Source organism: Ischnura elegans, chromosome 4 (assembly GCF_921293095.1).
Source record: "Ischnura elegans chromosome 4, ioIscEleg1.1, whole genome shotgun sequence".
Taxonomy (NCBI): Eukaryota; Metazoa; Arthropoda; class Insecta; order Odonata; family Coenagrionidae; genus Ischnura; species Ischnura elegans.
In genome coordinates this window covers 83622912-83695000 of record NC_060249.1, presented here as the reverse complement: position 1 = coordinate 83695000, position 72089 = coordinate 83622912, and the positions used below count along the sequence as shown (strand labels likewise).

General features: G+C 38.2%; 3 protein-coding genes across 7 annotated transcripts; 1 reads left to right on the top strand and 2 right to left on the bottom strand.

Annotated features, from left to right (window-relative positions):
• Nucleotides 1-33077: 33077 nt before the first annotated feature.
• On the bottom strand, nucleotides 33078-51202 carry LOC124157738 (beta-galactosidase-1-like protein 2). Of its 4 annotated transcripts, none has more exons than XM_046532720.1 (12): nucleotides 50978-51202; nucleotides 46449-46660; nucleotides 43825-44010; nucleotides 42527-42668; nucleotides 41842-42001; nucleotides 41608-41763; nucleotides 38621-38767; nucleotides 37766-37953; nucleotides 37445-37689; nucleotides 37150-37356; nucleotides 35253-35481; nucleotides 33078-33602 (listed from the first exon to the last, which is right to left on the bottom strand). In XM_046532720.1, exons 1-12 carry the CDS (start codon nucleotides 50999-51001, stop codon nucleotides 33528-33530), a joined length of 1971 nt encoding a protein of 656 aa, XP_046388676.1. In that variant the 5' UTR covers nucleotides 51002-51202; the 3' UTR covers nucleotides 33078-33527. The 4 variants fall into 4 exon arrangements, with proteins under 4 accessions (XP_046388676.1, XP_046388675.1, XP_046388674.1 ...); XM_046532719.1 differs by lacking the exon at nucleotides 50978-51202 and adding an exon at nucleotides 50695-50781; XM_046532718.1 differs by lacking the exon at nucleotides 50978-51202 and adding an exon at nucleotides 46772-46869.
• Nucleotides 51203-51264: 62 nt separating this feature from the next.
• Nucleotides 51265-57946, top strand: LOC124157740 (microfibrillar-associated protein 1). Its single transcript, XM_046532722.1, has 10 exons — nucleotides 51265-51426; nucleotides 51549-51867; nucleotides 52438-52678; nucleotides 53591-53675; nucleotides 53915-54075; nucleotides 55014-55318; nucleotides 55522-55681; nucleotides 56389-56478; nucleotides 56571-56815; nucleotides 57516-57946. The coding sequence occupies exons 1-9, from the start codon at nucleotides 51360-51362 to the stop codon at nucleotides 56772-56774; spliced, it is 1632 nt and encodes a 543-aa protein (XP_046388678.1). The 5' UTR covers nucleotides 51265-51359; the 3' UTR covers nucleotides 56775-56815; nucleotides 57516-57946.
• A 1299-nt stretch (nucleotides 57947-59245) lies between these two features.
• On the bottom strand, nucleotides 59246-67349 carry LOC124157737 (serpin B11-like). Of its 2 annotated transcripts, none has more exons than XM_046532717.1 (8): nucleotides 67221-67349; nucleotides 65901-66013; nucleotides 63490-63672; nucleotides 63243-63384; nucleotides 62408-62637; nucleotides 60780-60968; nucleotides 59855-60008; nucleotides 59246-59743 (listed from the first exon to the last, which is right to left on the bottom strand). In XM_046532717.1, the coding sequence occupies exons 2-8, from the start codon at nucleotides 65937-65939 to the stop codon at nucleotides 59607-59609; spliced, it is 1074 nt and encodes a 357-aa protein (XP_046388673.1). In that variant the 5' UTR covers nucleotides 65940-66013; nucleotides 67221-67349; the 3' UTR covers nucleotides 59246-59606. The 2 variants fall into 2 exon arrangements, with proteins under 2 accessions (XP_046388673.1, XP_046388672.1); XM_046532716.1 differs by lacking the exon at nucleotides 67221-67349 and adding an exon at nucleotides 67053-67203.
• Between the last annotated feature and the right edge of the window lie 4740 nt (nucleotides 67350-72089).

Genomic DNA, 72089 nt, shown 5'->3' with positions numbered 1-72089 from the left:
AAATATCTAATTTACAATGATAAGACACACAAGATACGACGAAAAAAAAATAATTTGATAACAAGGTTTAGAGTATGAAATGAATGAATTTCAAGAGCATCTTTTCATTAAGAATTGATCATGAGGATGAACCTATACCTCGACTATTCCCTCAACTTCAAATACGAGCGCCAAGAAATACGCGGAGCGTGGAATCTATTCGCACAAGTTACATGCCCAGGCAGGATTGACACCAATTATGCCTCTAGGACTCCTTGAGGAGCGATAATCAGTGGGTATGGATGGACGAGGAACGCTAGAGGAGGACTACTGGCAGGCAGAAGACGATGCACCAGGCACCCCAGGGGGGAAGCTGCGGCAAAGACTGAGGAGAGGCCGATGGAATCCGGACTTCGTTCGGTGGAAGCGCATAAAATGGAAGAGCTCGGAAATTTCAACGGGCGGAGGGGAGAGGAAAGATGGAATGGAGAAGAGAGTGGAGATTTTAACGGGAGAAAGGATACGGTTTAAAAAATGGAGGAAAAGAGAGGGAAGGGCGGGAGGTTGGAAGATGAGACGGTGGAAGCAGAGGGGGAGGAGGTAATTGGAAGGAGGAGGATGGGGAAAAGCCGGTAGGGGAGGGAGGGGAAGTTCGGAATTCTAATGGCCGCAGGCCACGGAGGAACCTCACCCGGCAGTCTTCGACAGACACCCGCCAGGTGGAAGCACGGTGCACATACACCCTATACCTTGATGCACACACATCCATGCACATCAACACGCTTGAGCGTACGCCCGCAAAAAAAGTCTCTGAAAGCAAGAGGGGCTCGAGAGAAGCAACAGTAACGTATACAGCCGCTCAACAGGTTTCCGCGGTGGGTGGGGGTTCGACTCAACGAAGCGTGCGAGTAGAGTTTAAATATGAAGCAAAGGGTCTCTAAAAATCAAGTATGTCAAACTCCTCGCGAATATAAGCGTGCATGACATGAGGCCTCCGGCACCACATACCCTAACGAGCATAAAGATATTTAGTCCTCTCCAACTGGCGACGTAATATCTGAACGAGGAGGATCGTAAGATGCCCAAGACAAGTTGAAAACCTCCTTAAATAATCTGACGTGTCCTTTCCATTCTACACTCATGCTCGTGGGGCATAGAATTGCGCTGGTTAGAACTGCATTAATTTCTCTTCATAGCGTGGTATTGCGCGAATACGCGAATGACATCGTAACGGGCTATTTTGCCATCTCACGTTCACGCATTTTTGCATGTATTATAGCAATTTCCCGCCTTACACGACGCAATTTTGACTGCGTCTTCATACACACGTCAGATTGTGCTATTACGGGCCCCGTGTAAGACGGCCTTAAGATTAAAACGTGGTTAGGTACGAGGATAGCTCTCATTTATCGAAATTTTCATTTTAGGAAGAAACAAAAGAAGTTCCGACAAGTCAAAATGACAAGAATGGCAGAGAGGTTTCAAATTCAACTCGGCGTACGGAAGTTTTTACAACAACAAAAACACTGAAAGTTCTAAAAAGTTTTAGCCATTCACCAGCTTTAAAAAACGGCACACCAATAACTATCCACTATATTATGTTAGGGTATGAGATTTCAAACTCAAATTCATCTAACAAAAAGCTTACTTAAAATCGATTCTTTGCATTTTGTTTAAAAAGAAAAAATTTGGACTGAAAAAATAATGTGTTTCTTAATATTAATTGGCCTTTGATAAAAAAATTTGTTCATTCCTTACTTCAAGTTCAAAAAGACTCATTCCCATGATGAAATAATCGATTGAATTATTGCGAAAATTTTAACATCTTGGAATGTAGACGACATTAATCAAGATTCCTTAAATAGTAGAGCTTCAATTGCGAAAAATGTCAACAATATAACAGATATGCACTAATGATCACTAAAATAATTCGAAAAACAAATCAGAATAGCTGTTTAATTGAAACCAGGCGTTTATTCAAGCTAAGCGTTATTGAATTTATTCCAGCACGATAGTGAGATAGAGCCGAAGAACCCGCTTCTGTGAAGATAAGTGAACTGAAACGAGGCCTTTCCCTGCCACTTCAACTGACACGCGCCAATAATATTGAACAAAGGATGAGAGTCAACGGCTATCAATTGATCGATAACATTCTAAGTCTATCTGATTTCTCATGAGTTCTATTGTCTATGGCTTGTTCGTCAATAATATTACTACTTCAAATAATGTAGAATTGTGATTACGAAATTAGCATAGAAATAGCAGATGGATATGAGGAAATGAAATCAGGAGGTGACTTTTATACTGACAGAAATACTCAAGGAGCGTACGTTAGGTCCTTTAATTTAAATACTTAAACGAACTCCATTTTACACCATTGTTCCATGAGTTAAAAATTTTAATATCTTCACCACACACCAAGAGACTTAATTGTCCATCTCTTGACATTAAGCATAATTTATCCCGTATTACAACCGATGCAGATCATAAATGGGAAAAAAAGACTTAAAATGGGAAAATACAAATACACGGACTCATTTGTATTTACGGGATTTAATATTAAACTGAAAGAAATATGACCTCAGTTGATGGTTATAACGCTTGCAACTATCCATAAATCACTCAATTAAGTGCTTAACATTTATAAAACGATGGTCATGAAACAATGTCAACTCCCTTGGGTAATAGTAGGGGTCTACCACCTCATTTTAAAATTTAGAGTTCTGAATACGTTAACTTACAGAAGTTTTCCCTCTAAAGAGAAAACTGCCATGTAGAAAAAAGGTACAAATTTGAATTTACCGCCAATTAAATTCCATTACTTCCAAACCGATAGATGATTCAAGCATACTATGAGTTTCTAGAACCTTGTGAGAATTAAGGGTGACGGAAAATTATGGAACTAAGTATAATAATTCCACATTTATTTCCGTCGAAAAATGTTTCTTGGGCCGGAAATCGATACACGGACTTAAGGATTTCTAGACCACGGGAAAATACATCAAAAGGATAATTATTCATGTTTTTTTCAAACTTTATTTAGTTATCACTTTTGAGAACATTCTAATTCGACAATGCATCGTGACACCGCGAACATACGGCACCAAGTATCATTATTACATGAGATATTAGAATGTGAATGACTCCAGATAGCTCCATATGAAACGACGACTCATAATACCGCCGATACCAACAAAACATTAAAACGCTTTAAAAAGGACATAGTAAAATTCTATTTCACACTGAAAATCTTCCATACACGCACGTTCGCCATTACCATATTAGTTCAACCTCCACTTTCCTGAGTACCATATTTTCCAATAAATCCATTTCATTCATCTGCATCAAATTTCCACATTAATGACATTTCGAACATTCTTTTTGATCTCATTTGAGTCATCCGACCGAGGTCTGACCTATTTACCCATAGAAGGAGGCCAAAGTCGGATTTTCATCGGGCCTTAAAAGGTCCAAATCTGCCTATGGTCGCACTCAGCAGACCTTTCCAAGGTGTCGTCTCTCTTCCCTCGCAAATGGCCAGAAGAAGAAATCGGAGCAGCACGCTGCGTTCTTTGATAGAACATTTCGAGGTAGCGCGAGAGGGTCCAGTCCGAAATCACCACGGAGCAAGAGCAAAGTTGAGTCAATTGAGAGCAAGCGAAGCTTTTTTTTCCTCTTCTGCTGAAAAAAAGAAGTCACATTGTAGAAGGTTTCAGCCGGCTTTCTTTCTCTCGAGTCCTTGCTCCTTAAATGGGGAAGAAAGCTGGAAGAGTGCGCAGGTGCCACTGCACCTACTGGGAAACGATCCAACTGGATTGATCGCGACAATTTCTCTTCACATTTTCCGAGCACGTAAGATTTACATTAAGCGAAAAAAAATCGCCCACGCTTTGAATAAGCAAACGAGACAGTAGGTTTCGTCAGCCGTTCAGCATCAATAAATTAAATTATGTGACAATTACGATTGAATAAATCTTCAGCACAATATAGGTCGGTATTGAATAATCAATAGGAGTTAGCCGAAAGAAGTCTATGATTAAAAAGAGATCGGTTGAAATCACGAATATAATAGAATTACCCTCTCCGCATAACAGACCAATTCGTCTGAGAGCCTGGCATCAAGAGGTTGAAGATTGTTACGAAGTTTAAGCATAAAAAACAGCATTTTTTATATCATATTCATTTCAGAATCCAAACATAACAGGAACAAAAAAGAAATCCTTTAGAATTATTACTATCATTTCAGTTCAGATACTTCGGTATTACCATGGGGAATGGAAAAAGTTAGCGATTGAAATATGTATCTAAAATAGAATTTAGCAAAATATAAATAATTCCTCTTCTTCGTGAGAGTTACATTTGATGTAAATAAAATTTCAAGCGATATAAAAATTACGTAAACATATGCTATCTTCAGAGCAAGCCAAGGAGATTAATCACGGATCACGTGTTCCGGTATTTTACCATTTCATTCTTGGTCGCAAACGCAGAAGCCGAAAATCGTACTCGCTTACATTTTTCTCCTTAACTACAACAAGTACCTAAAGGGCAGTTTTTAAGTGGTAGTTCCATTGAGAACCAAACAATGGGCCTGTAGGGCATATCTATATTTTCACCGCATGATTTCATTGGCGTTAATTTTCTTACAGACCCCGAAAAACTCTTGCGCCAGGTCAGTCAAATATAGCTTGACCGTGATTTCCTACAGTTTGAACGCACCTATTCAACAAAAATATCCTTGGAAACTGCAAAAGGAAATATGAAGGAAACTACATTCACGGTTCGCAGCAAACCATCGCCTCTCTTCCCCTTCCCCTACACCCCTTTCCATTTGTCGGCAAGCACCGCTTTCCTTGGCGGCCGGTCGTGGGAATGCTTTGGGCAAATTTCGCCACACTTTCAGCCCTTCTCAAACAACAAAAGCAACTTCTCCATTAGAAGAGAGCATAAGGAGTGGGAACGGCGTGATTCGTGATCAAAAGGATGCTAATAAACAGGTCAGCGGAAGAGACACGAGGTCTACCCCATTCAGGCGCTATTCTCCCGAGCGATAGGAAATATATTGTGCCGAAGAATCTGATGGTTAGAAAGACATCAGCGAAATGAGGAAGATATTTCAAAGAAACAATCACCGACGATAAAAGATTAGAGAGGTGGGACACATCAAGGGGATGAAAAATAAAAGGCACGATGAACATTCTCAGTCAAACTACTAAATCATCTAGACTATGCCTGATACCTATGAAACAGAATTCGTATTATAGTAGATGTATAAGTGAAACAATAGCGGAAATCTACAAAAAATAAACTTAAGAACTTTATTAAATAATAACACGCTTAAAAAATTCACCCCTGTACATCAAATAGGCATTCCTTTAAAACAATTTCTGGCTAACGTGATAGCCACTTTGTTTCAACCAAATAAATGAGTATCATCATCTAAGAGTCATATTCCATGATCCTTGTGGTCGATACTTAGGAAAAATCGAATTGCGAACAATACATCATTTTCTTCATCAGAGCCCTCATGTTTCCAAATTTTTGAGCCACAGAAAACTCGCAGAATGCACATCAAAATATACACTTACACAAGATATGCATGGAGAATAGATTAAGACGTGAAAAAGAGGTTTATAGATTCAATTAATTAATAATTATTCAAAGGAAGTTCTGTCTTATTTTCAGCAGTGACGCTAAAGGGTTAAGTAATATTATTTCTGATGATGCAATACAAACCGAACGAAATTTCACATCGCTCCATGGTCATTTTTTCATTATATCTTTCATCTGCACCATATTTCCATATTAATTAATAAAATAAATCCATTTTACGCCGAATTTGCCGTGTTGCCGGATGCCTTGGATACCTTTGCATCTCCGGCAGGTAAGACATTCGAAGTCATGAGTTGTCCAGAACATCCGGCAACAGGGAAAACTCGCGGCCAATCGGAACACTTGATTTAAAGTTTGTGTAGTTAAAAAATGGGGCAATTTCGACCTATATATCACTGGTAATTTTGTTTACTTTAGCACCAGCTATCGGGCGTATCGGTTGAAATATTGGGTCCCAGTGCGTTGTAACCTTTAAAGAACCCCCCTTGGGTCCTCATATGCTGGCATCAACTATCCAGGGTAAAAATTCCGTGACACAATTTTTCTCCAACCTGTATATGAGGAATTTATTAAAACTCTTCGCCTCGCCTTCAGTCCAATCTTGAACCCCAGAAGGGATATCCCAAACTAGCCAGTGGAAAAAATTGGCAGAATCCCCTGGATTTAGTGGAGACGCAGCGAAACAGGGGTGGAAAATGAAGACGTGAATACCATGCCTCCTTCGCCTAAGTGGCTCATAGAGCCGTCGTCCATTGAGCAGGGAAAAGCCGCTCTCGTCGCCGTAAAACCACGAAAGGAGACTTTCTCCTTCTCACGAGCGGGGAGAGGCAGAGAAAGATCACCGCGGGGCAAGAGGCCAGTGTCTCCTTTCCGGAGAAATATTTACACGTTTAAAAATTTCAAACCCCCCCGGAGGCTAACGCCCTACTGCCCCCGCCGAAGTGCAGCGCCCCGTGCCAAGAGGCGGAGACCTTCGGAAGTTTCAAATAAATGCGCTCATCAAATGCTTTCGACTAAAAAGCTTGGGATGTGGTTCTCGTCAGTGGCGCAGCGAGGGGGGGGGTTTGGGGGATAAACCCCCCCCCCACCCAGAGCTCAGAGAAATAATTAAATTTAATTCATTTTACTTAATGGATTAGTATTACTTATATAATAGTGTTAGGATTAATCAAATATCCCCCAGAAAGCCGTAAAACTCGCCATTTTGAACCATAAATCTTTAAAAAAATTCTGGAGGAGAGCCCCCGCAACTCCTACTCACCCAGGCGGGTATGCAATACCCCACACCCCAAAGTATTAGTTGCACCTAAAACCCCCCTAGCTTTAATTTTTGGCTGCGCCCCTGGTTCACGTAGTAGGGGAGAGTGGTGTAACTTCACCACATATCCACAAATGTGAAGCAGAGAGACATACGAGTACACATGAAAAGTATGTGATCTCAAGGGCATACCCAGGATCAAAACTACTACTAATGGCATAGGCCATTTTATTAATGTACATTAATGGTTGCAACTTTTTGTGGAAGATGAATGTTGTAGACGAAGTAGTTTTCCCTAGGTTGAGTTACAAAGTTCATGAAGTTGACAAAACGGCTGATTTTATGGTGCGCGGAGTCATTTATTGCACTGGCGTGTCTACATGTTTGAATTTTTTTACAAAACGAAAAATAAATAAAAAGTGAAAATAAAATTTCCTGTAAAATGACGTATTATATATAATTATGGCATGCACTGAAGTCCAGATATAAATTTGCAAAGTACAGCGGCACATCATTTTGACGCCGAAGGTAGGGAGGGGGGAAGCAAGCCATGGTTGTTCAAATTATAGGTAAGATTTGAACATGGAAAAGGTGAATGAAACCAACATTTTAAGGAAACTGTAACAGCTCTTTGTTAGTTTTTAAAGATGTTATTTTCCTTAAAGACATTTTCAATTTTTGCTTCTAGGGGTGGGGGGGGGGGGGGGCTACCCCCTCCGGCCCCTCGCTGGGTATGCCCATGCGTGATCTAATGTGAAAATAACAAGAATGGTCAACTTAAATTTCACAGGTTTTGATGATGACATAGAAGGATGAAAAAATCGATTTCTTCATTCTGTATGCGAGAAATTCATCCGAAGCATCGGGAAAAGAAACAGGTCGAGGTTAAGCGAAATGAATCCACTACAGCTCACGCATATGATACATGGCATATACACGGGCACGTGTACTGCTTCCTCACTTTCCAGCAGAAGAGCTGTTTTATAGCTATACAAACGAATTCAAATACCCAGATTTTCAAAAAAGCATAATCACAAAATAGTGTCGAATTAAATTAGTAAATAAAACACTGCATTAAATGGTAATAAATCTTTCGTTTAAATTCATACTATTTGTTCCTAAAAAAGATAACCAACAGCAGATTGTTTCACGGCACCGATGTGCTTTAAAATGGAAATGCTAGGACACTTAATAAATCATAAATCTAATATATAAGTTCAAATTTATGTATAAAATGAAGAAATAAAAATCTCTTGCAATGTAGTGCCACTCTATCCTTCTTTGACGACACCAAATTCTCCCTCTGGGGACATCAATGAAGTAGGTATGCCATATTACAAAAGAAATATCATTTTCAAAGATATGCCTATCTTTCAAAAGAACAAAAGCCATCTTAATGCAATTTAGATATATTTATTTTATTTTATTTTCTATGGGGAACGAAGCTGCATTTCAAACAAACTTCGCGGAAACTATGATAACGAACTATTTATATATTTTTAATTGCATAAGCTATTTCACACATTATTCATAATATAATTTATTTCACCGACTAAACTTGAGTCATGTATTAGTACAATTATCATATTAATTTAGATGATTATTACATTAAGCATATACAGAAGAAAAACCTAAAAGCAGAAGATAAAGAAGGCAACTGTGAGAAATTGCGAAAAACAGAACAACAGCGTAAAGGTTTAGAATCCAATGACAAAGTATATACAATCTATTGAAATTTAGTGGAAGTACCTCGTGAAATACGAGGTACTACCTTTATGTATTGGTATACAATTTTTTCAGGGTTATGTGAAAACAAAAATTGACGATGAGGTTACTTATTTCATGGAATTACTCTACAGTCGTAATCGGTCAACCGTAATATTTTTTTGTGGAGTCGTAAATGTATGTAATTTAATCAAAATTCCTAAGAAATAAATCCAAATAATGACATACTACCTGCAGCAAATTGTTGGTGCAGGCCCTACCATGACCTCAGTGGGTGTCACTTTTACGGTTCGCGACCAACTTTCTGTTTGGTTCAACGACCTCCAACACGAAGCAAAGGAAATTCAAAGGCGAGGAAAAGGGAGAGGTATTTGGTTTGAGGTCCTCCCACGGTACATTTTATTGTAACACACCAAAAATAAACACTTAAGTTGTAGTGATGAAATGGCGCTATGATTACGGTTATGCATAGAAATCACTACTACAACGGCAGGAGTAAAACTGCAAGTTGCTATAAAGGGGCGCAAAGGAAGGATTTCATTTCAGGCATCCAGGAGACACTAGTATTGGATTGAAGGTGCAAGCATGTATTTAAGCTCTAGGTTTTCGAACGACACTGGCCCACAGATAAAAAAAAATATCCACAACTCAAAAAAAAGTAGCGGACCACTGATTGGCTCTTAAGGTTTTGCCCGCGTCCTCATTATGAGGATGGCTTCTTATCTCGCTGGAGGCAAAGCTAAAAACAGTCTCACCGACCAGGTAATTTTCACTTGCATTACATTCCCGATAAATGCATCGCTGAAAAAACGCTGTCAAGCACCCTTGAGGGAGCTCGCAACTATTATATAGTTGTGTGGTGGCCCAGTGGGTGAGAGGTTGGGATGATGGTCGGAAGGACGCGGGTTCAAAGAGCGAGGGAAGCCTACGAATATTCCAAATAAAAAGGTTCGAACTGTCCCTCATGTATGTGTAGCATCACAGGCCTGCGGCTATACCTTCAGCTATGCAAACCAACCTTTAAGTTAAATCAATTAGTGTGAGCGAAAGCGAGAAATATGCAAATAACTCATTTAATCTAAGGGAAAGATTCACCAGGAAAAATTACATCTCTCCACGTGGACGATTTATGCAACGATTGGTCCAGATTCAAATTAAAATCGCCACAAGCTAGATGCCCGTGGCCAGACCAGTGGCGAACTTTCAGTCGTTGTTTCTACTCCAGGCGCTAGCATTAATGGAGTCGTTCACTTAGACCCGAATTCATTTCAATAATTCGGTAGATGGAAGGAAAATATTATTATAAATCAAAACTAAATCTTCCTCATTCGGCCATTCTCGCGTATTTTTAAAATAAATAAACGCAAAAGTTGCCACCCACTTTTCATGAGTTGGTGACGTCATTAGTGCTTCGGCTCATTTACTAGTTCAAAGGCACTAGTGTGGGAAGGAATCGCTCACAATTGAATCAACCACAAAGAAACACGTGAGATTTATACACAAGGCCTAGCGGTAGCCGAGATGCGGAGACCCCCGAAAGTACTGCGTGACGTCATCAACTAATCTGCAAACGGGTTACGGGCGTCGATTTTTCGCCGCTAAAAGCTTGATAACTTGAAGGATCGAAAACCAGAAAAATATGCGTCTCTTTATTTTTCAAGAACGATTATTTTTTTTAAATGGTATACGAGCCGATTGGTGCATTGCCACACTCCCTGTCCGGTGGCATATTCGGGTCGCGTGTGCGAAGGGCACACTCCACGCCCTCCTTCTCATCCCCTTCTCCAAATGACATCTCTCCCCTCCTCTTTAAGGTGAGTGACTCTCTCTATCTCTCGGGTGTGTAACGGGACACCTGAGCTCGCCCGCCTGCGAACACTCCGGAGCGTGCTGGAAACTTAACACCCCACGGAGCCAAAGCGAAAAGGGTGACGACCCCTGGTGTACTGCCATGCCAGTGGGAGTGGTCCCCCACCCAAAACACTGTCTTACCGTCATCACATGAGATCTATGCCATCAATTGTATGGACACGGCCATAATGAGTTCCGTCAATTATATCGAGCCTCCGATCATCGCGAATGGCATTGTGAACCCGTGACTATGACGGATGCCGATCTTGGATGGTCGTAGACTTTTTATGGACAATTCGAAGATGTTTATTTTAATTGGCTTCAGAATAAAAATTTGTAAAATATTGGCTAACAACATTTAAGGAGGAAATAAGGAGAAAAAAATGCAAGTTAATTATAAATGCACCGATCAACTTAAGGTTGGAAGGCGAGACTTGGTGGAACTTCGTGACAGGAAACATTATAAAAGATACACTGTTGTATGTTTCCTATAAATACACCTTTGGCATAAAAACTGCAGGATGAGTTACATCTTTTGAAACTGATTTAAAGGCGACCGTATTCATGACGTTTGCCTGACCACACGCGTCAACTGGCTATTGCCTACAATATCGATCATCGGTTAACAATCTTGGAATGGTTAATCCCTCAATATAATGGTTAGTCATTAGTTGAATGGTTATGGTAAGCGACAATTGGTTGACTAACTACGAACGAAAATAAAGTAATTGTTGCCTATCATCAACATCGCGAATCACAAAAGCATCTAAAACATAAACACACGAGGCGCGTTGTTTTAAAGCGTAAAAAGTAGATATTCAAGTAGAGTAAATTAAATCGAAATATGAAGCTTGTACATGGTGGATGGGCTCCATATTATAGTGTACTGTACTGTACTTTTTTGTACTTGATAATGGTGTAACAGCCGAAACCGGTCAAAAAATAGAAATTTTTAAAATATATTGTGGAAGTAACTAAGTGTCTGATATTTATAATACAAGGAGTAAGTTTCGATTAACTTTACATGGAACAAACATAAATACGAAACCACCCGATAAAGTATGTATTCATAACAATCACCCAATAGCTAAGTCCTCGATCATAATGCCGGTGCATTGTCGTATATCACAGGCAGGCAATCACCTACCCACTTCCCACGGGTTCCCATACGGCGCCTCAGTCGATTTTCTCCCATCCTTCCTCCCCTCTCTTCTCTCATTCAAGAGTGCAAAAACCTCGGAGAAACGCCTTTGGCGCTGCATCCGAGATCTTTCCGCGCGCCCCTCCTGTACGTGCGGGAACTTCTCTCCAGGAAGGCGTCCCCTGTGCAGAGCGGGAGGCGCAAAGATGCGCATGAATTCATCCAACACATTTCCCATCCAAATACACATCGTGATGCGATTTACACCCGAGGGTGATCTGGCAGGGGCTCCGGAAGAGATGTCACAATAGTTTGAAGTCCTGCCCGGCCATTCGTGTGTTCCATTCTCGCCACGGCATGCCACGTCTGCTAAGTAGGTACTTGCCAGGACACCATGTGGAAGGAAGTTATTCTTTATGGCACACACACCGAGTTTCAGGGGCGTAGCTAAGAATTAAGGCTAAGGGGGTTTTAGGCGCAACTAATACTAATGGGTGTGGGGGTATTGCATACCCACCAGGGTAAGCAGGAGTTGCGGGGGCCATCCTCCAGAAAAAAATTGAAGAATACTGGTTCAAAATGGCGAGTTTTACGGCTTACTGAGGGATGTTTGATAAATTCTAGCACTATTATATGAGTAATTATGATCCAAATAAGTAAAATGGATTAAACTTAAAAATTTCTCTGAGCACTGGGGGGGGGGGGGTTTATCCCCCAAAACCCCCCGTCTCTGCGCCACTGCCGAGTTTCATGAAAAGTGATTACGTACTTAAATTAACTTCAAACTCTACGTTTACGTGACAAGCTACAGCACACGTCTAAGATTCGCAATGAGGACCCTTAGATCATCCACCGCGCGTGGTATACGTGTCACGGAAATTCTAAAAGAGATCCCTCAAATGGAATAATTCTAAGGCCCTAATATTCGATATAGCAAATTTAGATTTCTAAATATGTAGTAAGACATTGGCACGAGTAAGAACTGGTAAAAAGGAATATGTTATTGTGTTTTTCGTATAATTTAAATAATAAGTGGCATTAAGAAAGTAAATTCTTCAAGACATTTAGTTTATAAATTCTACGCTATTCGTTTTCTCCTAATATTTATCGATAGTAGCCTTGTTTTTATTCATTTTTTCTAATAACACTTGAAGATGAACGGTAAGGAACAAACTCGCATTCAGGTCAGCGGCGTAGCCAGGAAGGGGGGTCCGGACCCCCCCCCACCCCCGAAATATAAAAACACAATCATTTTCCTTCATAAAAGAAAGCAAAATATTGAAAAATCATGAATTTAAAAAATATTTTTTTAACAAATTAAGTTTTTTCTATTATGAAAAGTGTTGAAATTAGTTTAAAACCCGTTACTTAGTACCCTGTTCTTCAAAAATTTCCCCCTGGTTTTGAACCCCCCCCGAACGAAATTCCTGGCTACGCCACTCATTCAGGTGCAGCACACAACCCATCCCATGTCTAGTTGAGCCACACTCATTAATTAATTTTCCTCCCATAATCGAACAACCAGGACACCTAAAATTCCATAAAAGGAAATACTAAAAAGGATACATGAAAAAATCTTTCGTTAGTTAGAAATTATGAGACAGCCAATGAAAATTTTTTATTTATCCACAGTTTTTATGGGCCAAAGAATACACGGAAAATTATACATCACTATTTTTAAACATCATGCCTTCATAAGAGTCACTGAGGCAGGCGAAATATAACGGAATGACATTAATTATGACATTATTAATGAATTAGAGAGATGGTAATTTTCCTCAACGTTATTTAACAAAGCACTATCTATTGTACTTGTTGTATTTGAGAATGACCTGGCGGTCGAAACGCGTCGTGCTTTGTTAAATAACTCTGAGGAAAATTGCCATCTCTCTTATTCATTAATCAGCATAACTTCAAGTAAAAACACTCATTTATTGAAATAAATCTGCTGAAAACTTTTAAACTAGCTTTTATCAAAGCATCATCGACATTAAATGAGACCAATTCACACGTTTACTTCCAGTTTTCAAAGAGGAATGCCCATTCTAAATCTGAATACCTACGCTCTCAAGGAATATCTGAACACGATTGGATTCGTGAGAAATTATGCTCAATCTTTGGGTCAAGAGTTGACCCCGCCAAGCACGAAAACCTAATGGCAACCACAAACGTCATCGCACAGACTTTATTTATGTACTTAGGTATAGGCGAAGCAGGTTTGGCAGGAATAAGAACCCGCCAAACCGCAATGAAAGGAAGTTTGACACTCGAACGGGAGAAATTTATTCCCTGATAGCATTCCAGAAAAACCCATCACCGTTACATCATTACCAGCTTCAGAATGTTGGCAAACGCTGAGATCCCGCATGACCCCTGGCTGAAACGCGATGGAATTATGACGGAGATTACTTCAGTTATCTCTCCTCAGGGCGTCGCTAAAGCCTCTTGCTCGCTATGCCTTCGACAATGAGGCCATAAAAGTTGCGCGAACTCGGTCGAAAGACGCTCTCAAATTACGCACGGCTCATATCTACAAGGAGAGCGGGATGAAAGTACTTGGAAGGCTTTGTCTATAGTGATAGACTTGAAACAAACAACTGCGGGGATCAGATGGTGTTATGACGATACCAACTAAATCCCCACTCAGCCGAGGTAAGCGCCCACCGAGAATCATTTTCCCAAAACACAATTAACTGTTCATAAGAGTACTGGAGGGAATCACTCGCGTTAAGAGTCAATGGTGTACCCAAAATCAAAACTAGGGGGAGCAAGCCATAGTCGTTTGAAGTCGTAACATTATTGCACGAAAAAGGAGAATTAAACCAACATTTTAAGGAAATTATAACTGCGCTTAGTTTATAAAATTATTTGCTTGAAAAAATATATTAGTTACATGTCTTATTTTCATATAATCTTTCATGAGTTAAAAGGAAATTTGTTGAAAACTTTCTTTTCAATCCAGTTCTGATTTCCCTTAAAGACTTTTGCGATTTTTACTTCTAGGGGGGGATTGCCCCCTCCTGCCCCCCTCTAGGTACGCCCATGTTAAGAGTATACGAACCTCCATCTCTATCTGTTGTAATTAGTCTTTATCGGTCACGTATGTAAGTAGTCCATAAACTCATAATTAATGTGCTTAACAAAAACTTCCACTGCCATCCTGAAATCTTTAGAGCATATAGAGAAAACTTTTGGCAAATTTGCCCGTCTCTCAAACATAAAATATTTGAGCATACCGCGACTAGCCACGGTGAAAATTTTAAGGAGTCACCCGCAATGCACAAATTGTGTGAAAATTCCACAGCGAAAAAAAAATTTCTTCGAAAAAAATTAAATAAAATATTTACCTCTGATAATATGCAGAGTTTCAAATTGATACCTACACAAATGTTGAACAGGGTCTACACTATATGCCCTGAAAATATCATGACAGTAGCAAGAGTTAAAAGCGAGTAATTCACCACCAAAACGATCAATTGGGCGTCAGCTCAGCGGGAGGTAGGCGTCCTCTTCATGCGCAAAGTTAATTATGATAGGCGTATTCCCTACTCGAAAGAAATTCCTGCGGAAGTATAAGAACGGCAATCATAACCGTGGTTTTTCATCCGAAATCAGTGCTTCAGCAGTCCCACAAACAGGGGTGCCGACTTATAAAATTATTGCGGGGACCATAACGGGGGCATTGCCCCGGAAACTTTTATAAATAGTGAGTTTTAACGTTTTTAAAAGCATTTTAGAAGAGTCATATGATCAAAATTAGAACCCTGAAAATTCGACTCTCGATAACTTGTCACTCTGGGGAAAATCGACAAGCCTGACTAATTTCTTCCTCATCCCCATAACGAATTTTTGAGGGGGAACGGGCCCCCTCAGGCCCCATGGAGTTGGCGCCACTGCCCAAAAACAATGTTTGTGCATTTCACGTGTACATTATTTTTCTAAGACAATTCTGCGAAATTCTAATTTGGCAAAATGAATTGCATACCTACAGGCGCCACGAAAAGTTGTAAAACTCTCTCTCTCTCACGAAAGGGCGACAACCCCAACTAATACTGAAACGTAGATCTATCTACTCAATAATTTGTATAAGTATGATAATTTAAATGGAACGTTGTGGCCCAGCGGCTATGGCATTGGGATGATTAACAAGGGGTTCAGGGTTCAAATCCTGGGTAAAGTCTCCCGAAACGCAAAAAAAAATGCTCCATTTATAAGATACAAGGAAAATAACTTTCTCTCTGACCCAGCAATTGTGGACTTCACACGCCAGTGGCTTAGTCTGGGAAGAGCTCTACCCCGACCAATCCAAACCAACCCACGGGTAGCACCACTAACAAGAGAGTTATGCTATAATTGGCAGTAGAGTAACGAATGAAATCAAACAGAATAGTTATATCAAATCAGATGAGATGGAGTTCAGTATGCAAGTGAAAGAAGTATGCGTCTACTGAACGAAGAGCCTCGGATTCAAATACACGCGAAATATTTTCACATTTCTAAGGAATATTCATGCGACGCGAAGTGATCCGGGGAAAGAAATCCGGAGGAAAATGTAGTCCGGATGCGTTAAATTTACGCGACTTCACTTTGTCCGAATTTGTGAACATATTTGAGAAAAACGCTGCCTAATATGTACGCCGTAAAATGTAAATTGATGTCTGAGCTGTTAAATTATTTCTACTGCCGAATTATTAGATCCGTGTTCGTATATATATTCATAGTCTCGAGGGAAAATCCTACTGTAAGGTTTGACTGCTAACGACGTTAATATTAAAATTATAATACGGGCAAAAAAACGATTATATTTTGATCGACAAGGTACCAATAAACTTCATTTCGACAACCGTCGCTATGATAAGTGAAATCCGATTTGAAAATGAATGCGAAGGAGCATCGTTACATATATTTTTATATTACCTACATTATCATCAAATTTTCAGCTTAGTATATGAACTTCTGGTTTCTGAACAGTGCTTAACTTCTGTGACGCTGGGATCCCTCTAAAAACATACACTTCCTTGAAATTTTCAATTTGGCATTGCCCCTTTTGATTACACATCTTCTCTCTTAAACTTTCCTTTTAACATATTCTTTACTAACAATTCCATTTCTTTTATCAACAACAAATAGTAGCGTACTTTTAAACAATATAAAGCAACAACCTAGCAAAACATACAATAAAATATAAATTGTTGATATAAAAATCAAAATAACGAACGAAATTAAATAAATAAATTTAAATGAAATATATAAAAATGGAGTTCGATGAGGTATGACGCTAAACTTCTCACCAACTTTTTTTAAATAATGGTCATATTGGAGCAGTGAATGGTTGCGTAGGTAGAACAGAAAGACTTTGGTCAGTAATCGCAATGTGGGTTTGTCAACTCGTTTTCCCTCAAATCAGCACTGAATAGGAAGTTTCACTTTGTTTTGATCCACTTGGAAAGGTAAACCCCTTTGAGGAATACCGCCTCAAGGAGGTCGGAGCATGCCTTAGTTTGTTGCCCGGGCGGAGTCGTGCGGCCTGTGTTTAAAGCCAGTGACTTCGACGCTTGAATTCCAAATGAGGGAAAAGGGCGATGCTGTCCCTGACATGCCGCTGCAATCGGCTCTTAAGTATCACTCCGATCTTGTCCTCTAATACGATTGTTTCGAAACGACTAACCATGACGCTGTGTTCCTTTCGTTTTACTTGCTTCAAAAGAATTCTCGCTCCAATGAAGCATGGGAATCTCCATAATACCCAGAAAAAAACCCTAAATATGTGTAAGGGGTGCATTTCCACCTGATAGAACTAACTATTTCACGCAATAAGCTTCATTGCCATTAAGAACATCACACTAAAGCATTCAGGTACATAACTGAATGTGTACGACAACAATTATTATATAATAATTGCTAAAAGAAAATGAGAAATTGACAAACAATCTATACAAAACTATTTTCTATAAGTCATTAATAAGACCATTATTTACTAAAAATAATAGGAGAAAATGGTTAATTTTTCCCAGAAATTTGCTACAAAAATTATTTTATCCTGGAGCAAACGTTTAGCATCATCACCATTTGGCATCATTAGACCAAAAGAACAACGCGTTTCATCGGACATGATAAAATGAGGCCATTGCAACGAGATGTGTTTTATCGTCGAAGATGCCAACGAAACTTGGAAATGGTAGTTCTCCAAGTAAGAAGAAATCGTCAGCCAACACTCAAATGAAAGAAAGATAAATTTTCATTTTCAGAAAACATGCCCAAAAAACTTACTGAATAGTAATTTTTTATTTTGATGGAGATGAGATTCAAGCCAACTTTTCTTATACTCATCTGGGAGACTTGGCAGAGTAGTCATTAATATATCAAGCTGAAATTACAACATTTTCCTGACTTTCTACAATAATTAAACTATTTTCGAATTCAAAAACTTAAGGAAAATTTATTTCGACAGGAGATAAAATTGTGATAAAACGCATATTAAGTAAAATTACAACATAGGAATGATTTTAGTCGTTATGGAGAAACAACCTGAAGGAAATGATATGAATGAGGGTATCATTATAATGCAGATACATCTAAAAGTAAAAGGATTAGGACATATGACCATTTGTATTTTAAACAAATATGATTTTTCCAGATTTTTTGTCATTTAACTAGGTTCCATCACTTACGAGGCAGTGAAATTTAGGGATCAAAACAAGTTTCCATTTTCAATTTCTTTGAATTTTCCTTGATTTCCAGTGTGATTTATTTCCCGATTCTCTATATCAATAGGAACGCCAAAATTCCAAGGAAAATAAAATAAATTTTCACAGCTCGAGACAACTAATATACAATAATAGTAACCTCACTTTTTTCTGACTCTGTATACGTTTCCTTATAACAGGTATATATGATGAAATAAATAAACATCGTCAGGTTAAAAAAGCGTAAGAGTAATTATTTTTTGACCTCATTTTGCGTGATTTGTATTATGCCGCTAATAATTCATGCATGTATTCTGATTAGATTATTTGGGATTTATTTCTGCATCTGCAAATGTGTATTTTGAGATTTATTCGAATATACAGTAAATATCTTTTGAACAAACTGTATTAGAAGAAGAGAACCGTCGATTTTTTCGATTAATCGATTTTTAGGTTCAATTTTCGTTGTAAAGTCGAGAAATTAATTTCGATAAAAATCTATTATGACCGTCATTTTTCTATCAGCAGGGGCGCAGCTAGGAATTAAGGCTGGGGGCGGTTTAGGCACAACTAATACTGGGGTGTGGAATACCCGCCAGGGTAAGCGGGAGGTGCGGGGACACTCCTTTAGAAAATGTTCAAGATAAATGGTTCAAAATGGTGAGTTTTACGGCTTTCGGAGGGATATTTTATTAATATTTACACAATTCTGTAAGTAATATTTATCCATTTAAGTACAATGGATAAAGATTTTTAAAAATTCTTATCCCCCAAACCCCCCCCCCCTCGCTGCGCCACTGTCTATCAGTACTTGCGCAGAAGTCGAAAATCTCCCCATCCATTTTAAATAAATTCAGAGGAGCCCTACCCACTCTCTGAAAGTCTATGTATTTCGGAACCCCGGCCAAACCGTCGCGACGTCTTCGCTCGTGGAGAAGGACCGTCACTCAACCGCCTCGGTCATAAATCTTTGTGTCAGAGAGAGACGCAAATGATTTCTCTTCAGATCGGCGAGACGAGCGAATTGTCCCCTTTGATGCACCTACCCGGAGAGAGAGAGAAAAAGTCTCCAGAGGACGGCCGACCCACGTTGCCCGCCCCAGCGATGCCCCCAGAATATATAAGAAGAAAGTCGAGAAAGGGCTTTCTCTCCCGAGCGGAATATTTTCCCCTCATTTGGGCTGGGATGACGGCTACAGGAATCGCTGCAGTTGAAAGTTTGGCGCTTCAACTTTTTTTTCCTTCCCGTCCGCTCTCCACGCATAGGGAGGAGGAAAAGGTCATTCATGGAATCCCGCTGAAACTGCACATGTTGAAATTCCTCAGATACGATTTTTTTATTCCATGCGCTCACTGCGGAATTCTCGGGGACGGATATTCCTGATTTTTTTTCGGAAGGTAATCATAACGGTGGCTCTTCCGACGATTAGAGTAGCTTGATTTCGAGATATTAATTTATGTTGATGATATTTATAAGTAGTGACTCAATGAAATCAGTGTTGTTATATATATCACCAAAATTTGATGTCCTAGTCACCAATGCTTATCGAGGAAATGATGATGATCAGCATTTACTTGAGTACAGGGCAGGTGGCGGAAAATTTGCAGTATAATACACTAAACCGGCTGTAATTCCAATAAGATTCATTTATTCTATCCGCCAGGAAAACATAAAATCCTTCAAGGAGAAGTTCATCGGTACAACGCATTCCACAGTCGAAATATCCAATGGATAATTGGCGGTCAATTTATTTTCTTACTCTCGTGGGTTCCAGGTAGTTGGTTTGATCATCTTAATCCGTCACTGTATGAATTCTGTGAAGTAGCCAAGTTAAATTGAAGCCCGCAGTAATAGTTTATCTAACTGGCGCATGGCACCCGAAAGAGGCTCTATAACACCGAACACACTTCAGCATAACGAATCAATGTACACTAAAAGCTATATTCAGAACTTTGGAGCGTAGATATTTTACTGCCCGATTACTCACTCAACCGTGGGAAGCCAGGACAAAATACATTAAATCCCGGTGAGAAATTTCCAGAAATTCAACGTGAAATCCGGTTCTCACGTCCTGTAACGAATTGAGCCTGCTAATCCTAATCTGCTGAAACAATATTTGTCACGACACTTCACCTCACCTTCTTGTAGCTTCTCACCTGACCGCAAGCTCTCCGTCACTAATCCGAGATTTTATTTCTAATATCGTTCCACATCATAAGCAAAAAATTAATTAATTATAGCAGCGGAAATTTGAATTTCAATTCCCCAACTACCAGGATCCCTCACCTACGTAATTCCCAATTTGGTTAGTTTGATGTATTGCGTGATTTCCGGTAAAATTAAAAAATAATAGTTTACAACTATAAAGTAAAAATTAAAAATAATAAAATAAAGAAATAACGCACTTTGAGTTTTGGAAATTTTATTGGTGGTATCGTATTCGGAATACAGAAAAAACTCAAGGGGGGCGCAAAAGATATCTTGAGCTACCTTTAATTTAATCGTAATAAAAATATAATGTGGTCACTTGCACAGTTTAAGAAAGTTTTATTTTAACTGATTTTATATATACAAGACAATGCCATCTTATGATATGAATGGGTGAGAAGCAAATGGCCACAAGTGATTTCTTTTTTCTATACAGAGTTAGGTGCAGAAATTAGGTCTAGAAAACAAACGAGATGAATTAAATATTTGGTAATGCATTCGATTTTCCACTCGACGTCAGCACAGAGCAGAGACTCACTCGTATCCCTGGGCAACCAAGTTTTTGTGCATTCCTCCTAACAATTAACTTTACCTAACTCTGTTGAGAAAAAAATCACTTGTACCCCATGGTTTCTCACCTACTCATATGAAAAGTTAGTTACAATTGTGGTTCTGCAATGTTCGGCAATGCGGGCGGCCCCGCAAGGGGGGCGCACGCCCCCCTCCTCTAGGTTGATGTATTGCGTGATTCCCGGCAAAATAAAAAAAATTTCTTTATGTATCCACCACCGAGTCCAGCGAGAGTGTTACACAGCTTGAGAAACCTATATTAACTTTCAGGGGTAAATAATAAATTCATTATTCTGAACTTTGGTTTATAAAACAAATTAAAACTAATGATGGAATATTTTACACTTAATTTCTTCGAAAACTCTTGCATAATCGAATAGTTTATGAGGTGCTGAGTTAGTACATTTACTCAATATGTGATTATGATATCTCCTGCTATTTCTAATGCCTTATTTTATGCATTCATGCATGCACAAATATTCTCAGGAGACTTGCTTGAATCAATATAAAATCTTGGATTTATCAAACATGTATCAGCGTTGCATTATTCCTAGTGTTTAGTCATCGTATAAATCAATAATTAGTATTGAGTCCTTTGTAAGTTTCTGTAATGACGCAGTGACCATTTTTAAAATAGATGGATTGAAAAGTGGTCGACACGGATAATCATGATTTTAATCTGTTAAGGACTGGATATCATTGTTTTAAAAATGCCCATATATTATGCGAACGAAAAATCTTTTCCCAACAGCCATTTTGATAGTAGAAAATTGACTAACTCCAAGATATTCTTTCGTACCTTGTGTACTAAGCTGTAAATGTATAAAAGTGATTATTTTTTCGCTCTACTAACCATCAATCAACCAAGAATTAATATATATATTATATTCATAATCAGATTTGAACAACTAATTTTCATACATTGTTTTCAATAGGGAAAAATGCCCGTAAAAATAATGAGATGCAAAGAAAACCACTAATCCTCTACCATTTCCATCCACGAGGGGCAGAGGTACTTAATAATGACTTCATTACCAACCCCAAAACAAAGTGATCTCTTAATTAACGCCGACCTCAATAAAAGTTTGAACAAGACGAACTTTTTGTTCAAGTGGAACACCTGTGGCTATCCGTATGAGACGTCAACACCAGCGGAGGTTATCTCGAGGGAGGTGGGTTAAATACTATAAACCGTTACACACCTGCGAGCCAATAGTAACCGCTCAGGGCAAAGGTGATTTCTAGTGCGACTCTACACAGAGGAGGAGTTCAACCGAAGTCATTGATCCCTCTTCCTAATGAATAGGTACTGAGTAAATCCTGACCACAGACATTCAACGGAGGGTACTAATAATAAAAAGGGGAATCGCGAAATTATCTACCTACGGCCTTTAAAAATTCTTGTTGATAATGCAAATAACCTTTTCAGAAGTGACTTCACTTTATAAAATACCCTACCCTAATACATAACAACCTTATAGGCCACGTAAAGTGGCATGATATCCAGATGAAAATAATCGTCGATAGAAGTCAAGGATGGGAAGAAAGGTAAAGGACGGATTGAATGAGTACAACAGGACAAGTTATTAAGGATTTAAAAGAAAATAAATAATTAAATATGAAAATTTTAGCAGCTAGCACATAGAACGAAGTGGAGAACTGCGTCAAACCGTAGCCAACCGAGATACGGTCAAATCAATCTTCTGATTGTTGATGATGAAGACAGAAATCCGGCCTCCATTGTTCACGAATGCGGCTGTATGATATACACTAAAATGTAAATGATGGTGGTAGGCGTAAATTTGTGAAATTCCATGACAGTGTAACCAGGGGCGGATACAGAAAAAACTCAAGGGGGGGGCGCAACATATCTTGAGTTGTCTTTACTTTTATCGTAATAAAAGATGATCAAGTCACAGGCAAAGTATATGAAAATTTTATTTAAAGTGATTATAAACATGTAAAACACAATGCCATCTTATGATATAAAAAGTTACAATTGTGGTTTTGCAATGTTCGGCAATACAGGCGGACCCGCAAGGGGGGGGCGCGCGCCCCCTGCGCCCCCCATCTGTATCCGCCACTGAGTGTAACCAATCACCCAAGTAAAATTTGTGTCTGTGAACGATTAACCGACCAGGTTTTTAAAATACAATGACGGTTCCCAGAGTAAAAAAATCTGTTCACGAATTATTAAATACCAGTGGAACATTACCACGATTAACTGTGAAAGAGGTCGGTTTGAATGATAATAACGAAATTAGAGGCAAAATAGAAAACATTCAGGTTCAAATCTTCAATTTTACCACGAAAAATGTATGGACCACAACAGATGTCTCAGGCTGGATTAAACTCAGATCTTAAGACAGGCTACGGTGTAGCAATAAGCTCGGTAGCACAACAAAGGCAATAGAAAGGCCTTGAGAAATGCATTTGGCGGCGAGGTCTTGCTGTTTGGCCACAAACCTGAATGTATGCTTCGCAGTAAACCTGATTGTGAGTGTGAGACCTGCGCAGAAGATTATTCTATGGAGAAAACCTGCGAGGTGCTTCAGTTTCTGCGTGTTCCATCCCCTTTTTTTTGTTGTAACAATACTTCTAAACCTCTGTTTCCTAATTTCAGTCCACTAAATACGACGGCCTTGTATACAATATATATTTATATTAATTCATTCATTAACCTCTGCGAAAATCTTTACAGAGACGACACCGGTGTCGACAGGTGATATCATTTTCAAGTAAACCTACATATCGGGCATTACTTGGAGGTGAGATAGAACAAGGTCAGGGGTATAAGAGGATGGATAAGAGGTTAGGGCACGGGTAATGGAAAAGTCACACAGGGTGGATGGTTGTTGATGACATTTTAAAAATATTCTACTTAATGGACCGATATAACTATCCACATATTTATAAATGAATAATACACATAAATATGAGGATAAGGATATTACGCCCCTGTCCTCATGTTTTTTCCCACAAACAAATCTTTTTTACACAAAAATTTCACACATATCTACTTGTTTATCTTTTTTGACATTTCACAAATAGTGTACATGGTATATATTTTGTATGGTAAAGGTTTATATGCCATTTTTTAATATGTTTGCATTGACGCTATCGAGGGGTTAGGAGGAAGAGGGGACTTTATAGTCTCAACCTAGCCCGAATAAAGGCATATTATTATTATAACCGATTAGTAGGACTCTCTAGATCAGGTAAGGTTATCAAGGTGCAAGTGGGGAGGTTGAGAAGCACCGAATTTTTATAAATATAGTTTTAAATGTGTATGGTACATATTTGGAGGCGACGCACAGTGGGCTGAAATCGAAAAAAGCTGGACAAAACCTCGAAAATGGTTTTTTTGAGTATGGAAGTTGAAACTTTTCACAGTTGTTGCCAACACATTAGTGCATTTTTTGACGCAAAATGTTTTTCATAGGTTGATTTTTTGTATAAAATACATAGCCTCAAAGTTGAACAAATTTGGCGCAAATTGCCCGCTTCGAATTTTTTTCGAAATTCAGCATGTTTAAACTAATGTCACACCTTTAGTAGTAATTCAATAGCAACAAAAATTTATAAAATTGTTAAACGGTTTGTTAGCATTGATTACCATTAACTTTCACGACTTAGTTGTTGTATTTGTGACCAATACGATACAAAATGGCGGACCCTGTTTTTCGTCGAATTTTTGGGTTTATGTAGGATTTTAAAAAAAGGATCACCGAGTTACCTCGAGATATATACACCACATATACAACAAAGTATATAGATTACGATAATCGGAAGTGCAGCTGCGACCACTTGCGACGCCGAAATTAAGATCGATTTTTCGAACGTGCGGCACCGCCCGGAGATTTGCTGCTGGCCACGGGAATTGCCGTACTGGACGGATGTTGGATAGTGAATCATTTTAAGCAAATTTATTGTATAAAAGCTATGATATATTAATACTACATTTATTTTCCTTTTGTTATAACCTGATTTCTTTACTCTCTTGTAATATCTATAGTCGATGCAGTACAAAATGGCGGACGCTAATTTCAGTAACATTTTTGCCCGTGTGTGGCTATATAAAAAGAAGGACACCGAGTTTCTCTCAGATATTTACATCGTAATTGCATCAAGTCTTTTAGAGTCTCCATCCACAGAAATAATCTGCGACCGTTTGCAACAAACAAAATAAAAATCGATGTTTCTACCGTGCCGCGCAGTCCGCGGCTGCTCCCTGGGCGGATGGAATGTCGTGACGCAGCGTACATGAAAAAGGGCTATGAAGTCTTTGCTGTGGTTATGTTTGATTCCAACATAATTATTACTATTTCATTTCAAGTTGGCTTGTGATGACTTTAGGTAAATGAATTCGCTCCTCTATCAATTTTTAGTGACTAGTGACTATTTACCAAATTCCCGAATGCAAACTAGCTGACTTGAAACTATGACAATTCCGCACGTGAATTGTACCCCTTGGATGAGTAAAACGGCTCTATTAGCCTGCTTCTAACCTCAAAGACGAAATAGATTTTACAACCATCCGACCAGCCCACAGCTGGTTGGTATTTGCCCGTCCACCTCCTACGGTAGTCGCGAAAATGGTCTTTTTATGACCCCACGTTGCTCGTTTGCGGTCCCTTATACCTTTTTCGGAAATTCCGTTTCCAGAAAGAAATGCATATATGAATTTAGTTTTGAACATACAGTGAAAGAGGTTTGTTGTGCTGTGGTGATTTTGGATGCACTCGGATATACGCGCTTTGGATATTGAGAACTCCGGGGAACCTCATCGGTTTTCTGCTTTAACTCCATTGGCGGTGTCAATCACTCATTCGCCAGGCATCTATCATCAAACTGGTAAGAGATTTTCATTTGTAGTTCTTTATATTTTGCCTCGTGCTATAAGCAATTTCCCTTTTTTTATTTACCACGAACTCCTCTAGAATTGACCCTTTCTTTTTTTTTCATGTATGTTACTTGTTATTGGTAACTCGTAGAGCTGAAATAGAACCAGTGTTGTATTGTCAAATCTGGACGTAAATCCTTTGTTGAGAGATATGAATTTTTAATGAAATATCTGACGAAAAAATTTCACGTGCAAGGTAATATTGAAGCTACGAAGGGCCTTAGTGACTGTCTTAAACGATATTTTTTGATTCGCTACCAAAGAAATGGGAATCCTGCAGTAGAAATAATGAAAGATTTTTGAGGAGAAATATTAAGTGGCTGAAAGCACCTATATATGTACCAGAAAACGTTCTAGAATTGCCAAGAGCTTCTAATTCTTCGGGTAAGTATATTCCATAATACATTACAACGACCACTCCAACCAGAGCAAAAAGAAACAAAGGAAATAGCCAAGGCAGAAGAGATGCACCTTAAGAAGCAAATAAAAAAATTGAGGCCGATTCATGTGGGAGATTACACCATCGGGTTCTCCATGCTTCTCACAATAGTTAATGGAAAGGATGGCATATAACTGAAACGCACTACTATTTCATTCTTGATAGCATGAATTAATTACTTTAGGTCTGCAATGCATTGACTGAGACGGGAAGCATGACATTCTTTGTTTGGGGTGCGAAAATTTCGGAAATGCATCGAATTCAAGAATTGAAAAGCCGACCTGTAAAAATGAAAAATCTGAAATTTGGCATTTCCACATTGCACTGCTACATAAGATTTTTTTAATGTCTTCTACATATTTCATACATATTGGATTTTAGGCAGTGGCAGGTAGGTTGTAATTTCACTGAAAGACAACTTTTTCTTTTACCATATGAAAATTACTTATCATATCATTCAATATAACCGTCTCAACCAGGCCCGCGGAGACCAAAGCAACTGCTATTACACCGAAGAGGATTAATACAAAATACGTTTAAAGAAGAAATAGGTTTTATTGTTGATGTGACGATACAGGGTGCTGAACAACAAACGACGGCTCGCCGTTTCTTTGAAAATCCCACTCTGTCATCTGAAATATTAGGTAAAAACATTTTAATTCATATTATGATGAAAAAGCAGGTCTGACTTTACAATCCCGATTGGCATTTCTGTCAACAGCTTCCTTATAATTTTAGCTAAATCTCTCATGCTTAATTTGCAGAAATTGATGAAGAGCTTATCAAAAGATTTTCAACTATTTTTAAGGCTATTTCCAGCGATACACCCATAAAAGAATATCAATTCAAAGATTATTCCTTGGAAACCGCTGTGCTCTTCGTCACTCTGTACACATGGTTTCACATGACTCCGACCGTTCATAAGGTCCTAATACACAGAGCATATATAGCATCAGAGATGATTCTTCCTTTAGGGCAATTATCTGAAGAAGAAATTGAAGCACGCAATAAAGATACCAGAAAATATCGAGAAAGCTTCAACAGGAAGCACTCAAGAATATCTACCAACAATGACTTATTTCGCCGGCTCCTCCTGACCTCGGATACAGTTATGTCCAACGCCGCATCCCTAATTACGAAGATATCCCGAAGAATGCCGATAAAAGTGAGAAATTTACTGTTACTAAATGACGATGAGCCAGAAATCCTGCAGCCTGGAAGTGAAACCGATAGTTCTTCAACCGACTCGGAGTGATACTATTGCACGTACATGGGGAAAGTTCAACAGTTATTTAGATATTCATTGAGAACCTTTTATCAAAATGAAAGGACTGAGAAAAAAGCCCACAAGCCTATACTGTTAATAATAACATTAAATACATCCTCAACAAAGACTATGCATTCATAGCGTTTTATAATGTACGCTGCGTCACGACATTCCATCCGCCCAGGGAGCAGCCGCGGACTGCGCGGCACGGTAGAAACATCGATTTTTATTTTGTTTGTTGCAAACGGTCGCAGATTATTTCTGTGGATGGAGACTCTAAAAGACTTGATGCAATTACGATGTAAATATCTGAGAGAAACTCGGTGTCCTTCTTTTTATATAGCCACACACGGGCAAAAATGTTACTGAAATTAGCGTCCGCCATTTTGTACTGCATCGACTATAGATATTACAAGAGAGTAAAGAAATCAGGTTATAACAAAAGGAAAATAAATGTAGTATTAATATATCATAGCTTTTATACAATAAATTTGCTTAAAATGATTCACTATCCAACATCCGTCCAGTACGGCAATTCCCGTGGCCAGCAGCAAATCTCCGGGCGGTGCCGCACGTTCGAAAAATCGATCTTAATTTCGGCGTCGCAAGTGGTCGCAGCTGCACTTCCGATTATCGTAATCTATATACTTTGTTGTATATGTGGTGTATATATCTCGAGGTAACTCGGTGATCCTTTTTTTAAAATCCTACATAAACCCAAAAATTCGACGAAAAACAGGGTCCGCCATTTTGTATCGTATTGGTCACAAATACAACAACTAAGTCGTGAAAGTTAATGGTAATCAATGCTAACAAACCGTTTAACAATTTTATAAATTTTTGTTGCTATTGAATTACTACTAAAGGTGTGACATTAGTTTAAACATGCTGAATTTCGAAAAAAATTCGAAGCGGGCAATTTGCGCCAAATTTGTTCAACTTTGAGGCTATGTATTTTATACAAAAAATCAACCTATGAAAAACATTTTGCGTCAAAAAATGCACTAATGTGTTGGCAACAACTGTGAAAAGTTTCAACTTCCATACTCAAAAAAACCATTTTCGAGGTTTTGTCCAGCTTTTTTCGATTTCAGCCCACTGTGCGACGGAGAGCTAAGGTCAATTGCGCCAAGGGGAAGATTAGGGAAGGAAGGGTCGAGAGAAACCCGGCGTCGGCATTAGCCTGCTTTAAAGGAAAGGAGCCAAGGGGACCGCGGCTTAGCGCCCCATTCGACGGACGGAGTTCAGTACTTTTAAGTGCCCTCCGCAAAGCATTCGGCAGGGATCGGCTAGGCTCTGAGAAATCATTAGCCGCCCGCATTTGAACCCGGGCCCACGGACCCATCAACCCCTTCTCAATGTACCCCGTCCAAGTGAACGCCCCCTTTTCCTGAACTGCACCCCCACATAATTTTTTTCTGGCTTTGGCTAACAGACATTGGCTGTTACAATTTCATTTTTATCAGAGAAAAATAAATCTCATCCAAATCATCTGAATCACCACAGGAAATCATCTCGACCAACACAAAAACCCAGTTTAAACGTGGGCACGACGGGGAAAACTATGCAAACTTGACGAGATGAAATTTATGGTTAGAGTATCTATATCTACTTCGTCCTGGCACACTAATTAGCTTTATGTTCTAATTAGGGACAAAGAGGAAAATAAAACGGTAACCAACAATGCAATATAGCGGAGTAGTTGCGAGAGAATGCAATGAATAGCCCCAGGCGAATACTCAGAAAAAGCGGGGTTGAATGGATTGGCCACCGAACTTATAAACGAGAATATGACGATCGGCGTCACATTTATTATCCTTATGAAATAAGATGGCTTTCGATACCAACCAAGATTACTAATACAGTGTCCTCCATCGTAGTACTTGATTCCCGTTGCCATCAACAAGCCGTGAATTTTTATAATGTCCTTCGTCTACCCGAAGAATTGGCGGGCGAATGCGCCCAACGTGAGTGCAATAATATTCCCTTCCATTAATTTTAGATCTGTTACTCCACGCCAAAACCAACATTCATCATTAATCGACAACTTTGCTTAATACAAACGGATGGTAATAAATCATGATAAAGCAACGCGTTTATCTCCCGACAGAAAGCCTTATGAAATCTCCAAATTAATAAGCAAAAATACGAATGGAGGATATGATGGACTAGATAACCATCGATGGCCATTTTAGGCCACTTCCATTGACTACATCAACTAAGGTTCATTCTGCAAGAGTAAATGTGACCGACCAATTTTTTTTTAAAGCGTTTCATAGTTTTCCCCGTCAAAGCAATTTGAGCGTTGCCCTCGTCGTCCTTGAACGAGAAGAAGCGTAAAATTTATTTCCTCCAAGATGGGTTCGCGGAAACAACTCGACATTACCGACAATAATTACCAAAAACGCATAATCGCCCCTTGTCATACACAATGACGAGGCATTCCCTGATGTGTCACGATTTAAAGCGTGCGTGTGCAGATTTGGAGACCAAAATATCAGTTAACAATTATCTTCAAGAATTGATTGTATCAAAATTTCCGACACGTAACCAGTGCGAGGACAACAATGCAATAGAGAACGAAAATGATAAAATGCATCCATGGCCCTTCTCTACTTGAACGCATACATAGGGATCGTGAACACGTGAACGAACGCATTGAGGGCGCAGTTTCTGCCGCGGTTGCTCTACTCAAGATCCGTAGCGTCTATTGTCTGCTGAACAGCGAGCGTGACAAATATTACGCCAGACTTGAACTCTAAACCGGCCCCACATGCTCACGCGTTGACTTTGTGTCGGCATGCTGCAGCCGTAAGGCAACAATAACAAAACTCCCGCAGACCCGTCAGAGCAGGTACTCACCCACCTCTCCCGGTGGCGGCATGCATGGGGGGTCACGAAAAGGCCAACTTCTTCAGTGACGTGTCCTTCGATGTACGGAGATAAGTTCCAAATATTAAACCTCACCAATGCAATGCTGACATTTAGCGGCTAATTGTAACAAGGGGGAGAAAATTCATGCAAGTCAAACCACTTTCCAATCAGTAATTCCACGCAACAGGTAAAAACAAGGGCGTCCACTTGAACGCTAGTGCCATCTCTGAGAAATGTTGCAAACTGTCAAATGGGAAAGTAAACTCGCGCGAACCGATTCGCGAGAATCACGAGTATATCATGGACTCCCTTGCAAATAGTAAAGGGATTAGCTTCTATGAACACTAATGATTGATAAGCCGAAGACTTATTATAAGTAAAACGAGCCATTATCCTTAAAAGTGAATGGATCAAGATACACAGAATATATTTTAGATTACAGGCTAAAGATGACTATTAGCCATTTGACTCTCTCTTTCTTTCTAATAGGGGTACGCCAAAAAACTATTAAGGCTGCTTACATTATTGACTAGCGGTGTTATGTTCAGGCATCAAGGGTGCATTGACTTCTATGATAATTAGCACCAAGCACAATCAACTGATTAATCACTACATATAATGGATTCATATGAAAACTTCGCAATGCCATTTAAGAGTCCAGTGAAGCCCCTGTGTGCCAGTGGCGCAGCGAGTGGGTTTGGGGGATTAACTCCCCCCAGAGCTCAGAAATTTTTTAAAGTTTAATCCATTTTACCAAATTGGACTAATAATGCTTATAGAATAGTTTTAAGTATTAATACAATATCCCTCAGAAAGCCGTAAAACTCACCATTTCAATCATTTTTACCTTAAAAATTTTCTGGAGGAGGGCTCCCAAACTCACCCTTCTGGTAAGTGCGCGGGCCATTGCGAAGTTTTCATACCCTGGCAGGTGTTCCATACCCCAAAACTCTCCTGTATTAGTTGCACCTAAACCCCCCCCCCTAGACTTAATTACTAGCTGTGCCCCTGCTAAGTGAGGATCAAAGTCTCTCAAGGAACAATAAATAGCAATGTTTTTCTTTATTTAAACAAACTTTCATTTCACCTATGACAAAGAAATTAATACATTTGAAGATGCAAATCAATTTTCCTATCAATTATTAATAAATCACATACTCGCTTAGGGTGAACCTCAATAGCACCACTCACAAACATGGGGATATCTAGAAGTATCTGAAAAGGGGAGGTTCACAACCAAAAGGTAATGGGATATAGAATATCCTCAATTTAAAGCAGTGGGGTCTAATAATTTTGAAAATTATACAATTCAATGACATTTAGAAGGTGTTCTAGGCCTTTGAAAGTCACCTGGTAATCAACATGTTTTTAATTAAAGTTTTTGTTAATTTCACTTTTTTTATCAGTAGGGGATAACAATACCTAAACCCCCTGCTTTTTCACATTTGACTGAAAATGCAGTGAAGGTTGACAATTCCATGGAGGAAAACCATTCATATGACAAGAACATAAACAAGGATCATCCAATGCCCAAGTGCTATAAGGTACCAAGCTACCAACTAATTAAAGTACACGATGTATGATGAGTGATCATAACAAATCTTTCATTTTCTCATGAAGGTCTTCAGGTTGATACAGCCTAGGGGTGGATATAGCCCTTCCTCCGTCACAGGCAGCTCTCCTGATCATTCTAAAAGAGTTGAACAATCTGAAAATCTTCCACTCCCATTTTCTCTTCACTTAAAAATTTCAAGCTTCTCAAGAAAATCCCAGATCCACCACTGCGCAAATCTTGGGTCAGTTTGCACGGGAGGGAACACAACTATTGGGATGGATATTAAAAGCATAGGACCACTTTGCACCACTATCAGAAAGTAATAAAATTGCAACATTAGCTTAATCAAAAAATATAATTATTTAGCACCTTATGATTAGATAACAATATTAGAAATACAAGTAGGTACTTAATATAATTACAGGGGATCGGCCCTGCCGGCCCCTCTTAATACAATTAAGAGGGGCCGGGATTATCTGTCAATCTATTTACTCTAAGTTGGATTATCACATGCCTGTCACCTCCAAAGTCAGTCATCCCAAACACTCCCCTACTCACCATTTCCAACCCTTCTATATTCTCCTCCTCCTACCCTCATCCACCTCCACATGGGCGTACCCAGCGAGGGGCAGAGGGGGGGGGGCAGTTGCCAAAAGCAGAAGTCTTAGAAGCAAAATTGCTAAAGTCTTTAAGCAAAATCAGTACTGAATTGAAACGAAAGTATTAAAAAAAATTTCTTTGAACCCACAAAAAATGACATGTATTAGTAAAAGATATGTAACTAAAATAAAACTATTTTTTCAAGGAAATAATCTCATAAACTAATAAAGCGCTGTTATAATTTTCTTAAAATCTTGGTTTCATTCACCTTTTCCATGCTAAAATGACACAACTTGGCTTGACCCCACCCCTAGACCATGGCTTTCCCTCCCCTTGTACCATGGCTTATCTCCCCCTATACCATGGCTTGCCCCCCTCCCCAGTTATGATCCTGGGTACACCCTTGCACCTCCAAACAACTATTTTTTTTGATGGGTACAAAAGATTCAGAGAAAGCATGACACAGAAAACATAGTAACACTTTCAATGGTCATGAATGGATTATATGTCTATTTAAATTCTCCAGCATGTCTTCACCTCGAATGAGATGGATAATAAAAGCTTTACTGACCCACAAAAATGGTTGATAGTTCATAATTTATGAACTCTTGATGAAAGGAAATTATTAAGTAGGTTAACAAACCACCAAGCAATGTTTACCAGTTGTTCATATTTTCACAATAGTTGCCTCCTCTTCGATGACTTTTTTGTATTACGCAGGCAAGTGAAACGTTGATCTCAAGATTCAGAAGGAGCTGAGGAATGAGCTGAATTATTCCAACCCAGTGACAAATTTTCACCGATAAATTTCTATAATTATGGGGGTAACATCAGCATAAATATCACATTTATATGCTCTACTGCTTTACAAAAATTGGTTTGTCAGAGAAAGATACTGCAGAGGCAGGATGATACTGTTCGAAGACAATGATCTGTAAGGAAGAAAAAATTCAAAAGCAAATAAATTTTATCCATACATATAATTTCTGAATATGATTACCAATAGAAAAGGTGAAAGGATGATACATCATGCATTGAAGCGGATAATTGTATTAACTAAATACTGGCGATTTCCTATATTAAAAAATATTGACACTGCATGCCTCTCTGCAATAACACACAGTTTTGAAATGTTTAAAAATATTTAGGTTTTTCGATAGTTTTTTCAGGCAAAATATTTAAATAACTGACTGTAATTACCAAGATAAACAGGGTTGTTTTTCGGGATGCCTAAACAACCTCAAATTATCAAAATTACTTTAAAAGACTGTCACTTCATTGATTACTGCCTTGATAGAATGAGAAAGGATTGCTAGGTAGAAAAACTATCACCAGAGTAGCATCAACTTTCTACTAAGTCTGAAGAGAGTATTTATTCCAAAAACTGAAGTATAAAATATGCTTGCCAATATTTTAATATTAATGACAGAAGGCAAATTTACCCCTGGAATATAAGCAGGGCAGATTAAGGCCTCGTATGCATAGACTAAAGGGTTTTTAGATATTAATCAACTATTTATTAATATCGTTTTTAAGGTGGCCAAATAAAAAATTTAATCGGAGAGCCACCTTAAATATTCCCATATCCTCAATTTTTCCAGAAGTAACAGAGGGCAGCTGCCCCCCCTCCTCTTAATCCACCACTGAATATAAGCAAAAAGATACACACAGATCAAAGCTCATGGCTCAGACGAAAGGTTGCATCCATTAAATTTGGGGGGAGGGTTCATTTGTAAATGGGGTTATTTGAAGACCAATTTCACAAACATTTTTTCAAGGAGGTTAGGCTGAACCCTTTCTGAACACTTTCTCTACTTGCTACAACCTTGACCATGTGGCCTCTCCCATACAGTAATTCACCTCCTAGGTTTCAACACTCCTAATCAACATAATAATTACTACTTAACCCTTTAATGTTCAAGGGACACATATGTTCCAATTTTTTTAAATTGTCTCAAAATTAATTAATTAATGAGGAGGTGTATGATTGTAAGAATTGGTTCCATTGAAGAATAGGCTATTGGCCTCAAGTTTTAATTTCTTTTCGTGATATCCTTTAGATGTTGTAGTTTCCACATTGTCAAGATCTTTCACTTGAAATGCTGTTTACAAAGTGTAAATTTGATATTTCTTAACAAATCAATTTGAAGGTCAATTATAACAGGACTTCCCGTTTATTCTTTACTTGTACTTAGCCTGTGGAGTTAGGACAAAAAATTTGCATTTTTCCTTTAATTAACACAAAATTAGTGTTTTTATGCCTTAGGACACAGGCTTCCCTATGGATCATAAGGGAGCAAGAATTGGTATTATTTCACGTACCAGACTGTACCTCAGAAACTATTAGAGGTATCACTCTCATATACATATTTTTGGAATCTACGCATCAACATCAGGCTAAAAACGCATTTTGTTATATAATCTAATAGCTTATGGACCTTAAAGGGGATAATAAAACAAAAGTCCTTTAAAAATTATGGTAATTCTTTATGAATTGAAAAAAATCATATAGTGAAGGGATATTTAATGCTTTAATCTACAGTGGTTACACTACCATGTTATCATTTGATATTATTACTTACCTTATTTGTCCCTTTTTGAAGAATAGGTGCAGGAATGAAAAGAGATACTGGAGGGCCGAGATATAGATACCGCCCAATATTAAAGCCATTTATAAACACCACACCCTTTCCCCATTGGCTCATGTTAATCCATGTGTCACCAGGTTCATCACTTATTTCAAGCTCTCCTTTCAACAAGAATGGTCCAGTTTCAAGTGAACTATTCTCAACACTCCTCCAGCCATTTAATCTGAAAATGAAGTAGTAAAAAATTGAAAGGAGAAAAAAATTTACAGTGAGACTCAAATTTCTGGGTGGCAGTTGCGTAGCCAGGGAGGGGGTGCAGATGGTCCGGACCCCCCCCCCCAAATAAAAAAAAACAATCATTTTCCTTAATAAAAGAAAACAAAATATTGAAAAAATTACGAGTTTAGAAAATATTTCTTTAAAAAATGAAGTTTTTTCGATTATGAAAAGTGTTAAAACTAGTTTAAAACCCTATACTTAGTACCCTGTTTTTCAAAAATTTCCCCCCTTGGTTACGGAACCCCTCCCCTCCAAACGAAATTCAAGGCTATGCCACTGATGGGTGGAACTAGATGTTTTTTATTTGCAGCTGTAATCGAAAGTGAAATAATGAGTGTGTTAACTCTGCCGTAGGAGAGAAAATTTTTCCATCTCTCAATTGATGAAAAAAAAATAACCACATTAAAAATATTTAGGGCTAGCTGAACAAACCATCATGAACAGAGAGGTGACTGGTTACCAAACTCAAGTATCCCTCAGTATTAGCAGTTAAATTCTATAAAATACTAGCGACAAGCCAGAAGTCCACAGTCATCCCTATTCCCTTCCTCTTACAGCCTTTCGCCTGGTTCTTCTTTTAATAATTTCAATATGCACTTAGCATCTAGGCACCATGCTATCGGGGCACATACTGTACTGTGATACTGAGGCCGAAGCTTCCCCAAATCACAGTCACCTATCACCAATGAGTGTGGGAGCTGAATGCAATGAATCTTCTAAGCCAGGGCAAAGACTTCTCTTATCAAACCTTTAGTCTCAAGTATGGATGAAAGGGCAAGGATTTTCTCCCCTGAAGCAATGCAGCTAAGTCATCTTATGGGGGCCATTCTATGAGTAGTTATTATCTCATGACCACACCTCCATTTTGCTGGCTTCTCAACTGGGTATTCACAAGGCGGCAGACAAGGAACAATAGTTCATTAGGGGCGATTATTAACCCTGAACCACATGACCCATCTCCTCTCCCTAACTTCCCCTGGGTCACAGCAGAGTGACCGATGGCGAGCATAGTGCTTTCAGGTAAGTTGAGAATCATTGACCATGCTACCCATGTGACTATTCCTAATTCCCCAGCTGGGTCATTACAGGGTGATTATGGTAATACTGCAGCATAGGGCTGGTCAGGAGCCCATGATCAAGTCATCTACCTCCCATCTCCTTGCCTTAACTTCCTAACTGGGCATCACAGAGCTACCAGTAGTCACATCCCTAGCCTGTCACTCATTCCTTCCACAAAGTGATTGCCAACAAACTGTAAGTCAGTTTGTTCTTCACAAATATCCAAATTATCATGCAAAAAAGCTAATGGATTAAGGCGACAGAATTATTTACCCACTCAAAGCTGTCTTGATTTATTTCAAAATCTCCATTCTTTTGGTGCTACCCCATAGGTGTTTGTTGATGACAACAGTTTTGCTGGCACTCTGCCAGCATCTACATCTTGACAGTGCCAGGAAAACTGTTGTCATCAAAAAACACCGATGCGGTAGCACCAAAAGAATGGAGATTTTGGAACCTCAACACTGCGGAAACCTACGTAGTCACGTCTTGATTTATTGTTTAAGAATTGTATACTTTATGTCATCCACCACACACCAGAGACAAAACTCACCTTTTGATCCAATCTGATTTCAATTCAATTGCTGTTATATCCCAATCTTTCACATCAACACTATCAATGCTCACTGGCCCTTCCCACAGACCTTTCTGTTGCAGGAAATTTTCAGGATAACCATAGTTGCACCGTCCCCAGTTTTCCACCAAAAGATCGAGAGTATGGCTACCAGCATCAGCCTCATCAAAATGGAATTCGGTGTCACTGAAATTGAGGGATTTAGAAACCATTTGAATGCTTATGTTACCATATTTTTAAAAATTCCATTGATTCCATTCGTATCAATACTCACCTGCTAACCCAATAACCAAATCCCGTTAAGTCAGATGGTCCAGTAATAATTTTTGTCCTTTGAACTCCATCAAGCAAAAGCATTACAGTATCACGAACATGACCTTTAATGGTCAAACTAGAGTTTTTCGTAAGATTGATCTTTGTTTGATAATTTATATAGCCATAACTTTGTCCACTACCTTGATTTATGTTGAGCAATTCCATTGACATAACATCTGAGCTCTTGACTTTGTTATTTGCATCCTGAAATAAACAGAACCATTCAATAAATTTTCCACGCTAATGTTTCAGAAACGAATTCAAAACAATCTAAACTCACAATTTTTGCAAGAATATCTTCAAAATTTAAAAATTCAGTCATATTGACAGAGGGATAAGCAAACTTTTTACTCTCTTCAGGTTTGTCTGGAAGCCTAGTTTTGACTGGATTGTACTTAGCCACTGTTTTCTCAAGGATAGCATATTTCTCATTGTAGTCACCTGCTTCACTGATAGGTGCATCATAGTCTAAAAATAAAAAGTAATGGAACATAAATTATAAACCAATACTTTAGACCGAATTTTGGATACATGTAGCAAAACATTCAATAAATGCTGATAAGACAGTGCATAATAATAAATCCTGCATTTTTTTAAAGACTGTAATAACACAGACCACTTTCAAAAGAAGCCTTTGTGGGATTAAGTCCGATAAAAATCATTTAACTCATATCATATAATTATCACTCAAATCAAAAAATTAATACATATGTATGTATTACCAGAATAAAAAAGAGAACAAAATGATAATATCCATGAAAATATATTACCATGTACAAGGTTGCACTATTCAAAAACGTGTCACACAGAGTCAAACCTCAGCAAACATATGATATTATGGTCCTTGTATTTTATTTCAATCTCCATGTTTCAGGCCTTGATATAACAAAAAACTATCGAGAAAGTCAAATTTTATCTAGAAGAGGAGGTGGCACCACCTAATTTGTGGAAATACTATTTTGATGGGTAGTACATGATTTAATTGTACCAATATTGGACAAGAAAAATATCATCAAGCTACACAATAAGATTCCCCACATTTTCATACATGGAATCAAATATGTATGTGGTCAACATTATTTACATAGCAAGTGAAAATATTAGGTTCTCAACAGTACATTTTAACCATTCTTACCATAACTGGTGGCATCAAATTGGTAAAATGGACTTGATGACAGAGGATCAGCCCCATTCATGAAACCAAAGCTTGTTCCACCATGAAGCATATAAATGTTCACGGATGAATTGTAATTCAGAATCACTTCCAAATTATCTTCAAATTCTGCAATTATAAAAACATGATTAACCAACAGCATGAAATAAAAGGTGACCAAGATTAAACATGCAGAATCTTGCAGTTAAAATAAATGTTTCTTGAGAAGCTGCAAGCTGCCTCTTATGGGTGCATGGCAAAATTTGGGGCCATAGTTAAGGGTGAATTTAATTGTAAGGGTAGAATATAATTTGAGGTGATTTAGATACAATGGGGGGGAATGAATTGATTTAGACATTTTGATGTATGTACGCATGTATAGAGAAGTTTGGGTCACGAGAACCTCAAGTTTAGTTCCCAATACACTCAATACCCTAGCTATGTATGTACTTGGTCGATGAAACAAGAAATACTCTCGAGAGAAGATGGAACATTCAAAATCCAAAGAAAAAATGAAGATATTCAACACAAACAATTTCAAAGACCTTTAATTGAATTGTGACAGTAGAAGAGACTTTTGGAAGAATTCAAATCTCTGCTATGTGTGCCACAATTACCACCTCTATGCCTAAAAAAGTTTGCTAAATTTTTGCCAAACATTTCCCTTCTTTGATTCCTTCATCTTCAGACTTTTTCATAGCACTATAGGCTTCTTTGAAACAATCAGAATATGCAGAGACAGCAAATGGTACCAGATAACTCAGTACAAAGTTAGGATTAACAAAAATTATTATTTGAAGGAATTATAGGCCTTTTTTTCCTTGTTGTTACTTTTGCCAATGCACACGATTTTAATTTTGCCAACTTTAATTAATTAATTACCCTTGCGCACCAAATGTCAGGTGGAGCCGACGAGCATTCTCATATGCAGAAGACCTAACGTCAGGTATAGCCAGCATGGATTTTTCCACACAAATGACTGGACGTCAGCTGCAGCCGATGCAAGGGAAGGGTAGTGACCGCTTAGGTAGCAATGGTTGGATTCATTCAAGCCCTGCCTGAGACGCAGCTTAGGGAGGCCTTAAGACCACTCCTCAGCCATTAAGCCCAACTCCCGCTCTCATTTATGATCCTCCTCAAAGCAGGAATCCATTCCAAAATGGTTAATCATTGGTTTTGCAAAGAAAAATTTTGTTGCACACACCAATTTTTATATACTTTGAAATAAATTCTTCATTTTGTTCTGTGCGTATGCAATTTTTAAATGAAGTTTTAGCATTACTAATAACAGGCTTCTGGATTTAGGGTGTTAGTACCGTATGTTCACTAACTTTTTTATTATCAAGGATAAAAATCCATTTAAAATTTTGCAATGCTTAAAAAAATGTCAGTCATTCTTACAAAAGAGTAAATTATGAAAAATAAAATGCAAAATTTGTTTAAAAAACCACTGGTAACTCAAAAAGTTGACTGTGGACTCATGCCATGATAGGGATAGATGGTCTAGTCCAGTGGCCGGGGTAATGGCCGGCCACTTCATTGAGTTGAGTCCCAAACATTGGGAATGAGAATACCACCGCATCTCCTCTCCAAAAAAGAGCTCTGTATGGAGAGGTTTAAAATATTCTTATGCTACTCATAGCACAGAAAACGTTTTCCTCTCATAGGTGCCGGCAACAAAGGGTGAAGGAGCTGTAGCACGCAAAGGAAAAGCTAAAGTAATTGCAATTGGTATTCTAGTGAATTCTAGTATTGAATTCTTCTTCAAACCAATAAATATAGGATAAAATAAAGCTGTATTGTTGATGAGGTGTATGGATTAATAAGTTATAATGCAAAATGGTAACAGCAATAACTCTTCGATTTCATCATCAGTGATATATTTTCATTAGTTTTGTGTCCCATTTTCAAAGGCCAAAATAATCTCAATCTTTTTGAAGCAATTTGGTCTACAGGTCTTCATAGGCGGATCCAAGGGGGGGGCACGTGCCCCCCCCAAACCCTTAAAAATATGCTAGATTTTTAATACGGTTCCATTCTCATTTCGTTCGTTTTGTATAACGAGGTATCCTTATGCCCCCCCGAACAAAATCATGGATACGGCCTTGCTTGTGCCCCTCCCAGAAAGAAATCCTGGATCCGCCCCCGCAGGTCTTATTAAATGTTCTGTCTACTTGGGGAGGCCTCCATGTTGGCAATGGCCTAACCCTGATGGAACAGAGTGGATAAGATTAATCTCCTCTGAGAAGGATAACGATGTCTGAGTCTATTCAGATATGGACAGCATCAGGGGGTTTCTGATACATGATGTTTCCAAGGTTGCCATCCTCTCTCTTAGGATTCTCACTAAAGGTACCATGTGACCTGTTTCAATCTACATTGATGTGAGATTGCACCATTAACTTGTAACTGAAAATTTAAATTTTAAAAATATAAATTTGCCTGGTACTTTACATCTGTTTGTGCAGAAATTTCATAATCATTTCAAACTTGTCACTATGTCAACATACATTGTCACTATGGCTAAAGTTGGTTAGTACCGGTAACTAAAATGCATGAAATGACATTACAACAATTGCTTATTAACATAAGCTATTTTCTTGAGGTTCTCCTTCTGCCAAAACTTTCAAAATATCCCACAGTTAATGGAATTAAAAATACAAAGTTATTTTAGAAATGTGCATTTTTAAGGGATTCTGTAAAAGGTGGCATAATTTCCTTAAATTGTGATCAATTAAATAGTGATGGTAGCACTTAAAATTGAAAAATCAGAGAACCTTCAGGCATTGCAGGGATTATAATTTTGTGCATTGCAGTGCTGGCCTCAATTGACCCACCCCTCTAACCATTAAGACCACTGAAATTCTATGAAACTTCATAATTCTACCACTATTTAGACTTTTCTGATGAAAGAAAGAAATTGCAGGTAAGATGTAGAGAAAGGAATAAAAAATGTACAACCTACATACCCTTAAGGGTTAGGCCAGTCTGATGGCTGTCATCCAGCCAATGGTCATACCAACCACTCCAATACTCCATCACCATTAATGGTCGATCAGGCTGAAGTTTTTTTAAAGCTTCTAACTGCTTTTCTGGATTCTTATTGAAGGTTGCTGTCTGCAGCACTGGGGATAAACATTCCAATGGCTTAAGAGTGTCATTTAATTGTATAAAAATTTACAAAACTTGAAGCTATTTTGTACCTTCTGGCAATGAGCCTGTATCTCCAACGAATGCAGGAGTGTCACAAGTAACAAAAAGGCCAATCAAGCCATTTTCAATGTAGGATTGTTTAACGAATTCAAGATATTTTTTATCCTTGGGAGTATTCTGCTCCCCAAAATTTCCATACTCATTTTCTACCTGGTTGGATAGAATGATTCACATGCATCAATGCAAGAAAAAACAATAAAAAAACAAACAAGGGTAGAACCGAATTTTAAAACTAGACTTGAAACCAATTAAACAGGAAATGAAGCTTTATATTATTTTAAGCAAGAATGGAAGAGTAAATTTTTAAACTTGAGAACTTTTTTTAAAAAGTATACAGACTGGCCTACGAAAGACTACATTCTATTGAGCCCCAAATGACAAATTTCATCACCCTCTAAATATATATTGATTACATTTTGGGAAAGTTATCTATGTACTTTCTTGAATTAAAGATAGCTACATCCATTGAACCAATACTTTTTTTGCCTAATTCAAAATGTATAGTTATTTTTCTCATTCAACTATATTAAAATGATACATAGTCACATGAGTACCTACACAAAGAGGGACTTATGGGACCAGGTCCACCAGAAATGAAAAAATTAATACATATTATTTAATCAGAAAAATATGTAACCAGCTAGTCATTTCTTAAAATATTTTTTTCTGGATTACCTGAATAGCTATGATTGATCCTCCCAATATGAACTGCAGATCACTCAACAGGGGAATTAGTTGATCAAAGTAACTTTTGACTCTACTGGTAAATTTAGGGTCAGAAGTTCTTACTTTGATGTCAGGAGAAGCCAAAAGCCAGCTTTAAAAAAAGAAAAAATATTAGCTTCACACACTGTTTAGCTAAGGAGTAGTGCATATGACGGGATCCATTCCCAAGATTCTGAACCAATGAAAATAGTACATAGTAATGGTAATAAAACACATGCCAATAGGGTAGTTTCCTTCATCAAAGAAAACGAAAGGCATTGATTGCGATTTGTTACCCACCATTACTGTATTCATAATATACAAATTATTTCATTTTAGAAATACCGGTTTAGACGAATGGCAATGGTCCATTTTTATCCTCATTTGAAAAGGGCCAGATTGGCGCCCATGCGATGCCACTCCACGTGACGTCACAGGGACCTAGTTTCTACACGAGAGGATAGGAGTTATACATCGTCTGAGGTTACCAATGCATGCATGAGGCACAGAGCTCAGGGAAACATCTCATAATAATCACACATTAAAACTGGCTAAGGTCGGAAAGTTTTCTTCGTTTGATAAGGTATTAATTAACCTTTTTTTAAGCCAAGCGCTACCATCCAGCAAGGTACTCAGCTACCCGCTAGCATCCTGCGTCCTATCAGCGCTCAGAGCCTCGATCAAGGTCACCTCACAAGGCGGGAAGGGGAACCAGAAATACGTAACACGGAGAGATTTCCTTACCCGTCGCGTTTTCGCACGCTTGAAAATTTACATTTTTCATTTAATCGTGAAAAATAGATATCGTCATTTAAAAATCTAAAAGCATGAAATACGTACTCCAGGAGTAATAACCTTCCGATATAGGCAATAAAAAAATAATAGGAAACCACCCTATTGAATAAAATCAATTTTATAAATAAAAAAAGCCTAGCTCTAATTAAAATTCCAGTTTTGAAATGCAGATTCCAAAAATATAAACTCAATCATAGAACCTAGCTGAATTTTAATTGTACTCATAAGAAACTATGAGAGTAGTTGGGCATAAACATGGAGACAATTTCCCCTTCAGTGAAAGAGATAACGTTCCAATAGAATGCATTAAAATTCCTAAGAGTAAAGTCAGACATTTAGCATTGTGATGAAAGTCTGGAGATTTTGGTTAAAGGGAAAATATCTGCATCCAGTAAATGAAAAAAACACACACACTAGAAGCTACAAACATTTCAGTACTAAGAGCAAAGAATATTATGCAAAGAACTTAATACCTTGGAAGACCACCAAATTCCCACTCTGAACAAATGTATGGCCCAGGGCGAATTATTACAAGTAAGTCTTCCTCTTGAGCCAGTTGAATGAATTGACGAACATTCAAAAAAATTGACATATCACGATTTCCATCACCAAAATCAAACATACCCTCCTCTGGTTCATGGAGGTTCCAAGGAATGTACCTGTAACAATGAAGAAGTTATTTCAATAGCAAATTTAAATCCATCAAAATATCAGAAATTGATGATAAACCAGAAGAAAAATAACAATTTTTGAGAAACCTAGTGATGGTGAAAAAAGCACTTTTAAGAGGGTATTATTTTCTTAAATTTATCAAACACTAAATTATCTGATATAGCTCTGAATTTTCTCAAACTAATCATTATTTTTCAAAACTGGCATCTAAAAAATTTACATGAGTCAAGTAGTCTTGGACAAAAAAAAACCACCTTTGTGTGGATAAAGGAGGAACTTATCCCAAACAGTATGCCTCAGAGAAAGTGGCTCTCCATGCACTCCACTTGCAGTGCATTCTGCTAAGGCAATAAATGATCCTTCTTGAATAGGGAGAGGCCAAGGATGGACTAGCTCCAAGCATGGAAAAATAATAAGCCTTCTCATCCCCATTTTCTATTTCAGTTGCTGTGGTTTCATACAGCTTTCAAAGTGAAATCGCTAACATCTACATGGTCGCTGCCACAAATTTTTAAACAAATTCACCCATTGCACCCAAGTTTTTTTCGTTTTCCTTTCGCTTTAATACTTGGAGCCTTTCCATTTGAGTTTTTGTGCACATTTGGCAATTTGCGCCATGTTGGTCACGTCATATGCACGGCACCGAAATATTTGTGACCAATAGCGTGGTGAGAGAGGCCAAAAAAGTGACTCATTATGACTGAAGCAGCGTGCAGATAAAGTACGCCTATAAGTCATATTGACTAAAGCAACAGTGAATGTTTTAATAAAGGAACTTCAATTAAGAAACCAGAATAATCACCATTCAATTAGGATAATGATGAAACCCATGATTAACCAGATTTCTCTGGTCCTACCCCGCCTTGGAGCCTACATCATGGAAGGTTTGAGTGAAGGGACTGCAGGTGTACAACTTTGCTTGATATATGAACTGCATTTTGGATCAAATTACATTGGTAAAGATACCTATTTCTAAATCAGCTGAACAACATATGTATGATATACAGCAGACTCTCGATTATCCGGGTGCGGCATATCCGTGTCGTTGATTATCCGTTCATGATTTTCACAATTGTTCAAGGCTTTCCGTGATCTATATAGAGAAATAAAATTGGACGCAAATCACCCGAATAGGGTGGTTTCCTTCATCAAAGAAAACGAAAGGCATTGATTGCGATTCGTTACCCACCATTAGTGTATTCATAATATACCAATTATTTTATTTTAGAAATACCGGGTTAGACGAATGGCAATGGTCCATTTTTATCCTCATTTGAAAAGGGCCAGATTGGCGCCCATGCGATGCCACTCCACGTGACGTCACAGGGACCTAGTTTCTATACGAGAAGATAGGAGTTATACGTCGTCTGAGGTTACCATTGCATGCATGAGGCGCAGAGCTCAGGGAAACATGTCTTAACAATCACTTATTAAAACTGGCTAAGGTCGGAAAGTTTTCCTCGTTTGATAAGTTATTAATAATCCTTATTTAAGCCAAGCGCTACCAGCCAGCAGGGTACTAGGCTAGCCGCTAGCAGCCTGCGTCGTATCAGCGCTAAGCCTCGCCTCAAGGTCACCTCACCGGGCGGGAGGGGGAACCAGAAATACGACGTACGGAGATATTTCCCGGCATTCATACTTGAGCGTCGCGTTTTCGCGCGCTTGAAAATTTTCACTTTTCATTTAATCGCGAAAAATAGATATTGTCATTTAAAAATCTAAAAGCGTGAAATACGTACTCCAGGAGTAATAATCTTTCGATTAAGGCAATAAAAAAATAATAGGAAACCACCCTATTACTGCATTTTATTGTTAGGATACGCCATTCTATTGTTATGATAGCAACCCATGCAACTAGTACGAGACACGACTATGTGGCGTGATGCCTGACAGTGTAATTTCTGATGCCGCACAGTGGTTTTGAAGCGTTCGTGTAAACCAATTTTCTGTGTCCGTGATCACGCAGCCACGGATGCATGGTTATCAAAACCAGGTCTTATATGGAGAGTAAGAATACTATTACAATCATGTTATCACCACTAAAAAACTCAAGGTTTTTCGAAGAAAACCCGGAGCCTGGCGGAACGAGCCCAGCTTATAGAACACGGAAAGAATCTAAAATAACAGAATATGCACGGAAATAATGATAGATTGTTTGATTTACCTAAAATATGAACATTACTAGACATTTAAGTGAAGGTTTGGGTTATCTGTATTTCCCATTATTCGTGCCGTCTCTACCCATCATTAGACCGGATAATCGGGTAGTGCTGTAGTTAATGTCGTACAACAAAAATTGAATTAAATTTGTTAAAAAACACTTTTAATTTTTTCATCACACAAATTATATTTTCTCTGTCTCAAGAATCAATTAGTACTCCATAAACAAGAATCAATTATTGTCTTAACTTTTAATTTGACATACGTTTCAACAAAATTTAATCCAGCAGCCCTTGCTTTCCTCAGACGATCTCGCCAATATTTTGGATGAACCCTAAAATAATGAATGGCTCCTCCATACAGGGTGATATCCTTTCCATTTAATTTGAACTCAACACCAACTGTTTCCAGCCCACTACTAATACCACCATCTGTATAATGCTCATACAAAGTAGGAAGATTATCTCCAAAACCAACCTTTAAAGAAATTAAACAAAACATCTTAAAAATACAAAATGTATATGTAATGCTTCAGAAATTCTGAACAAAAAGATTTCATTTAAGAAGCAAACTAGAAAAGAAAAATACCGCCGGAACGCATAAGGCACAAAATATGGTCCAGTAAAACTTCATATTTGCCTTCTTCACTCATACAACTGAAAAGACTGAGAGATAAGACTCCCTATCACTAAAGATAAATGTGGCCTTGAAAATCAATATGGTTATCTGAAGCAAAAGAAATTCAAACATATGCATGAAATACAGTTGTGAATGGAATAAAAACACATTTACTAAACAAATAAAAAAAAACAAGGGTTTCATTCAGCTACCTCAGCAAACAAGCTATCAACTACTTAGGACTGCAACCCCAAAAAAGCCTTGAAACAACAGCATTTAACTACTCCACTCAACACATTTCTCATTCACCACATTTTAAAGCCAAGCTGACTGGAATTTTGGCAAGAATTTAATATTATCAAATGTTATATTAATCAAGCTATTCATGAGATTTGGAGCTGGGACCATATTTTCATTCTTAAAAAAGTAAACCCTGATTTTTTATAAACTTGAAATCAAAATGTTGCAAGTATCCTGTCATTCATTTGATACTTTCCGGCATTACACTTTTTTTTTCTCTTGGGCAGTATTGTGTATAAAACCAAATCAAGCCTTGCAATTTTGTGGATGAGGCGAGCTGGGATGACGATTGTCTCTTTAAATGAGAAGTTTTTTAAATTGCCAATATTATGAAGCTGAAAATCGATGAGAGGAATTTTCCTATGTTTTTCATAAATAAAAAGTAGCTGTTCAGTAGGTGGAGGAAAACTTTATACACCATTTGATGGATTTCCTCTTAATGAAATAATAAGATATCATTTGATCCAAATTATCGATGGCACTCATGCATTTGTAGTATTCAACCACTGCCTGCAGCTTTTTTTACATACGAACTCATCTCTTAATAGCATCAATCACTTGTGCACAAAATTCAGTTTTCAGAGAATGCCAGATTTCTGCTTAAAATGATGTGTGGAGGACATTTCAGGATGTTAAGCCGTAGACCCCTTGGTGCCTTTTGTAAAGAGCAGGCTAATGCCAACATCAGGTTTCTCTCCACCTTTCCGTACCAACCCTTCCCTCATGGCACGAATGACCTCAGCTGTCGGTCGCCTCCTCCGAATACCATACCAGATACCTTTCCTGCCTAGCCTCAGTGTCCCCATCACGTAACTTTTTCCAACTCAGATGTGTTGGGATCCAGGTGCCGGCCGAGAGAGTCAACTGAGGCGGCTGACTAACGGAGGCGGCTGACTAACGGAGGCGGCTGACTAACGCAGAGCCTGTGCGTCATCACCTGCCGTTCGCATGAAAGGCCGTGGCCCGGCATGACGGGGGCAGTATACAACTCGACGTCAAGCCTCGATGTAACGGAGTGACAATAAATTGTTGAACCCGGAGTTGGTGTTTTATAATTAAAAGAACCCTACATGGTGGCAGCGGTGCCAGGAACGCAGCGGCGAGATCCACATGGCGGAAGGCAACAGCACGTTCGTGCTAACAGCAGGCGTGACGGCGCCCTCCCAATTTTCTTTCGTGGCGGAGGATTGGCCGCGATGGGCGCAACGTTGGGAGAGATACTGGGTTGCGTCTGGGCTGAAGAAGCAGAGCGACGAGGAGCAACTCAACATGCTGGTGTACGTGATGGGCGAAAAGGCGGAAGACGTACTGCTTAGCCTACAGCTGTCAGCAGCGGATAAGAAGAAATACAAGAAGGTATACGAAGAATTCAAGAATCACTACATGGGACGGGTAAACGTCGTATACATGAGGGCGAAATTTAACCAACGCTGCCAGAAGGAGGGAGAAGCAGTGGATGAATTCATCTCAGACCTGTATCGCCTCATACAATATTGCGAATATGGGTCACTCCAGGACGATCTTCTCCGAGATCGAATTGTGGTCGGAGTCTACGACGCGAAGCTGTCGCAAGCGTTGCAGATGGATCCGGGCCTAACACTGGAAGTGGCTCTACGGAAGGCACGTCAGGCGGAAGAGGTGCAGCGCCAACAGGGGCTGCTGAGAGGCACCCAAGGGTCAACGCATCGCGGAGTGGCATCAGACTATGAGGTTAGTGAAGTAAAGAAGAGGACTAAACCAATTAGCGGCAAGCGAGCATCACCAGGGGGATGCAGCGGACAGAGCCAGCACCAGAGATGCGGCAGATGCGGGCGTAGTCCTCAACACGCGTTCCCAACTTGCCCCGCGAGACAGTCAACGTGCCACGCGTGCAGTAAGAAGGGTCATTGGAGAAAAATGTGTAGATTGCGGAAATCCGTGGGGACCGTCGTAGTCCGGGAAGAAGACGACGAAGAAGATATTTATTACTTGGGAATTGTAGATACTAATGTAGAGCCATGGTGGGTCACAGTCACACTGAATGGTGTCGATATTAAATTCAAAATAGACACGGGGGCAGACGTAACAGTGATAGGGTCCCTCGTGGTTGAAGATAAATTGCAAGGAATTCCATCAGGGTGAAATAATGACAAGAAGCGGGCGGGTGGTGAGAAAACCAATATGCATGTGTGAGAGATAAGAGGCTAACACTTTTCTTTCTTGCAGAGAAGGGAGGGTGTTGGGATCCAGGTGCCGGCCGAGAGAGTCAACTGAGGCGGCTGACTAACGGAGGCGGCTGACTAACGCAGAGCCTGTGCGTCATCACCTGCCGTTCGCATGAAAGGCCGTGGCCCGGCATGACGGGGGCAGTATACAACTCGACGTCAAGCCTCGATGTAACGGAGTGACAATAAATTGTTGAACCCGGAGTTGGTGTTTTATAATTAAAAGAACCCTACAAGATGGAATCTGGAAGTGGCTACAAAATTATCACAGTTGTTCATATAAATGGAGCGGCTGCAATCAAAATGATTTGCCATCATTTTTTTTAACAACTTCTCGAAATGCCCTTTCCCAGACACTTATGAGTAGGAATACCCTTGATATATGAGGACCTGCAGCACCAAACCCTTTGCTTCCATCAACAGATACAACTTTACTCCTTATCTGTGGTATTTTGCATTCATACACTAATGAAATCCCAGCCTACCTCTCCATGTAACCATAGACTCATCCACACAGAAGTCACCTGAGGGGGTCAGGGCCTAATTTTGAATAGTTAGTCAGAGGTACCTGGGATGTATATGAAATGAAGAGGTTGAAGAATTGCCTTGAAACGATCACTCAACATGTGTTTCCTGAAGCAATACAAATCGTTCAAATGATGCGTTTTGAATCTAATTGGAAGTCCAAATAATCTGGGACATGGGCAATTTTGATAGCTCCAGTGAAAGAAATAAGGCTTAAAAAGCAGTAAAATATTTAGTTAAATCCTTCCATCAAGTAATTCTTGTCTTTGGACATACACTGTTCAGCATAATCGACCCTGCAAAGAGGTAAGTTTGGGTGACTAATACCTCTAAAGCCTTGTCAGTGAGAAGTAGTTGGAAACTAAACAAAGGGAAGGTTTCCAAACTTTGAAGACAGGAGTCAAAAAGAAGGATTCCTGAGAGATTCTTATCTTTCCCCATACAAAGCGACAAAATTTCAAGAAAAACCTAACCAGTGTGAAAGGGTTAAAATTTAAAAATTCTCCATCATGGTGCTGTATCCACAAAAATTCTGAGTTTTACGAGTGCCTACAAACAAAGCATTAGTAACCTCACGATCTTTCAATTAATTGACAGTCAAAACTCTTCATAATACAACAAAACAAAGTCTACGTAGATTTTTCATAATATTAAGTACAACGAATACGATAACCAACTTCATCACATGCATGCTTCAAACTTTTTGAAATATCAGCGGTAGTCTTCATTAGTTAAATATGACAATGGCAGACATCCAAATACGGCATAGACAAAAATGGGTACTACTCACATAGGTATTACATAATCTAATTACATAATATTACGTCAAGTAAGATGTAATAATGAAGTTATAAATCAAAATACCAAATGCAATAAGGAATTCACTATCAGGAACTCCATTCTGCCAACAAAATTTTAAGGTCACTAAACTTCCGAAAAAGGAAGATCACACTGGGAGATGATAAGACACCCTCTTTGAGCTATTAGTCCACGTATTCGGAATTAAAGTTATTCCAGTGAATGACGTAGGCAGGTGTCTTTAATTTCTCATTAAAAGCATTTCAATAACAAAAATTAATTTCGGAACAATTCTCTTTAAAAATATTTTATAGCGTAAACAATTAACAATACACCAAATGCTGCCTACCTTACTTCCCCCATAGATTGACATGGTCAATTTCCTCTCGTCATGTAACAGTTTACAATCTTTCCAATAATTACAACTTCTCGATCGTAGTTAATAACAATAAGATTGATAGTAACATTCAAATGCTTAAAATTTGTTCCAAAAGATTTCATTTAGGAATAAATCACTTCGAAAGAACCATATCACCCGATATCACAGATTTGAAAACATTATCGAATGCGCCTTGAAGGATTCTTGGAATGCGCATTACGGGAACAAATGAAATTCCATTTATAATAACAGTAGAATAACGCTTTTTCGATCCGTGAAAGAGAAAACAACACTTTCGAGCAGTGTTTATTTCGTTTTCTATTGTGAATCATTCGATTAACCACTCTTAAAAATGAGTTCCAAAGCGGGGCCCAGTATTCAAAGTACAGCGGGTGCCATTCCCGTTAGAAATGAGAAAGGTAAAAACGTAAACAAGCCGCAACATGTTATGTTTATCCTCTGTGGCATGAACTTGATGGTGCCATTATAATGCGCTGGCTCATATCATTTCGATGTATATAATGAACAAATATTTTTTTAGGTGAGGTGTCTATGCAGAAAGTCAAAGTCCATAGGTATGTGTCAGGAAAACGACCAGACTATGCTCCCATGTCCAGCAGTGAAGAAGAATCGGAGGAAGATGATTTCATTGAACAACAGCGGAGGCATGTGCACCATCACCATCATTCTCGTGGAGGCATTGGCGAAGAAATTGGAGCGGTTGTGGAAGCTGAGGAAGAAGATGAAGAGGTGGAAGATAGAAGGCTCAGGAGGCTGAAGAGGAAAGAGGGATTGTTAGAGCCAGCAACTGCAGATACTGAAGAAGCTGACGAAGGGGAAGCAAGAATAGAGAGGCATAGGTAATGGAGTAATTTAAAGGTTTTCATTTGCACTCGTACTTTAATCTTGCCCTGCTGCTCCTATTTTCACTTGGTTTTATTCTGGGAAGTAGAATCCAAAAGGTAAGTGTAGGTATCTATTTATAAATTGACGTTTAAATTGAATTTCAACTGAATTTGCCGAGGGAGATATGAAATGAGTGTTAAATATCGGTTGTTAAATGTTATAGGACGCATGAATAGTTTATGTTAGAGTATAAATGCTGTTATAATCTTTATATAAGTCAAAATGCTTTCTCAATGTGCCGTTGCTTATTAAGAGCGGACTCTTGAGTATAAATTAACAGCGGCCTGAAATCAAGTCAGAGACCTTGGAATTTACAGGCCACTGTTCAGAATAGTGCACTATTTTAATTCCTCCTGTTACAATAGATTCTTGGCCGTTGCAGTCCATCACGGATGGCAAGGAGAAAATTATACTATTGCTGTAGCTTTTACAGTAAATGTTATTTATCGACTATCAATATTAACTTAGGTAAAATTGTCATAGTAATTCTTGTACATGGATAATATGATCATTATTTTGTCTAGGCATATTCATGCTCCAGAAGTTGTTGATGAGGGAGAAGAGCCTCAGGAAGAGCCAGATTTGATGGACGTTGAGGATGCTGAAGATGCCATGGAGGAAGAAATGGAGATGGAAAGCAGAAGGAGGAAAGAAATCGATGATGAAGACGATGAAGAAGAGGAAGATGAACTCAGTGATGAAGAAATTGAACGTAGGAGACAGATGCTGCGTCAGAAACTTCTCTTTGAGAAAAAAGTTCAAGAAGTATGTTTTTTTTTGGTTTCTCTTCTGTTGCTGAGTATTAGTTATAATTAGTCAGCAAATCTTATCTCAATGAAACAGATATACTAATTGTGGCCACCATTATGATTAACATTTCCAATTTGGGAACTGGTTTTTAAACTTTCCCTAAATCTGGTGTAACTCTTTTATTGGTTAGAAATGGGAGAAAAATGGACTGTCCACAATGAAAGCCTTCAGGGAGCTGGCTGAAGATCAGAGCCAAGAATTTAACCTAGCTGGAGAGGGTTTTTGGGATGAAAGGAATGGAGAAAGGTCAAACTTGTTGGAAGGGTGGATGTCAATGTACAGTTGAATTCAAAAGTATTGCAACAAATTGAACCCCTTTTGCCGCAGTGCGGAAATGGAGATTTGATATTTTTTATAGTGCCAATAGGAGGGAAATTTGAACAACATTCCCATCTCCTCCAATATTTTAATTACTGTGTACATTGTTAATGGGAAATGTATACGGGATATGTGCAATTTTTAATACCACGTGAATTGTGCAGCTCATGCTAGACAATAAATCCACCAACAGAACTTCTATCATATTATTATGATACTATTAGCCGATTGGTCAATATTTTCTAACAATTAATGCTATAGTTTCTTGTTGAGAGATGAAAAACTTCAAGTATTAGAAAACCAATATTATGAAAGCATTTTTATAAAATATAGATCAATAATTTATGCACTGCCATCATCTGTGAGGAAAACTTCAGGGAAATCATGATTTCTTATTAAAAAGGCTACATTTTTGATGGATTAATCTTAATTTTTATTTATGCAAAAAATTAAAATCTAAATGCAAAGTCACTTATTAGTGTATCACTCGTTCATCATCATTTCATTGTAAAATTCAGTGTATTCCAACTGTATTTATTATTTTTCAAGGAACCAGAAGTTTTGGACAAAGAAGAAGATGGGAGAATATCAGAAGGTTCTGAGGCAGAATCATCAGAGTACGAAGAATGCACAGGTAGGTTTATAGATCAGGAAATATATTTCAAGTTATTGCTGGATGTAAAGCAAAGGCTTAGCAAAAGATGAAAAACATGTTATTTTTCTCGGCCATTGAGCTTTTGTCATTCCTTAAAATTTTGTATTCATGTAAAACTAGTATGTGCATAACTATCAATCATTTGATAATTCCGTTAATTTTTTTTAAAGATTACAAGATTAATGATTAGCCATTTCAACTCTGTGTATTCTCAATAGATTCAGAGGAAGAAGAAACTGGTCCTCGACTCAAGCCTGTTTTTGTTCGTAAACGAGACCGTATAACAATCCTGGAACGGGAGAGAGAAGCTGGGCGCCAAAGAGCTGCAGAGGCTGAAGCCAAGAAATTGGCAGAGGAGAGGAGGAAAACCACACTCAAGGTAAGGCTTTCACATTACTATACCTCTGCCAAATGTTCCTCTGATAAACTTTCTCCATCTCAAGAGTCATTTCATGTACAGTGACATCTTTTCAAGAATTGTCCGCTGCTGAGAGAGTAAGAGTGAACATCTATTTATGCTCAAAATTGTGTCATCTTGGGTACAATTTAAAAACTTATTTTCGTATATTTATGTGAGTCACTAGTTCTTCGTGCTCTTCTCTTACCATTCTTTACGGTATCTGGTACTTTCACATCACATTCAGCATTTAGGAATATCTTAAAACTCCTCATAGATTTATGCAATTTGTTTTACAAATACCTAGCTAAAATGTCTAATTTTAATTTTTAATATACATATATCCAGAAAGTTATTGTGCAAGGGTTTCAGACTGTTTATTTTTAACTCATATGATAACTGGGTGTGTGTGAGGCAAGGCATTAATTGTTTTAAAACTCTTAAAAGCATAGATGTCACCACCTGTGCACAAGACATGTATATATTTTTTTTTCACTCCTCTTCACATATCAAAATCGTGTAACTCTGATGTAGCTTTTATGGAATTTTGGAATCCTGAAGTTTTAATGTGATTAACCTAGGGAATTATGATATTTATTTATAATTCTGTTTTGAAGCACCTTGATAAGAAAGAAGTGTTGTACCCTTATTGCTTTCAATCAAATACGGTCTATTGTGACTCGTTTATTGTTTTAAGTTGACGATGTAGTGCCTGGCAAGCCATGAGGATTAAGTCAAGTACCAGATTTCTGATAATGGAAATATTTTTTTCTATACATAATAAAGTAAAATACAGATGATGTTTGTGATTTTATCATTTAATTAAGAGTCAAAATGGAGGGACAGCTTACAATTTGGTGTGTAAAGGACATGCTAGTTTGCTTACTCATGTTTTTCTTCTGTCTCTCCGTCTTAAATAGCTGGTTGAAGAGGAAATACGTAAGGAAGTCAATGAAAAGGTGGCATCAGGAGTTGGTGTGTTGGGCACAGCTGCGGCTGGTAGTCTTAGTTTGGGAGCCGTGGGGCTTGGTGCCCTTGGGCTGGCTCCTGGTGTTGGTGGTGGAGTCACTGTTGGTGTGGGAACAGTGACCACTGGGGAAGATCAGATATTAGCCTCATTGGCTGACGTTGATACAGATGATGGTGCAGATGAGGAAGCTGAGTATGAAGCTTGGAAGTTACGAGAGCTTAAGAGAATCAAGAGAGATCGTGATGAGCGTGAACAGTGAGTGTGGAATTTTCTGTCATTTTTTTATTTACTTTCATTACCTTCCTGCCGAATAGATAACGATGATTTCTTGAAGTTCTTGCTTTATTCTTCAGTGCATTATTTGTAGTGCCTTATCATATTCATAGTGTTTAATGTTGTCTAATATGCACACTCCCTAGGAAAGCTTTAATATTCATATTATGTATTGTACTCTTCAGGATGGAAAAGGAGAAGTTGGAAGTGGAAAGGTTACGCAATATGACAGAAGAAGAAAGGAGACAGGAAGCTCGTCTAAATCCAAAACTCATCACAAACAAAGCTTCAAAAGGAAAGTACAAATTCTTGCAGAAATACTATCACAGAGGAGTTTTCTATTTGGTAAGTGCAAATATATATACATATATCTATATCTTCAGCTTTTGCATTAAAATGTTTAAATATATGTTGAAGGGAATTTTTGAGTGGTAACTTGTTGTAGATTCATTTTAGAGCAAAGCTAATGTATTTGGGAAAAATTGTGGCTATTCCATGCATTTTTCTTGATACTCTTTCTATTTGGAAAAAATATCATTAAAAATTAATATGTATCTTATTTTTCAATAATTACTTTTCTTGCCTCAACTTTTTAAATGAAGTTACTTGTCGCTAAATTTCATGTATGGTGTAGGCATTACCTTGATGCTTCATTTCTTTGTACTTGTATTGGAATAATAATTAAGTTCTAAGATTCTATCACTCTACGCACGGCATTTTTGTGCTTCTAGTTTGTTGGGAAATAAGTGTCATTTACAGTTCTGTGCCATTATTCTGTATTTCTTACTCAGCCAAAGGGCTTCAAATCATTAATTGGTGAAAAACTACTTATTATTAGTCTGCGGAAAATGCAGGTTTTGATATCTGCTATGAAATACATAATGACGTTTTTCTTTTCTATCATTAGGAAAATTCTTGCTTAATTTTTTGAGTATTCATATATTTTAATATTTCCTGCAACATAATATTTTTTGCAATATTTCTCTATTGTAGTACATATATTAATTTTGTATTCCCTTGGACTTTTATTTACTTTCTTTTTGTATTTCAAGGATGAAGATGATGAGCTGTACAAGAGAGACTTTTCTGCTGCAACATTGGATGATCACTTTGACAAGACCATTCTTCCCAAAGTTATGCAGGTCAGTGCCTTGATCGTTTCTACTCTTTATGTAACATTTCAGGTACTTATTAATATAATTCCACTTATCATTCATTATCCTTTTGTATATAGGTTAAGAACTTTGGCAGAAGTGGTCGAACTAAGTACACTCACTTAGTTGATCAGGACACCACAGCTTTTGATTCTCCATGGGTGTCTGATACTGCTCAGAACCTTAAATTCCACAGTACCCAAGCAGCAGGCATGAAGCAAGCATTTGATAGACCATCAGTTCTGGCGAGAAGGAAAAAGCCTGCTCAAGGAGCTCAGCAGTAAAAGAATTTTACATAATAATTAAAATTCTTGAGCAGCATCCAGTGAGTGTGTTTTTCTGATTTTATGCATTTGTACTTTAATCTATTATTATGATGGAGTATATTTTACTAATACCTATAATGTATAACATGTTATTGTGATTTGATATATTCACAGTATAAATAGTTTTAAGAGATTGTAAATTATTTTGATTATTTCCTGTGCCATGGCAGCGACCCCAAGACCCCTGGTTCTGAAGTTGAAATGGCTACATCAATGAAAGCAGTGAATATCTTTGGAGTAGATAATTCTTTCAGCAGAATAATAATTTATTTGATAACCCATGGTACACAAATTGAATGTGTGTACATATATTTCTGATTTTTTTGCAATGAAGCTCAGGATCCGTGCGATACATACATATATATTTGAATGCGTACATATATTTATACTCTAGGTAGTCTTTTTCATTGGTTTTAAACATTTTAAACCCTCTCAGATTAAAGATATTGTAAGGGGGACTTATATGTAGCTTCATCATTTTTTTAAATTTTGTTTTCTTGAATGAAAAGATGCCATGAAACTTATGCATCATGTCATAAAAGCATCTATGTATGGTTAAATTGGCTTTAGAAAAACTTCTAGATAAGGGAAGTGGTGGATGGCACTGTGGTGATCATATTGGAATGTATTTATTTTTTCTGTGTTTATTGCTTGGTGAAATTATAGTATTTGACTCAAGTTTTTTGGTTGAAATCACAGGTCCAGCTCTCATCAAAGTTTTTGTATCCAGGAGGACCTAAACCCTTCTGTGCTGTCATACTTATCAATGAGAATACTCTAGTAAATCAAGAGGAAAACTGAAGGGGAATCCTGTCTGGATCAAAAGCATGTACATTTTATAGAGTTCAAGTGGAAAATGAATGTGTGGAAAGTATGTCTCTGTGAGTGTGTGTGTTATTTGTGCATCTGTGAGATAGTGCTTTTTATTTTATTAGGTTGGAGGTGTATCATTGTGTGAACACTTGTGAAAGATTTGTGTATCTTGTTTCGAAGAACTCTTATTCTAAGCGGATAGAAAATCGAGTAACTGAGATTTGCACTTTCTGTTGGAATTTAAATGATTTTCTATTCACGTGAAACATTTTGGCTAAGAAGAAATTCATTTCATTAAACACAAATAACTCTGAGTATCTGATTTGTTAATTATTGTCCTTAATTAAACTCCCATAATCATGTGAACCTGAATGACAAGAGCCTTTTTTATCAGATGGAATGGCTACTCACCAGGCCACACCTTGAATTCTCAGCAAGCAAGTAGAATCCTGGACTGATAGACCTGATCCATAAAATGCATAGGAAAGCTGTCCTATTTGTCTAAAACTGCTGTGAGCAAACAGGGAGAATTGGACAGCTTTTACATGAATTAGGCTTGGAGCAACTGCTCTCATAGGCTGCATCCTCAGCTTAGATTGCTAAAGATACCAGTCAAAGCAACAATGAGAACATCTTGGAGCCTCCCTCTGCTATATAGAAATAGTAAAATAAATGAGATATTTTGCCAAACGGTCAGGCAGAGAAATTTTTAAAATATCTGATCATTGTAGGATTATAGTTTGGACTCTGTTGTCAAATACATATCTATATCATGCATTTTTAATATTTTTTTTAGCAACAGATGTTGCAGTAACATCCACCACCAAATATGTACCTATTGAAATGGCTTGAGGGGTAGTATGTAGCTGTAGATGTGAAGCTTGCATAAAGTATACATTTATTGTCATACATAGGGTAATGATGAAACCTTCCTCTTCCTATTGATGAAATTTCAGGGAATATTTAACCGTCTTGCCCCCTTGTAGGATGACCCTTATTACCCATTCTGCTCCATCTTTACTTCTAAAAAAATGCATGAAACACATTATCAGATGCCATCTGCACAAGCATTAGTTGGAGCAAAGTTTCTTTTAGTACTTTTGATTTACTTCAATATTTGGGTAGGTCTCTTGCTGGTTAAGGTTATGGGTGGTATATTTTCATGCTGACTTGGAAATTTTCTGATGTATATTATCAATAATTTTTTTCATTGACTTGGTCATTGAAATAGAGAAATGACCTGCACTTATAAAAATGACGTATTTAGGAAAATATTATTTATTTTATAGACAAAGATTATTTTTAATCATGTTTTTATTATGGCTTGGGTAATGATTCATTTTAAATATGAGGCAGAAGAGATCTTGCATCATTGGGAACTCTTGTCTGGAAACATATTTCAGGCTGCGCATACTATGGGTGAATGGAATCTAAGTGTCTGCAATGGGGCCCTTTGACTTTGCCTTTAGAGGCCCTTTAAGTTGCCTTGGGCCTCTGGCCCATGCATGTTTTTCAATGAGGCAATTCAGCCAGACTGCCACTTGGATAAGGTGTTAATTTCATGAAGTTCGCTGAACCTTTGTTGGCCATGGAACAAAACAAGAATACTATTCATATTTCCTCGTAGCAACAATGATACATTGTTTTTAATTTATTATGGAAACAACATAGTTAATACAAAATGTTGAGAGTCTCTTCCCTGATTAATACTGACTTGTGATGATCTTTAAAGGAAAAACATAATGCAGAGATTGTGGGATATTGTATGCTCCAAACTATTTGTTAACATTTTAATGCCTGTGGTCACAAGCCAATAGTTTCAAGGATGCTGACAGTATCTTTGGTGTTAAAATCAATCAACCTTGGCCTATGCTGCCAAGTGAGGGAACTGTTCCTTAGACTGATTCCATTTTTCAGATAATTTGTCATACTGAAACTTGTAAGTAATGAAAAATATCGATTACATATCTCAGAAGGCTATGGAGTCTGTGTCGGGCTTTCTACTTTTCCAGCAAGAAGGATGAGGCCTGTTTCACGAAAAATTATGAAGAATAAAAATGGGTGGTTGGCAGACAGGCGGTTTGTGTTTCGTTTTCTCCTTAATTCTTTGGGTTCTGAAAAGAGAAGCATTAAAAATCATTTATACTCCAATGGCAAATTCGATGCTGCATTACATTTGAAGAACAAGCTCAGAAGTAAAGAGTTGTTAGGCTCATGCGACTTACTGAGTTTTGGCAGTCCTTCAGCTACTGATTTGATTGATGAAAACGATGAGGTGAAATATGAGCTCTGTGTCAATGACTTCAAGTATAAACTTTTGCCACTTGAAGCTTGTGAGAAGTCAGCGATCTCTGGATCAAAGGCTTTCCCAATACCTCTCTGATGAAAAAGTATCAAATTATGAACTTTTTAGTTTTATGCTGAAGACAAGATTTATGCAACTGTTAGTGTCAGGAGCACAGGTAGGAAATAAGCCTGGGGGTTATAGGCGCAACTAATACACCAGAGTCTGGGGGTATGGAATACCTGCCAGGTTAAGCGGGAGGTACGTAGGCCTTCCCCCAGAAAAAATTCAAGATAAATGGTTCAAAATTGTGAGTTTTACCACTTTATGAAGGATATTTATTTTATCTGTACATTATTCTATAACTATTATTCATCCAATCAGGTAAAATTAATTAAATTTAAAAATTTCTCTAAGGCCTGGGTGGGTTTTATCCCCCAAACCCCCCCTTGCTGCGCCACTGGTTAGTGTGTATACGCATCCTCATTTAGTAGGAACTTGCTTTGTATTAGTGAGATGTATGTCCCCTAAAGCACATATCCATAATCTTGAATAGGGAATTGACAAGCCCAGTACTGCAGTTTTGGGTGTAAATACATCAACTATACATGAGACCAGTCCTCACACTTCCAAAATGAAAAAATTAATAAAAAAGTGAAGTACTGTTCTTTGAATTAGTTTAATGAATCATGTGCAAGGGCATGGCTGTGACATACAGTTATACTCCTTCATCTGCAATTTTTTTTGTATAAATTGTTTAAATTCAAGTACATATAAAATACATATGCATACATATCTCAAGAGTTCTCCCAAGCATGGGATAAATGTAAGAAAATATTTGAGAAAAAATTTCATTGTTAACTTACCTTTTTAAGGATTGGTGAAAAGTCAAGCATTTGATTCACAAATGCCACTTGTGGCATAGACACTTCAACCTCAGATTGAGTGAGAGTATTCAATAAGAATGGTATCGATAAACTTGGTAAATTCTCAATGATCGATTTCAGTCCCTCAGTTTCATCAGGTATCAAGAGCAAGAGGCTGACTGATTTTGCCTGGAATACATAAAAGCCATCACTAATTGTCTGCACAAATACATGCTGACTAATTCATTCATATGTATTTCCTTAATAACATAATACATACTATGTTTTTTCTTGTTAGAATGATTTAATTTTCTTGCCGCGTCGAATAGTTCCTCATTGCTGTAGCAATTTTAAAGCATATGGACTCTACTATTGTAACATAATGGAAACAAGCCACCATGTTGTTTGTAAATAATTTAAAACTAACAATGGTAGTGAGGGACGGGGAGATTGTTGTGAACGGAAAAGGGGGAGTCGTGTATGGAGAGAAGGAGGAGGTAGATGTGTTATAAAGAAAGATCGGGAGAAAGACTAAAGTAACGGTGTATTGAGAGAGCGGAGGAAGAGATACGGCAGAATTCAAGATCGGCAGGGAGAAGAAGAGAACGCAGAGAAAAGGAGGCGCCTACGAGAGGACAAGATAACGGGAGGAAGAGATACGGCAGGACTCAAGATCCACACTGGTGCATTTCATGGCATTGGCTCAGTGAGCGGTAGTACGGGTAGTACAAATGGTATTGTAATGGTCATGGTGGCTTTTTGATGTTGTTTTTTGCTCCCAAGTTACAAAATATAGAGCTTGTTTTTGAATTGTACTGAAATTATTTGTTAAGTTAGTAGTGGATATTTCAAAATGTTACACTATATCTATTTATTTAAATACCTGACTTGGGGGACCTGGTTCGCAGAAATGTGATACATTAATATGAAAGGCTTCATCACTACTTTTTGCCATGTTGAAATGATTGGTAGTCTCTCGTAGATGTACGCAACAGACAAACATGACTGAAATGATAAAACTTTACTTTCAATGTTTAAGACAGTCAACTTTTGCTGCAGAAAAATATGAACGGCTTCTCCATTAAAAAAAAGCTGGTTTAGGTGCAGCTAATGCGGAGTCTGTGGGGTATGGAATATCTGCCAGGTTTAACGGGATAGGTGAAGGAAAGCTATTGGATGGTACCTACTGAAGGACAAGTCATTCAGTCAAACATTAGTTCACTTACTAAGGAAAAGACGTTAGAGGTCCGCAGAGGCTTATGGAAAGAACTGAAAGCTTAGGGCCAATCTACCATAAATGCCAACTAGTCCCAGTCTTGACTATTGTGAAATTTTGTGACAAGCCGAAGTTTGATATTATTCTTTGAATTGTACTTTTTATGCAGACCAGCTCCATCTGGTTTTCCATCATTTTTTGGATATCAGTGAAATGATCAGGTGAGTATTGATTGGGTTTGTTTAGCATGTGAAAACATCTACTTATTGAATTTCGAGGAAAGGTCGGCAGTGAAACTTTGTGTTGAGTAATTAATTCAAATGAAAGTAGAAATAGAGTACTTTCCTTAGATATGTTAGGTGACAGCTTAACATTCCATCTATGTCTAATTTAATACTAAGATGATAATTACCTCAAACAGCAGTTCAACAATAGAACACTTCATCTTTTTGTCATATCCATTCCTGAATACGCCAACTTGAGGTATCATGGGAACATAGATTTCATTTTCAGAGGATGATGATTCACTCTTAGACAAATAAAAGGGTGCTGCTGTTTCATGGGATAAAAATACGTAGACAGGAAGTCGTTCAAAATCCCGCCAATGGCTAAGTATTCCCACATCACTATGCAACTCTAGGCCTGTAAAGAGAATCCCAGATTTCTTATCCTCAGCAGTAGTTGAAAGGAAAAATAAAATATTACCAAAATTATATTATATATTATTATATTATATATAATATTATAATATAATATAATATTATATTATATATTATATTATATTATATTATACCTCTTGGGCTTTGGGGGGAGATCTATCCCCTCATTCTTCCCCATAGTTACGCCACTATACCCATGAATACAGGTTAATTTGTTTAGACTCCCTTTGGCTCACATTGAAAGAACATTGAAGGTGCTTGACCTTTGATGACAATATAGAGGGCTATTAATTGATGCCAGCTGTCTGAAATAATTCCATGCTGAATGTCAAGCCTTTGAACGCCTAGTGTACCCATATGGATATCAGAAAAAAGCTCCACTTGGTACCTGGCATGCCCGTGTGGTGATAGTAATTTGAAGGGGGTTAGAATTAAACCCAATGGTGAAGGGCAACCTTGGGGAATTAATTCTGGGGTGCCCATAGGTTAAAATGTTATCTCAACACATACAACCCGGCATTCACATACATTTCCTGAAATGCATAAATGAACTTATCAATGTGATCATAACTTGAAGCAATACCATACCTGAGCCATTTCCTGGTGTTTCAGTTATATTAGCTCGGTATATCAATGTCATCAGATCCTTATACAGTGGTCTCAAAAGGATGTCCTTCTCCACAACGATTTTGTTATAAGAACCAGCTGCCTCACTGTCACCCTTATTTTCCTGGAGACATTTAACATCAAATTCAATTTATTAGAGCAAAAAATATGGGCACAATATTCCTAAGTAAGGTTATTTTATTTGTACTATCCTACCACTCAAACTTACCTCAAATATGTCATAGTAATATGCAAATCCAGACCTCATATTGCCCAAGGATTCATTGTTGAAATGGAATGCATTCTCGATTTCGGATGCAGTTTCGCCTGATGAACCCTCCAAGAGCATGAAAATATTGCTTGCAAATCCGAATGGAGAAAAAACTAAATTTTCATGATCCTCATTGAATGCCTGAAGAAAATGAAGAGTAACTTTAACTTCAGGAAAATGGATTGCTCTGTCAAAACTATTGTTCTATCAGTTCATCAACTATTACTGCACAAGAAAGTAGTTGGCAAAAATAAAAGCGCTGAAGTGTCCTACTTTAGCATATGTCCAGATTCTTTGAAAGAACAACACAAAAAATACCATTAAACGAAGTGCAGTTATTTTTTAATGCCTGGCTCTAACCAGTGGTGGATCTATGAGAGAGTCTAAGGGGGCTATAGCCTCCCCTTGGGTATCCAATTTATACAAGAATGGTAATTTTTTTCAGACCCCCATTACTGCTGGAATTTTAACCCCCCCCTTGTCCCTATCCTGGATCTGCCACTGGCTTTATCTATTCAGTCTGTGGATTATCCGCACCCATTTTTCGTCCCTTGAGAATTTAAAACTACTATTTTATTGGTGTAAATCAGTGTACTCTTTAAAACTTAGATCTCACAGAATCAAGGGTTTTCCAATGGTAATCAGAGGACCAAAGGTGGTCTCGCAAAAACCTCAGCTGTGATGCATAGGATTAATAAAAAATTATATTTAAAAGAAAATATGAAAGTGATGTGCCGTAAATGAGATGATAAAAATATTAGGTACATATATGTAATTTTCAACGAGTTATTAAAGGCCACTTCACTTAATCACATTTGAACAAGACTATAAGGTAAGTAAATAACCAGGAGCCAATAGGGGATATGAGGAGATGAGAATGGTCTTTCAAGGATAAAATTTCAGGATGAATGGACTAAGGAATTCTGCACTTCATAAAACCATGTCAGAATTTTCAATCTTTCTGTTATCTGTGAATCTCAGTTCAAGCCACCTGATGCATCGGTGTTCAACGATGGGCTATGTCTACAAAAATGAATAAGCAAGTATATGTAGGACTTTTTATATGACAATATTTGAATATTTTACTAATTTAAGTCATGCAACAAGCATCCCGGGTTGTCAACTGACGGAGTAAAAGAACATGGTGCCGATGGCGTAACTAGGAATATACTTTGGGAGGGAATGGGGGAGATGTGGGGGCTTTGGGAGAAGGTGAGGGGAGTTTGAGGGGGCAACCTCCCTTGGAAACGGGGATTTAAGGTAAAATTTTGAAAAATAACATGCCTGAAAATGCATTTTACATCATTTTGGCACTTATAATTTAACTTTAAGCAGACGCAGTTAGTATGTAAAAAATCCGGACAAGAAATTTAAATTATTTTTTGATATCTCTGTGGCTTTGGGGGAGATACATCCCCTCATCCCCCTCCATAGTTACGCCACGGCATGGTTTTAAATACATGCTGCCGACTTGCGGCATACCAAGCCAATGTGTGTGCTGCCTTAGACGGTCCATGAGTTTGGTGACCCTGGCCGCACAGTGCCGCTCTCAGTGGACCCCCGAAGTGCAGCTCTCTTTTACGCACGAGGAAGAGTCAGACCGTCCCCATCCCTACCCCTAACCCCAAACCTGGCCAATTATGGAGCCAGAGAGTTAGGGGTTAAAGCAGTCGCAAATGTTTTTTCAACTTTACCAAAAATATTGCGACCGACTGAACGCAAAATTATTCACCATTGGTTCATTAGTATAAAAAAATAGTTTTTTATCTATTATAATCTATATGCCGATGGCAATCGTTCAATTTTGACGCATGAAGAGAATAGTTGATTGGCATTTGACATTTGACTTAGGCCTCAGCCCCATAAATAGCATCAGAGGATTTTACAGTCTAGTCAACGACTATGTCTTTGGGGCGATGTGCACACCAATGGCTAACTGGAACTATCGAATGGGACGTCAAAATGGGTCTTTTCAGTGTAGGAGTGTCCAATGGACATTGCACAATGAACTTGAACACTGTCCATCCCCCCAATGCAGATGGCGTTTTCCATCACAAAATTAACAACTCTTGCGGCGTGTATATACTTTAAAAGTCCCATAAATTCTCCGCCACATATTTTTTTGTGGCGCAATTAGCGTCATACATCCCGCCTGAGCGGCCCTGCCACAAAGCGCTCCCCTTCCGACTTTCAATTTCACTTCCGATTTTTATCAACGCGTCCACCACATGCATGATTAAAAATTCATTTAGGTACACTTAAAATTTCCACGAATTCATACTTTCGTGGCTTAAAGCAAAAAATCAATATATTTCATATTACTCATCAAATAAAGAAGACCTGAAGCGCTTGTTTTAAAATGAACTTACCTGAAAGAGCTCTGCCATAAATCCATTGCTAATTTTCATGACCTGGTGAGCACTGCTTGGGGCCGATTCTCGACAGAATACATGTTCACCGGAGAGTAATAATAACGGAAAAACTGGAAGACAGGGAAAATTTTTTATTATTAAAATGGAATATTTTGCAGAGTTATTATTTTTTGTATGAATCCCTCGATAACCATCAACCACTAACTACCCCACGCAGGGGCGCAGCTAGGAATTACGGCTAGGAGTGGTATTAGGCGCAACTAATACTGGGGTGTCTGGGGGTATGGCATACCCGCCAGGGTAATCTGGAGTTGCGGGGGCCCTCCCCAAGAAAAATTTTAGGATAAATAGTGAGTTTTACGGCTTTCTGAGGGATATTTTATAAACTCTTACACTATTCTATTAGTAATATTAATGCAATTAAGTAAAATGGATTTAAATTAAAAATTTCTCTGAGCTCTGGGGGAGGAGGGTTATCCCCCAAACCACCCCCTCTCGCTGCGCCACTGGCCCCACGGAACGTGGTATTCAGGAGGGTAGAATGCATGACCACTGATCTATGGGTGATAAGGCCTTTGAACCACTTTGAACACGATCAAATAACTAAATCCTCATGAGCTGTCCCAGACAGAGATTGGTTTCCTTATCCTGCACAGCTATAAGTCTCACATCTATGGTTTGGTTTGGAGCGAACTCTACCCTCTGCCATCCAAGCCAATCTTGTTGAAGCACTGAGTTAAATAGTACCAACCACTCCAGTGTTCCACTCTTGATAATCCGAGCGTTGATATCACCGTCTACGTCAGAGAATTTCCTACACAAATTTATGAATGGCGAAAAATAGGATTCTGACGCGAAATTTTAGTGCCTTTGGCGTACGCTGCAGGAAAATACATTGACAGCAAACTTTGGTCGTAGCGAAGGCAAACTATAACGAAATTTTGCTGTTGTTACAAGTATATGGAGGATCTTAAGGAGTATCCGTAGGATTACATATGAAGTGAACGTAAAGAATTGGAAACGATAATTTCTCACTATTTAACACACCGCATTTCACAGTAGCATTTTCCTTTTCTCACTTCCGAGAATTAATAAACCGCAGAATTGTAACACAATGGATGCACAATATTTCAACGAAAGAAAACTCACCGAAAAGAGGGAAGGCCATTATGCACTTCCCAGGCGAAGCGGCAGACGAGAACTTGTGTGAGATCGGTTATGCCTACTGTTGTGCCAGGAATGAGGCCAGCGGAAAAGAGGAGGGGAGAGTGGAGAGTCTTAAGACGGGAGCAAAAAAGACGTTCACTTTCCTCTTACCTCAGAATAACATAACCACATAGGTTGCTCCATAACTATGGGGTGTCTAGAGCATCTCATGTTGCGAGAGAATATTCCAGAGATGTATTAAAGAGAATATTTGGAATATTGTGAAGCCCAATAAGTTTAAACAATGGAAAGTAAACAAAATACGACAGAGGTAGATACTCAAATTCAATATTCATTGAGTACCCAATAGTTTTTTTTTGGGATTCATGTAAGAATTCCAATGTAGCACCTACCCTGTCGGTCATAATCACGTTCACGAGTGAGGAATTGAAGTATTTTTATAAAATATGAGCGTAATAAGTTTCAAAATTTACTGCGTGATTTCATTATACTGTTTCTTAAAGCCCCACAAGTTAAATAATAAATTAAGTTCAGAGCTAACTTAAAGATTACGCATGAGTCACGCAAAAAGGCTTTTTGAATAGTCACTGCCAGCTTTCCATTGTTTGAGAGAAAGCTCAACGCCTGATGCAATACAGCACAGCAATATTAAGGATAAACCCGAGGCCTCCAAACCTGTGCCAGTGATACGGTATTATGAAAAAGCATTCGCATCTGCTAAGAATTTAAATTACTATTAACCTTTCATGGACAATTTATTGAATATACAAATATAGTAAATGGCAACCGTCACAGTTACAGCATTTTCCCGTATGATCCCAGAGTTGCTGTTCGTAGGTACTTATGGAAAAATTTCGAGAGACTATGTCTGAGCTTAATTTTTAAAAAAATAATTAACAAAATCTCTCATATCTTTCAGGGAAGATATTGAATTTAGGAATCACTGGGGGGCGATTAGTTTTACTTCGCACGCATAATGCAATCGCCAGCTCACACATTAGGAAGGAAAATGCAGTATAGGTACATATTTAGGGATAGGTTGTTTAAAAAATAACTATTTAACTGTAAGTGGGTCGGCATTCTTTGATTTTTTTTATATCGGTTCAAGGATTGATCATTTCTAAAGATTTGGAGAAGCGCCCACCAATTATTATTGTTCACGTTACGTAAAATCGAAGAAACGTCACCTGAATCCATAAAAAGGGATGGAAAGGTAAAGAAATAGTGTACCAGATATCACAGAAAAATGGAGCCCAATAAAAAACAGAAGAATTGACTCTGAATAAATGCCACCACTCCCATACAGTAAATTATTGGAATAATTTGCCGCGAAAAGTTTTTTAAGAGATATAAAAGTAACAGCACTACAGATTTCGTAATACTCTTTATACGAAAATCAAAAACATCGAACTGCATGGAGATTAAACTACGATATAAAAGAGGTATTCACTAAGGGCGATGAACAGCTTGAAAAAATCGAAAACCATTCATTAAGAGGCTTTCTAAAGTACTCATGATCCGTACGAGGCCGGCCATTTTTTTAGATTTGGGAAAAGTCATGAACAAAGAAGGGGAGCGTGGCAGCTAAGTCGTTATAGCACTTTTTTGGTGATTTAGGGGTGTCACGTTTCCCGAAGGGAACGAGGTTTCCCTCGGAAAGAAGCTGGCTCTCAAAACCCTGAATATATGATATTCACTCACCTGTGGTTGAGTCTGGGAGAGCTCTAGTCTTACCAATCCAAACCAACATTCAGGCTAAAGCACTGAGTGAGTGATTTTTTCCTGATCTCCATATGATCACAGAGAAGTTTATCTTCATGTATGTAGTGATCACACTCATCCTTAAAAGATGGCGTAATCAAGGGGTCGCGAAATTAGTCTGTGATCGTATGATTGAGCAATTAAGCCTACGAGGACATCACTTCGAGTACGCATAACCATTGGCAAGTACTTGCATTGCTCACATCCCCTAACGGTGGATACATTTCTCCTTGATCTTAATCACTTCAGAGCAGCAGTTTGCGATAAGTTGGGTACTGCGGAGAGAAGGATATTTTTCTGTAACCTCATACCAACGCTTTTTTTGCTGTTTGGTGCGCTATACCGGATTCTTCAAAAATGGCCGTAGCAGTCGTAAAGTTCCAGCAGTTTTTCCACGCCCCTTACTCATCAAGTCTTTAGGCCGTTTTACACGTACTTGCGCGATCTGACGTGCGTACTCAGGCGCAGTCAAAATTGCGTCGTGTAAAGCGATGAATTGCTAGAACACATGCGAGAATGCGTGGACGTGAGATGGCTAAATAGCCCCTGTTCTAATTTCGTTTATGCATTCGCGCAATTCCACGCCATTTTATAAATTAATGCAGTTCTAACCTGCGCAGTTCCGTGCCCCGTGTAAAACGGCCTTAATTTCGTGCACGCATGCATTCGTGCAATTCCTCGCCATGAATTTTAATTTTAAAAATTAATATAGTTATAACCTGCACAATTCCGCGCCCCTGTGAAACGGCCTTTAGATACAAATTCTCACCGAATGTGATACTCAACTTGAATCCATACACGGTTCACACATCATATTCTTGACCTTGCTTCCCTGAATACTTTTTATTCCATTTTTTTGCCCTTCAGTAGTTTCGTGGTTTTCAAAAGTTGCGTGTCCCTCGAAAAGCCTTTCACCAGCACCTCCTCCCTCTCTCCAATCTCCACACTGGGGTCCTCCCACTTAATTCAGCGGTTTTTCCGATTGCGATAACCCACGGCCTTCTTATATAGTTCGTCCCGCTGAATAGAACCTTTTGAACCGAAGTAGAGGAGTTTGCTGAGGGCGCAAAGCTCTAGGTGCGTCAAAACGTTGCCTACCGTGGCATTTAGAGGAACAACGCACATGTGTAGAGGTGTTGAAATTGAAAAAATGTGTAAATTTGGGCAATTTACACATGGTTTAAAAGCTAATTTTTAAAATATAACTTTACTGAAACAAACATTACGATACGTCCATTCATAATAAGATACGAACAACAACTCCAAACGTGGTACCAAATACCTATGGTACAACTTAAAATTGTTCAAGTTGACGCACCTCAATGACGAGATTCTTCGTCGCTTTCGGAACGCCAGCGAAAAAATAACGAGAACCCTATCCATACTTACACAACGTGTTATTACCTTGGGAGGGTACTTGGAGCACAACGAAGCTATTTCATACCACGTTATGCCACACGAAGTCCCATTACCGGCCGAACAAAGAAATACTTGAAAATATATAATTTTTTCGCTTCTTTTTGCCTAATAACATGCTAAATAAGGAAAATTGAAAATATAGGCCTTCAAAAAAAGTTGCTTATGGTAAAAACTAAATGTTGCGTTATCGCAACTTTGGCCGATTCTATCTATAGGCAGTTATACAACCCGCATTACCATATATTACCGTCTCGTAGGAATATGCCGTTTTTACCGTCAGATATAATCCTACGTCTTTTTATACCACGTATATAACAGATATCGACATATTGGGTAATAAAAATTCTTAAATATTATGTTTCCAATGACATGTTTTATTAGTTAACCTAAATCCACTATAAAATAGACATACATTACGGCTTGAAAGAAATGAGTCAAAGCGAATATTTTTCGGAAGAGTATGTATTTAAAAGTTTTTAATTGACATTAATTTGACCATTGCAGATTGAATTACTACAATTTATGACTCTTTATGAAATACATGAAAGCATTTTGAGTGAAACGGAACGCAACATTTTGTACATTCATTTATAGTTTGGCTGTCGCGTCGGTAACTTCTTCTGGTCTCACTTTTTTGAGCTACATGGCCAAATTCGTCCTTTCTTACTTCACGAATCCCCGGCCTACCTTTTTCTATATTTATTGACATGAATGGCATAGGGGTACGTCATCTACCGACTGATTCAGTTCACTTTTTAGATGCGTCCCTGCTAGATATGATTTTAAGTTTACCAGTGGCATTTACTTCCGTTGCATAACCTGTACAGTTTCCAGGCGTTAGCGCAAACGCTGTCCAGTAAGTGATAAACTAGGACCTTTTTTCCCATGAATTCTAGGGCGGTAAATCGGATTTGCATTATCAAGTAGGTCCACACCTCCCATGTATTTACTAAACTCCCCAATAACTCGAGACTGTGGAATAGTTTTTTCTTTTTTCTGATGAAACGTTTCCCAGTGCCCAATGGAAGCGCCGACTTGTATCGATAGCTACGTTGGCAACCGAATTATCATTCCATCGAACAATGATAAGACATACAGCTTCATAAAATTCTTGTTCCTCTTGGTTTTACACCGATGGTTTTACTATATTCTATCAGGCACTCCTCCGTTCTATTTTCACGGATGGCTCCAGTGACAAAAAATCCTTTTTCTTTCAAAACAATGAATAGTCTGCTCTATGAAAAGAAGTTATCGAAAAACATACGATGATTAGAGGGTTCAGGGATAACCTTGAGTAATTCCATAATAACACTTGCTTCCAAGCCTAACTTTCGATCGAAGTCATTTCCCATCGCCTGGTTGAACCCTAAAGACGTCTGAATAACATAAGCACCAAAATTTAAAGCGAAATCAAACACGTGGCATTAAAGCCGTAGGACAGTAAAATCTGATAGTAAAAACGGCATATTCCTACGGGATGGCAATATATGGTCATGCAGGTTGCATAACCACCTTTAGATACCGAATTCGGCCAAAGTTGCGAAAACGCAACTTTATGTTCCCGATCCGATTTTCGCCTAATGTTGACTTTATGGCGAAATATAAGCTGTAACATCTATTAATTGAAATTTTGACGTTCATATGGACGAACAAAAAACTTAATAAAGAGAATAGTTACTCTTAGGATAACATATTTATCTTGCGTAACAGGTGACTTGATAATTGACACATTTTGAGTATTTTTTTAAATATCGAAATACCTATGAAATGCCATTGTTATCTCATTAAAAGTCAGTTTAAACTTACTTATATCGAAAAAAGGGAATTCTATGTGAATAA

Bases quoted from the DNA above. Each gene is read 5' to 3' on its own strand.
- LOC124157740 (XM_046532722.1), top strand. From the start codon at position 51,360: ATGAGTTCCAAAGCGGGGCCCAGTATTCAAAGTACAGCGGGTGCCATT. The intron at 54,076-55,013 runs GTAAGGCTTTCA...CGTCTTAAATAG, and splicing joins GGAGGAAAACCACACTCAAG to CTGGTTGAAGAGGAAATACG. The intron at 55,682-56,388 runs GTAAGTGCAAAT...TTGTATTTCAAG, and splicing joins ACAGAGGAGTTTTCTATTTG to GATGAAGATGATGAGCTGTA.
- LOC124157738 (XM_046532718.1), bottom strand. From the start codon at position 46,816: ATGAAGTTTTACTGGACCATATTTTGTGCCTTATGCGTTCCGGCG. The intron at 46,661-46,771 runs GTATTTTTCTTT...ATTTCTTTAAAG, and splicing joins GTGCCTTATGCGTTCCGGCG to GTTGGTTTTGGAGATAATCT. The intron at 37,690-37,765 runs GTGAGTTTAGAT...TGTTTATTTCAG, and splicing joins AAGATATTCTTGCAAAAATT to GATGCAAATAACAAAGTCAA.
- LOC124157737 (XM_046532716.1), bottom strand. The intron at 62,638-63,242 runs GTATGGTATTGC...TTCTCTTTACAG, and splicing joins AACACCAGGAAATGGCTCAG to GCCTAGAGTTGCATAGTGAT. The intron at 59,744-59,854 runs GTAAGTCGCATG...TTCTCTTTTCAG, and splicing joins TGAAGGACTGCCAAAACTCA to AACCCAAAGAATTAAGGAGA.